The 72,089-nt window shown below is 35.8% G+C and overlaps 1 protein-coding gene and 3 pseudogenes across 1 annotated transcript; 3 read left to right on the top strand and 1 right to left on the bottom strand.

The window, feature by feature from the left end:
* Positions 1-14,268: 14,268 nt before the first annotated feature.
* On the bottom strand, positions 14,269-33,382 carry LOC132269450 (lysine-specific demethylase JMJ18-like; annotated as a pseudogene).
* LOC132269441 (uncharacterized) lies at positions 24,766-26,010 on the top strand. Its single transcript, XM_059770629.1, has one exon. It carries the CDS (start codon positions 24,766-24,768, stop codon positions 26,008-26,010), a length of 1,245 nt encoding a protein of 414 aa, XP_059626612.1.
* Positions 33,383-42,466: 9,084 nt separating the features above from the next.
* LOC132284087 (small nucleolar RNA R71) lies at positions 42,467-42,565 on the top strand (annotated as a pseudogene).
* A 24,701-nt stretch (positions 42,566-67,266) lies between these two features.
* Positions 67,267-67,365, top strand: LOC132282583 (small nucleolar RNA R71; annotated as a pseudogene).
* Positions 67,366-72,089: the final 4,724 nt, after the last annotated feature.

The following is a 72,089-nucleotide window of genomic DNA, read 5'->3' as shown; positions in this document are numbered from 1 at the left end:
AGGAAGAAAAAGGGGGAGGATTCAGAATTCAGAAGTCTACAAATTCAGACACAAATTCAGAATTCAGAAGTTCAGAGACTCAGAAATCCAAAGACTCAGAATTCAGACACAAATTCAGAATCGAAACCCAAAAGCGAAGAACATCAAGCACATCCAACAACGTGCCGTTCTTCATCAAATTTCACATTGATTCAAGAACAAGCTCGTGCAGCCCTTGGATCCAACCAACCAAAAACAAGGAGATCGAATCAGAGGACCATTCTTTTTTTGTAAAAGATATTACAAAGGACTATACTCCACATTCATAAATTAATAAAATTCTATTTGCTCCATATTTTGTTTCTATTGCAGACTTACAAAATTTGTGTGTACAAATTTGTGGCACGCCTAGTGGGACCACCTTTGCCTCTCATCTCTTTCTCCTACCATCAAGTTTCTTCTCTATCAGATTCTATGGCTCCCCCTAAGATTCAGACAGACAAGAAAGCCCAAAAGAACATCGCTATTGCAAAGGTCGACGCTAAAGCCACCATGAAAAGTGGCACGAAGACCAAATTAAGCGATGGAAGTACCTTGACGGGCCCTGTGACACGTAGCAAGTCCTAGGCGATGGCGTCATTCAAACTTCAGCAAGATGTGGTGACAACTAATCCTGCAACACCGGCGAACGTGAAAACTCAACATGTCAAAAACCTTGACATTATTCCAGAGGAGGCTCCACCACCAAATTCACTTCGTTCTATCTATGATGTTCACTCTAGTGTCGGTTCACCCCCAGAGTCACCACGTCAGACTTCGGAGCAATCAATCACTTCAAGGAACGTGGATTCTCAAGGCCTATCATACTCAGATGTGGTTGCTGCAATGATGACTGGAGCTGCTACGGTGGAGGAACAACTAGCAACTATGGCTCATTCCATTGAGAACCTCACAAAGACTATTGAAGAAAAGGACTTGCAAATCGCTACACTAATGAATAAATTGGAAGTTCAGACTTTCGGTGAAACACCAATGCCATCCGGGAATCGTGCAACTTTCACACCACCACCGTCTGGGAAACCTACATCTTCCACAGCAATACTAACGGAGAATCCTAATTCTACAGCACAAGGTACTCACAGAGAGAATCCCAAACAGACGCCGGTGACAGAACAAGCGACCAGTCAAAACCAGACGCCGGGGATAGAACAGGCGACTGGTCAAACCAATCATACCTCGTCTTTAGTCTCTTCATTATCTGTCGAATAATTGCAAGATATGATAACGAATACAATCCGAGCTCAATATGGTGGTGTCTCACAGAGCACTCTCATGTACTCAAAGCCCTATACAAGGAGAATCGACAGTATGAGAATGCATGTAGGATACCAACCTCCGAAGATTCAGCAATTTGACGGAAAAGGTAACCCCAAGCAACATATTGCCCATTTTGTCGAGACTTGTAACAATGCTGGAACAGAGGGGGACTTACTAGTCAAACAGTTTATCCGGTCCCTTAAAGGAAACGCGTTCGAGTGGTACACTGACCTAAAGTCAGAATCAATTGATAGTTGGGACCAGATGGAACGAGAATTCTTGAACAGGTTCTATAGCACTCGTCGTACTGTTAGTATGATAGAGTTGACTAACACGAAGCAATGGAAAGATGAGCCTGTAATCGACTACATTAATCGGTGGAGAGCCCTCAGTCTTGACTGCAAGGACCGTTTGTCAGAAGTATTTGCTGTAGAGATGTGTATGCAGGGAATGCATTGGGGCCTGCTCTACATTCTGCAAGGCATAAAACCTCGCACATTTGAGGAATTGGCTACGCGTGCCCATGACATGGAGATCAGTATGAAATCCCATGACGGCAAAAGTCCCATGACTATAGAACCACGCAAAGATAAGAAGGACTGAAAGAAGGGCGACAAGTCATCAAAAAATGCGGCTAAAGATTCAATGGCTATCTCAACCACCCCAATTAAGATATCTGTTAAAGATGACAAGAAGGATGATAAAAAGCCTCGCCAGTTTCAAGAGAGGGAGAGACAGCGTCCTACGCTAAAGGAGTTAGAGAAGAAAGAATACCCCTTCCCCGATTCCGATGTTCCTGGCATCTTGGAATGTTTAGTTGAAAGTAAAGTTATAGAACTCCCTGAATGCAAACGTCCTCCAGAGATGGGACGTATCAACGATCCAAAATACTGCAAATATCATCGCATTATCAGTCATCCAATTGAGAAGTGTTTTATCTTCAAGGAGGTGGTGATGAATCTGGCAAAACAAGGAAAAATCTTGTTGGATACAGACGAAGTTGTAACTTCAAATCATACAACTGCTACTTTGACAACCTCTGTCGTGGGGAGTGCTTGTTCTCAACCTTTAACTTCGGAGGTATCTTGCACAACTATCCAGTTTGGTTCATTGGAACCAATCCCAATCTATATTGGCCAAGGGAGTGTACGGGACATTTCAACATTTGGAAGGGTTTTTCCTCAGGATGATGAAGAAGGATGGACTCTGGTGACAAGAAAGAGACCACGGAAGCAACAAGCTGATATTTTTCAGACTAATTATTCTGACAGAGGGCAAAGGAAGAAGAAACCCCAATATCACCATAAACAGTCTGGCCATAACAGAAAATGGGTTAAGAAGACACAGTCAACTAAACACACCTTTATAAGCAAAAAGAGTCAGAAGCCTATTACTTTGCAAGAGTTCTTTCCAAAAGGATACCTAAATGACGAAGTTGAAACAACTTACATGGTGCCAACTAAGAAAACAAGCCTTAATGATGAGAAGAACGAGGATCAAGATGAAGTCCAGACTGTAGAGAACCATAATACAGCCATCATTGAAAAATCTGATGATGATGAAGTGGTCAGAGGTACGTTTGAGTCATGTTGTGCACCAATTGTTTTCACGGACGAGGATCTTCAGTTGGGTTCGAAGCCGCACAATTGTCCTCTCTTCGTCTCCGGTTACATAAAAGAACGAAGAGTTACTCGTATTCTTGTTGATGGTGGCTCGGCGGTGAATCTAATGCCAAAATTTACGATGCAAAATCTTGGCATCACAATTGACGAGTTATCGCGTAGCCGTCTTATTATTCAAGGTTTTAACCAAGGAGGACAGAAAGCTATCGGCATGATTCGGGCAAAGCTAACTATTGGCGAGCTCCAAGCAGAAACCTTATTCCATGTGATTGATGCAAAGACGTCCTACAATTTGTTGTTGGGAAGGCCTTGGATACATAGTAATGGCGTCATTCCATCGACTCTTCATCAGTGCTTCAAATTCTACAAAAATGGCGTACAAACGGTTGTGGCTGATCGTAAGCCATTTACAGAGGCAGAATCTCATTTTGCCGATGCCAAGTTCTATATCGATCATGATACACCTTCGGAAGTGCCCATCCCAAGCCTTCCGTCTACACAAGAGATTCAATCTACAAAAGCAAAAGAAACATTAAGTGATCCACTAGACGTTTCGGTGACAGACATTGTAAAGGTAGCTAAAACGCGAGGGGTATCGATAAAAGCACATCGGACGAAACCTATTTTAAAGTATGTTCCAAAATCTCAGCGACAAGAAGGGCAGGCACCTGTTATCGAGATAATTGAAACTAAGGAATTTAAATTAAAGATGTCACAAACCAAGGAAAAAGAAGATATGCAAAAGCTTAAAGGAGAGTTAACTCTTCCTCTCCCTAAGATTCAGAAGTCTTCGCCTTCTAAGTCTCCGTTAAAAGGGTTCGTGCGGCCTTCTCAATCTATGGTTGATCATTTACCACTTCCAAAACAAAGGACCGACGAAGGATTCGATCCTAAAGCATACCAACTCTTGGCTAAGTCGGGGTATGATTTTACAAATCCTGCAAGCCTTGGAAAACTGAATGCTGAGGTCAACGGTGAGAAGGTGCACGGCCTCAATGAGACACAGAAGAGGTTGAAAGATCAAGGGCATAAAATCATTTCACCTAAGTCTGGTATCGGTTTCGTAGCTTCTGAGCCACTTCGAATTCAAATCACAAAGAGGGATAAGAAGTCAAGCACCTCATACATTGGGTTTGAAGAAGTTGAGGATGAACAAGATCAGCAGACTGGGCATCAAAAATCAGTCTTTGACCGTATAAGAGCTCCATGCGATCGAACATCTGTATTCAATAGGTTGTCAAGCCAAGAATCAAATGTTTTAAGTTCTCATATCAGCAATTTGCCTCGTACCTCTGTTTTTAACAGAATGAGCTTTCATGACCAAGGAAGAAAATCTGCACAACCTCAATCTCGAAAGTCGGTATTTTCTCGAATTGGTACTATCCATGATGCACCACTAAAAAATAGCAAGATTGTGAAGTCAAAAGAAGCTAACATCGACATGGTGAATAATAGTGAGGTTCAGAGCCTAGTGCCTTCGCGAATGAAACGTAAGACAGAGATAGATGTCACCAATGATGTTACATTGAAAGCTCGAAGGCGAACCATTGTATTTACTAATCAATCAGCAGAAGTGGATAGAATAGAAGGCACTGGCGAATCGTCTTGTGTTACTTCATACCATATCACTGTTGAAGAGGAACCTGACTATGAACAACCAGATGATATCGAGAAAGCTCCACCAACACTAGAAGACGGGGGGCAGGCTACTGTTGATCAACTCAAAGAAATCAACTTAGGAACTAACGATCAACCCAAACCAGTTTTTGTTAGTGCATTCCTAAACCCCTCAGAAGAAAATGATTACTTTCAATTATTGTCTGAGTACAAGGATGTCTTTGCTTGGACATACAAAGAGATGCCCGGTCTTGATCCTAAAATTACAGTGCACAATCTCGCTGTCAAACGTGGGACACGTCCGATTAAGCAGTCTTAACGTTTCTTCTGTCCAGAGCTAGTTCCAAGGATAGAGGAAGAACTCAACAAATTGATTGAAGTAGGGTTTGTCCGTGAGGTCAAATATCCAACATGGATTTCGAGCATTGTTCCAGTGAAGAAGAAAAATGGACAGATTCGAATCTGTGTGGACTTTCGTGATTTAAATGAAGCATGCCCAAAAGATGATTTTTCTCTTCCCATCCCTGAGCTCACTGTAGATGCAACCACTGGACATGAAGTTCTCTCTTTTATGGATTGTTACTCTGGATACAATCAGATAAGAATGACTCTGAGGGACGAGGAGTTAACTACCTTTCGCACTCCTAAAGGCATATATTGTTACAAAGTTATGCCCTTTGGACTAAAAAATGCGGGAGCAACATACCAGCGCGCTATGCAAAGGATCTTCGACGACATACTCCACAAGATCGTTGAATGTTATGTTGATGACTTGGTGGTTAAGACAAAAGAACGAAGAAATCATTTACAGGATTTACGTACTGTCTTTAATCGCCTTCGAAAATATCAACTTAAGATGAATCCCCTTAAATGTGCATTTGGTGTGACTTCAGGGAAATTCCTGGGATACGTCGTACGTCATCATGGTATTAAGATTGATCCTAATAAAATTGAGGCCATTCAAAAGATGCCGCCACCAAAAAATTTACGTGAACTTAGAAGTTTACAAGGTCAACTTGCATTCATTCGTCGGTTCATCTCAAATTTAGCGGGTCGTTGTCAGCCTTTTAACCGACTCCTAAAAAAAGATGTTCCATTTAATTGGGACCAATCATGCCAAAATGCTTTTGATAGCATCAAAAAGTACCTTCTTAATTCTCCCGTATTGGGAGCACCGGTACCTGGAAAGCCACTCATACTTTACATTGCTGCGCAAGAAGAATCGCTGGGTGCCCTACTTGCTCAGAATAATGAAGAACATAAAGAGAAGGCATTGTATTATTTAAGTCGCAGACTCACCCCGACAGAGTGAAATTATCCTCCAATTGAAAAAACATGCCTCGCACTTGTCTTCGCTTCTAAGAAATTGAGGCATTATTTCTTGGCTCATACGATACATCTTGTTGCAAGGGCAGATCCTCTCAAATATGTCATGTCTAAGCCGGTCCTTTCCGGACGATTGGCGAGGTGGTCAATTTTGTTCAACGAATTTGAAATTATTTATGTGCCACGAAAAGCAGTAAAATGACAAGTCTTAGCTGATTTCTTAGCTGACCATCCTATTCCAGCCGATTGGGAAATTTCTGAAGATTTTCCTGATGAAGAAGTCTTCCTTGTGGACATCCTCCCTCTATGGATGATGTTTTTCGATGGGGCAGCACGATCAGATGGGGCTGGAGTAGGTGTAGTTTTTGTTTCTCCAAAGAGACATGTCATTCCATACTCTTTTGCACTTGCTGAAAACTGCTCAAATAATGTAGCTGAGTATCAAGCCTTGATTATCGGCCTTCAAATGGCGAATGAGATGAACATCACGGACCTCGAAATATATGGAGACTCTAAGTTGGTGATCAACCAACTTCTTAAAGAATATGAGGTTAAGAAAGATGATCTAGTACCGTACCATCGTTACGCCTCTCATTTGTTGGAACGGTTTGATAGCGTCATACTAGAGCACATTCCAAGAAAAGAAAATCGGATAGCTGATGCTTTGGCAAATTTGGCTACAACATTGGCGTTAACTGATGAAGACCTGGTTGATGTTCCTGTATGTCAAAGATGGGTCTTACCACAAGTCTTGGAGGATAAATTTGAAGAAAGTAATGTAGTTTCTTGTTGGACACAAGAGGAAGAAGACTGGAGAATCCCTATCATTGATTATCTGGAACATGGAAAGCTTCCCGAGAACCTACGCCATAAGACTGAAATACGAAGGCGAGCACCTCGTTTCATCTATTACAACGATACATTGTATAGGCGTTCCTACGAGGACCTTTTCCTTCGCTGCCTTGGAAATGATGAAGCAACGCATGCAATGAAGGAGGCACATTCCGGGATTTGTGGAGCTCATCAATCTGGTCCAAAGCTGCACTTTCGCGTCAAAAGAATGGGTTATTATTGGCCCACCATGGTCAAAGATTGCTTGGAGTATGCAAAAAGGTGTCAAGCCTGTCAATTCTATGCCAACTTCATACACCAACCACCGGAACCATTACACCTTACTGTGACGTCATGGCCGTTCGATGCATGGGGATTAGATGTAGTTGGTCCTTTAGAAAAGTGTTCAAAAGGCCACTTGTATATCTTGGCTGCAACTGATTATTTTTCAAAATGGGCGGAAGCTGCACCCTATAAACATGTAAAAAAGGAAACAGTGGTTGACTTCATCAAGTCCAACATTATTTATCGATATGGTGTCCCTCGATACATCATCACTGATAACGGGACGAATTTTAAAAACAGTTGGGTAACTGACCTTTGTGAGAAATTTGGATTCAAACAACGTAAATCCTCCATGTACAATGCCCCTGCAAATGGTCTCGCAGAAGCATTCAATAAGACTCTATGTGAGCTATTGAAGAAAGTAGTCAACCAAACAAAGCGAGATTGGCATGAGCGAATGGAAGAAGCATTATGGGCATACCGCACTACGCATCGGACACCTACTCAAGCAACTCCATATTCTCTGGTTTATGGCGTAGAAGCAGTTCTTCCATTGGAACAACAAATCCCATCATTAAGGATAGCCATACAAGAAGGTCTTACAAGTGAAGAAAATGCCATCTTACACAAATTTTGTAAGTCTGCAATAGAAACAAAATATGGAGCAAATAGAATTTTATTAATTTATGAATGTGGAGTACAGTCCTTTATAATATCTTTTACAAAAAAAGAATGGTCCTCTGATTCGATCTCCTTGTTTTTGGTTGGTTGGATCCAAGGGCTGCACGAGCTTGTTCTTGAATCAATGTGGAATTTGATGAAGAACGGCACGTTGTTGGATGTGCTTGATGTTCTTCGCTTTTGGGTTTCGATTCTGAATTTGTGTTTGAATTCTGAGTCTTTGGATTTCTGAGTCTCTGAACTTCTGAATTCTGAATTTGTGTCTGAATTTGTAGACTTCTGAATTCTAAATCCTCCCCCTTTTTCTTCCTCCAAGCCTCTATTTATAGGCTTCTTAGATTAATAGGATGATGACACGTGTCATCTCCTGATAAGGAAAAAAACTATAATTGGGCCGGGCCGGATATATTATGATAATTATCCTTAAAAATAATTATTCCAAATATATTTTATTAGGAATAATTATTCTTTTTATTTGACCATCTACACTCTAGACTGGGCTTAATGACCCATTAAATATGGGCCCAATGTTTTATTAAGTTATTTAATTGGCCCAAGTATGGTCCACTTAAATTATTTAATTAAGCCCAGTCTAGAGTCTAGATGGTCAAATAAAAAGAATAATTATTCCTAATAAAATATATTTGGAATAATTATTTTTAAGGATAATTATCATAATATATTCGGCCCGGCCCAATTATAGTTTTTTTCCTTATCAGGAGATGACACGTGTCATCATCCTATTAATCCAAGAAGCCTATAAATAGAGGCTTGGAGGAAGAAAAAGGGGGAGCATTCAGAATTCAGAAGTCTACAAATTCAGACACAAATTCAGAATTCAGAAGTTCAGAGACTCAGAAATCCAAAGACTCAGAATTCAGACACAAATTCAGAATCGAAACCCAAAAGCGAAGAACATCAAGCACATCCAACAACGTGCCGTTCTTCATCAAATTCCACATTAATTCAAGAACAAGCTCGTGCAGCCCTTGGATCCAACCAACTAAAAACAAGGAGATCGAATCAGAGGACCATTCTTTTTTTGTAAAAGATATTACAAAGGACTGTACTCCACATTCATAAATTAATAAAATTATATTTGCTCCATATTTTGTTTCTATTGCAGACTTACAAAATTTGTGTGTACAAATTTGTGGGGATGGAAAGAGATTAGAAGCTCAACAACAGCTAGAGTGTTATCAAGCTCGACTTTCTAAAGCGTTCAATAAGAGAGTTCGACCTCGGTCATTTCAAGTTCGAGACTTAGTATTAGCTGTTCGTAGACCGATTGTCATAAATCGCAAGGGAAATAAATTTGTATCCAAATGGGATGGACCGTATGTTGTTCGCGAAGTTTATACTAACGGCGCATATCTCATTATTGATGAAGATGGGGTAAGAGTGGGGCCCATTAATGGAAAATTCCTAAAGCGCTACTACCCATGAAGGTAATGCTCCTGATCGTACGAGCTTAAACTGCACTATGCTCTTGGCCCGCATGAGCTAAAACTGTGTACGGCCCAAAAAAAAAAAAAAAAAAATTCTTTATAAACTCCTGGTCCGCAAGAGTATAAATTGTGAACGGTGAAACAAATAAATAATGATAACATCTTTGTAAATAAAATGGAGATAATAAATCATTTGTTTTATTGCTAAAATTCAAAGTTACAACTTTGTTTTTGAAAAAAAATGATGATCAATACTAAAATTCCATAGCGATAATTTCGTCACGTTCTTGCCATAATATTTCTTCCAATTGTTTCACTACTTCAAGATCGCGATTCGAGATGACGTTAGCTTCTTCTATTGATTTTCGATCTTCCCAAAGTTTGGTGATGGCTTCCTTCTTTTGAGATAACTGTGCATCCGTTGTCGATATGAGGACTTTAAGCCCTTGAGTCTCTTCCCTGGCTTCTTGCAATTCTTTCACTAATCTAGCTTCTTTAAATTCAGCTTCACTCAAACTAGATTGAAGTGATTCTATACGCTTAGCACCATCATCTTTTATAGACCTAGCGTTGGTGAGTTGCGCATCAATGCTGGCCAATCATTGGGATTGAGAGTCTGAAGTCATCATACAGGCATATGAAGAAGATGTAGCAATATAATTGGCCGCATTATTGGTATATGAGTCAATTCGCTTCTTCAAAGCTGAATGGTCTCCAGGGAGTTTTGCGAGTCCTTCATAAAGTGTTTGAAGTTTAGGTGCTCGAGACGGTATTTTATCGGTAGGAGTATCGCGTATGATATTCTTTATGAAATCAATAAAGAATAAAGCAGCACGACGATGAACATCAAGAACGATCTCTTCCGCTTTGAAAATTGACATTTTAGAAGGGGCAACACGATGCAAGGGTGGACCCTGTTCTCTTAAAATCAAAGAAGGGATAACTACATGATCTTTACCAATATTTTCAACCGCCTCCATAGCTTGACTAGTCACTTCAGCAACCCCCAAAACATCCGAGTGTTGATTAACTCTGCTTCTTTGTAGTGAAATCTCTGTACCTTTTCCTATCGCAGTGGCCAACTCTAAGGCAGACGGTCCATAAATAGATTCTTCACTACATGTTGGATTAGCAACAATGACGACATCTTCCCCAAGAAATCCCTTGCTATCTTTTATCTATTAAAAAAAATAATAATAAATAATGGTAATTTGCAGTACCAAAAAATAAAAAAATAAAAAATAAAAAATTTATATATATAGGAAAGTTCAATTTAAATACCAGTTACCTGTATAGGTTGTGAACTGCTAGGTACCCCAGTAAAAAATTGATCAAGAGAAGTGGCAATACATTCCTGTACTGAATCAAGTCTCACTTTGTCGGTGACATGCTTCCAGTTACGATCCTCATCATAAGCTTTCACATCCTCCTCTAACTCCATTAACAACTGACGACGGCGACGGTTATTGATTAGTGGTGGGACATCTTCTACTGTTTGGTGATGGCTACTAGATCCTCCAACAACGTCACAATCATTATGAGATTTGATGGTTAAGTTTGGCACTGGCTTAGATGGGAGATTTGACTTCAGCCCCTTAATTAAAACCTTTATGATTTTAGTTGGTTTCTCTGGTGGGGAAATCGTGCGTTTAGATTGCTTTGAGGTAGTTTCTTTCTGTGTAAATGGATCAATATATACGCTGGACCACCATTTGGCATATGCTCTGGTAACTGAGGATTTTTGGTGGCTGAAGGTTGAAGGAAGCAATGCATCACAACCAGAAGAATAATGAACGGATGAGTCCCAATGCTTTAAAAATTCCTCTAAGGTGCAAGTACGAAAGTCATTTTTTAATTTTCCAGGAATATCTTGATGGTACCCAAATTGTCGGCTAAATCTGTGTGGACTATACGGCTCAATGATAAGACGGTCATTTTGGCGCAATGTCAAATAACATGATCGAAGATTGATTAGGGTGTCAAAGTCAGCCTTTTTCATCTCGCCATTATCTACAATAAGTCGCTCTGTTGAAGATCTTTTAGCCATTCGAGTTAAGTTTATTCCTTTACATGATCTGAATAAATTTTGGGCTTTAAAATGGTCAAAGTATCTTGCTCCTCCTTCGCCTGCATATAATGTCATTCTAGGCCAATAGTTGGTATTAGGAATGGTGAAATTAGTTCTGAAATATTCACTCAACCATCCGAATACATAGTGAATAGGAAATATCGCAGAGCAGCTTCCAGGATTTGGTGAGGAAACAATCTCGTTCAAGCCTCTGTAAATACTGGCCAGAACCGGGATGGAAAGACAAATGTTGCAGCCATCTGCTAACATGCTTGCGACCTTGAAAGTCCCAGGACGAATTATGTTGCCAGGGTGTGCAGGTAAGGCAAATTTGCAGAGCCAACAGGCTAAAAAAGCTGCTAGATAAGTGGTGTCTCTCGATGTTTCATCTACACCAAGGTTGATAAATACTTCTTTCTCTTTGGTGGACATCGACCGGACAGGAGGGATCACACCAGACGGATTTTGAGTCCTCATAGGGCGGTGAACTTTATTTTTTGTTGATTTCTTTGAAGGTTTGGCATGTCTTGATGCACCTTTAAACCAGAAATTAATCCAGTCAGATATCTTCACATTCTGATCTCCTTTATACTTCTTGGAAAGTCTGTGGAAGGCCAAAAATAGGTGTTGACAACTCAAAGGGATAGAATTTTTGTTGTTGCCAGCTCTTGATGGTTCATCTGCACAAGGAATAACTTCATCATAAATAGTTCCTTGCTGAGGGAGACCACCTAGCATATATAGATCTCGAAGAGAAATTGATAGCTCGCCAATAGAACAATGAAGTGTATTAGTGGCTGGGCACCAACATTCAAGGAATGCTTTGAATACATCTTCATGATGATCATAGGAAAATAGGGAGGCGAATAAAGCACCATATAGTTGTTGTTTTGATAGAAAGTCATGGAAACGCGCCAAGACATCTTCTAACCACTCCCAATATAGTTCGGTGTATAGCAATTCAGCAGGAAGTTTATAGGGAATACTCCATGATATTTCCTTCGCCTGAACATTAAGACCCAATAGTGAAAACTGGTTTTTTTCAACAACTCTCTCATGAAGTGAAGAATTTAGTATCAAGGCTTTAGAGACAATAGATTCTTCATTAATCTGATCAGGACCAAAGTCAGTGAGTTCGCATGTGGCCGTGCATGTCCAATGAGATGAACAATGTTTATTGTTAGAATCAGGCACTTGAATAGCATTGCGACCAAAAAGTGAGTCATATACACTTAATGTCGTTCCTTGGACTCGTTGACTATTTTCGCTCTCTAAGATAGTCAGCTTTTGCTTTGCGAAACACTTGAACACCACCATGATGAATACCAAAGCTCGATCGATATTGTTTAGAAAGAGGATTTCAATTTCTGTTATGGCTGACAAAACCAATTTGCTATACCTTCTCAAGTCCTTCAAAAAAAAAAAAAAAAAAAGGAAAGAAACGAAAAGGAAGTTAAAAAAAAAAAAAAAAAAATTGCAAATCTCAATCTTCCAGGAAACGTGGAAAAAAAAAAAAAAAAAAATTTGCAAATCTCAATCCTCCCGGAAACGTGGAGGAGGAAAAAAAAAAAAAAAAAAAAAAAAAAAAAAATTGATTTCTCCAACAACAACAGGCAACGTGGAGGAGGAGGAGGAAAAAAAAAAAAAAACATTGATTCCTCCAACAACAACAGGTATGAAAAAAAAAAAAAAAAAAAAAGCATTCATACCTATGTGTTCAAGCAGATGCCGCAATCCAACACAATCTTCAGAGGCCGCAATCTTACAAGTTCTTCAGAACTGATTGAAATTGATGTCAAACCCTATGACTTGGGTGGTATATATAGGCAAGGGATTTGTATAAATTGGAAAGTAAAAATCTAAAAAAAAAAAAAAAAAAAGTTGGATACTTCAAGTCCCACTTGAAAAAGGAGACAAGTCCTGTTAAGCGTAGAACTTGAAGTGGGGGCAATTTGTAGACACTAAAATTTTAGTGAAATTTAATTTGGACAAATGGACCCATTAAATACGGGCTCAATGTTTAATTAAATTATTTAATTGGCCCAAGTATGGTCCACTTAAATTATTTAATTAAGCCCAGTCTAGAGTCTAGATGGTCAAATAAAAAGAATAATTATTCCTAATAAAATATATTTGGAATAATTATTTTTAAGGATAATTATCGTAATATATCCGGCCTGGCCCAATTATAGTTTTTTTCCTTATCAGGAGATGACACGTGTCATCATCCTATTAATCCAAGAAGCCTATAAATAGAGGCTTGGAGGAAGAAAAAGGGGGAGAATTCAGAATTCAGAAGTCTACAAATTCAGACACAAATTCAGAATTCAGAAGTTCAGAGACTCAGAAATCCAAAGAGTCAGAATTCAGACACAAATTCAGAATCGAAACCCAAAAGCGAAGAACATCAAGCACATCCAACAACGTGCCGTCCTTCATCAAATTCCACATTGATTCAAGAACAAGCTCGTGCAGCCCTTGGATCCAACCAACCAAAAACAAGGAGATCGAATCAGAGGACCATTCTTTTTTTGTAAAAGATATTACAAAGGACTCTACTCCACATTCATAAATTAATAAAATTCTATTTGCTCCATATTTTGTTTCTATTGCAGACTTACAAAATTTGTGTGTACACATCACTAATTACTCTTCCAAATATTTCTTAATACAAGGAAATTAAATCCTAGAACTTCTCGGCTGAAAATGGTGGCCACTAAAGAAAATTAAAATGGTTCTTTCTTTTTATAATCCTCAGGAACCATTATGAATTAATTCACTGACTAATATGTCTTAATTGTCAGATGCGCCATCATAAGCAACAGCAGCAAAACTCGTCAAAGGAACACTCGAACCATTAGAGAGTTTTTCAGTTTCATTTCAGGGAAATGTTTTACCCATTATTGGTAGCTGTGGGAACATTCACCATCGAGGTTGGTTCGAAACCTACAGCCACCTTGTTTTAGCGTTTCTGCGTCTGTCCATTAAGCAACTCAACACTTGAATTTGCAGTGCATATGCATATATATATATATATATATATATATATATATATAGATAGATAGATAGATAGATAGATAGATATAGTGTTTTGCACTAGCATCAATTGATGAGACTTCAAAACTAAATTGACATGTATTTTGAAACAAAAAGAGCCACCAGGTATTCTAATTTACAAGAAGCCCTCACTGTGATATGTTTCACAAAATGGAAGACCAAAACCTATTTCGCGAGTCTGCACATGCAAATATGGGTACACAACTCGTGTTTGAAAGAATTGGCCTAATAAATAAGGGAATGAAGTCAGATGCTACCTCGAACAAGAAAGGATGACGAGACCTTATTGTGTTCCTTATCTACATGTTTTCTGGATCTCTTCAGTCAATGTTGTGAGTGCCACTCTCCATTCGGGGCTTCTTGACTCACTGCACAGAATTCTATGCATTATTTTCAGTTCTTCAGGATTTGCCTTCTTCAACAATCCTTGAAGTACAGATTGTAACTTTTTATCAACAGAATTATCGCAGCTACCTATAACTGAATTATCTTCCTCGCGCTTAATTATATTATAACCAAATATTGTTGCCTCTGTTTCACCTCTAGAGCAACTTGTTACCAAAGGGCACCTCTCTTCATTGCAAGCATTGGCAGAAGTCATAGAAACTTCCAGAAATTCATTCAAAATTTCCACCTTCTCTGCCTTAAATATAAGCTTGTGATTCCAGTACTCAGAGCACTGATGATTTGGATCAAGAGCCTCAATAACCTGATAAATACTCTTGTTAGAATCAGGATATGAAGTTCAAATATCATAACTGGTGTCAGGATCGACATATTCGTGCATTTGTGGTTTGTATGTGGACAGTGGCATTTGCCAGCCCACAAAAGTGTGACGCATATTGGATTGCCTACCCCATTCTCTTTCCATCCCTCAAGGAAAGAGAGATGAAGAGAGAAGTTACATCCATTAGTTAAGTTGTTTCAGAATCAAAGGTTCTCCATAATTAGAACTTTTAAGGTTGACTCTCAATCCTAACAGATGATAATTTTAGAAACATAAAGAATGTCAATGTAATTTTTTTTCAAAAGGGCTCCTCTTGTCATGCTGTGAAGTATTCTTCTGGGTAGAAACTACGTTCAAACACAAGCATGTGTACAGCACATTCACGTTGATAGGAGACGGTATTATTTGAATCAACACACATAACCTTGCTTGAAACCCTACTAAAGAAATCAACAAGACTTTCTAGATCTATGTTGTTAAGAATTCAATGGTTTTATCAGGTGCAAAATGGGTGATTGATCATATTAAATGTTTGAATAATGGGAAGCCACGAGGACAGTTGGTATTTGACAATTATTAGAATTGAGAAGTAGAAGGTGAAAATATTAAACAGAAAGGTTTGTAAAGTATTGATGTTGAACCATTATTTCAAAAAGTTGCATAACCTATGCAAAAGTTGGGAATAATTTACAACTTAATATTAGTTTCATGTGTTTGCTTCCTAAGGTAAGATGGTTAGGTTAATTTGTCCTGTTGACATCTGCTTTGAAACTCCAAAAGAAGTTCCATTAGCCACCGTCACTAAACCCCCTTCCCCCCAATTATAAAGTGCATAATTTTTTAGTAAATTTGAAGGAACATTCTTATAGTCTAAGGAATAGATTTCACTGATTAAGCCATTGGTGAATTTAATTAAAACGAATGAAGGCAATTCACCTGAACAATAGGTGGTGGTGATAGAAATCCAAACATTTCAGGCCCATTAATGCTCCATAAAGGTTGCAAAGGGGGCAGTCCTTGTATCCCTAAGCTGGTCTGCCTTCTGATTTGTTGACTTAGTCTTTGCAGCACCATTTCCCAACGCTTCTCCCCCGAGACATTTGCAAAGTTCTCACTTGGACATTCTTCCAAAGTAACCTGAAATTAACATAAAAAGTTGAGGGAAAAGATGAGGCATTGAGGATGGAAGGAAAAAAGCTGACAATAAATGCTCACACTTTTTTTGGGTCCCCAAATGCTTTAAAAAAAAAAAATGTTTGCAGTGAAATATTTCCCACGTATATTATTACTGGGTAGTTTCACTGAAAATGAGAATGGTGTTAATTGTAACAACCATGTTTCTGATTTGTTGACAGCACCGAGCTTGGAAAGTAAAGGAGTTCATGTTTCTCATTATTTCTAACGGTTAAAACAAACTTTCTGATATATAGCTACTCATTTTCCTTGGATTGAGCACGCTATAGAACTTAACACGGCTTTTGAATCCTGTCACATGAGCCAAAATTTCAAAACGTATTAATGAGTCAATTTATACATATAACTGAATCTAAACTGGACTTTTTTTTTTTCTTCTCAGAACCATGTAAATGTCCAACATGCGTACCTTTTGTGAATATTGCCAATTGATTGCACCACAGCTTTCCACAAACTACAGATCCATAATTAATAGGATCAATGCAGAAGCTCGACTTTTGTATATGACTAATTTGGCCAGTTAGAGAAGCCTTTACATCTGAATGGTCCGTGTTTTCAGTTTTAGACAAGTTGCTCAATGGAACACTAAGATCAACCCCAAACAACTTATTATCACTACTAGAACATCCCTAGAACACGAAGGGTGGTCTATGTTTGAAAGACCATGTGAAACTGAGGAATCACAATCACTACTAGGTCGTATGATATCTTGTTCTCTTCGTGCATCTGGACTATATTTTTTTCTTGCTTGCACATAGGCATACCGGTTTCATACATGTTCAAAATGACCTTGTTATCACAACTATCAGATATTTGTTGCAACCCACTTCCATGTTCATCAGATATGCTCTCAAGATTTAAATCAATACAGCATTCCAGCCCTACCTTACCTTCATCAGTTATGACCAGAGCTTCTTCTTTATGCTCAGCTATCACGCTGGGTGATGCACGTAAATTAAAAGTTTCTCACTGCACATCCAACTGGACTACTTCTGAAGAACCACAATCATGCAAAGAACTGCAAGACTCGTTAATGTTAAAACGTCTCTCTGTTATTGGAGGACATGATGGGCTTTTCTTTTCCTTGGGACAGTCAGTTCCGGTTGTCTCTCTCTCCTGACCCAGCTCAACAAAATCAGTATCTTTGCTATTTATAGAAGCCAATCCCAGGTCTTCTGACACCCATGCTTTTACCGCATTCAAATTCCTTTCCAATGCTTCAATCAATGTGTTTAGTTCATCCATGGTGTAGCAGACAAGCACAAACCTATTGTCTGGTGCACACAAACAAATAAGATGTGCATGTTTAAGATATGCAAATCGGTTCAAGGAGCACTTACAACAGGCAGCAGAAAGGTGCAAGTCATAAAAGCATAAAAAACATTCTCTCTCAGTTTGCACATCGAAGTCCTTCTCCATCTTCTGAAACTGCAAAAGAGTTGGAAGATTCCCCATCCTTTGCTGTTCTATCTGAACCCAATTGTCTGAAAAAAAGCGAATTTCATATGAGAAATTACCTTACCATGAAAATCAGATGAGTGAATAAGCAACTTTCGACCACAAAAGCACGCATATTCCGCAGGTGCATAAGGTATATGAACGTAATTATGAGTGTATATAGCAATATAATTAAATACATGAACATATAGATACAAGGATAGATATGAGTATTGTGTGTATATACGCATGAATTTACCTTAATTGCCTTAGTAAGTATCCCATCCTTCCCACAGAAACTTTCCCAACTCAAATTTCCCATTTTTTCCCTCTTGAGAATCGACAGCTCCCAAAGGGCACGAATGGCTTCTCTAGCTGATCCTAGAAGCAATTTATCATGGGACAATGACATCTTGCGACGTTGCTCACTATAGAGCTCTACTGCACTTTGCCCATGCTTTAACCAATCAACTGGAGCCACATTCACAGCCTCAGCACAATTGAAGCCACAATTGAAGCCAGAATGGTACGCCCTTGGGAAGGTAAGGACAAATTCCCCAGAGTGCTGGACAGCTCGATACACTGGTACACCCTCAGATTTTAGAACTGAAGGAGATAGCTGAGTGACCTGCCACAACACAAAAATCATAACTTAAAGCATGAAATACTCATTTAACATAGTGATGAATGATATAAGAATAAAAAAGCAGAAGCACAGTTTGGACATAAATGCGATGAAGATGAGTGAAATTTGAATGAGGTGACATCTAATGCTAGTTAAGTGAACTTAAATGGATAAAGTGCGAAAGAACGAGCCTATAAAATGACTGATAAGACAATTTTTAAAATGATATATCTCAAAATGTGTCAGACAACAATTTGGACACTTTAAACCGTGTTTAGCTTCCTAAATCTGTCAAATTTACACACACACACACACACACACAGAATACCGCAACTCACTGAGTGGACTTCAGTTCACAATTACAGATGCAAGACTTCATAGGCATAACCAAGTGTAGTATATGAAACCTATCCAGGCCTAATCAAAGTAGAGAAACATAATTTTCTTACCAATTGATGTAGTAAATCTGGTTGTTCTGCAAACAAATCTGGCAAATGCTTTCTCATTGCATTCTCCAAAGTAGAAGCATTGCATCCAGGAACTCCATACCATATTTTTGAATCACCCCAGTGTAGATAGTTCAGCGAATAAAGATGGTGGTCCTCAACATGCTTTACACAAAACAAGCAAAAAATCAGTCAGACACAAGCTCAAAACACAAAACTGAATAGTTTTTCAGCTTCAAAGGGAAGAAAAGGAAAAAAAAAGTATTAGTCAATTCTTTTTGGTTTTGAATAAAATAATAATAAAAGGCCTTTACTTTCCAAGTCCGTTCTGAATGAGTCATTGGGACATGCATAATTGGCACATGGTTAGTGAGAAAATATACTTGTGCAACTTGCAAATTTTTAGCAAACTACTCCCACAGTCCCGTCCCATTTTAAGTGTCCTTTTTGGGAACCTAACTTTTAAGATGGGGTTTTTAATATTTTTTATTGTATGTAATGAATGAATTATCAAATCTACCCATTGTGGGTCCACAGTGATGTGAAAATGTTTTACATTTAATTGTTTTTATAAGTTCAATGCAAGAAGGGTAAATTGGGAATGTTATAAAATATAATACATTGACTTTTAATTTGAATTGGAAAAATTATTTTGGGACAGTTAAATATGGAAAGGTGGACACCAATTTTGGGATGGAGGGAGGAAATCACTAGAAATTTGACCAATTAAATTTTAAACAATTAATTACAATAAATTATGAACTTTATTATCACAATGAATAAAAAAACATTTACTGTCACAAGGATTTTAAAATTACCTCTTCGTGATAATTTAAGTGGTCTTTCATAAAAAACCATAAAATGACCTATTGAAGCAGCACTCAGATTCTAGGAAACTCAACATATAATTCTTCTCATTCAAATGATCAGTTATTGCGGAAAGTTGCTAGTTTCTTTTCAATTTCTGTTGTTACGAGGTTCTTTTCTATATTTACTAAGCAAATAAATTTATAAAAAATAAAAATAAATAAATAAAATCACGGAAAAGAAAGAAATACCAGTGAGAATACAATAATAGTGATTGAATTTTATTACATATGCTCAGCCCCGTATATATTTACTCACATGTCTTCTTGCGTGCTTGATGCTTGAAGTGGTATAGGACAGTGAAAAGCAGACCTTAAGAAAAACTTAAGGTCAGCAATGGAGTGAAATCAAAGGTATGCTTTGACCCATGAGCCTTAATTGTCAAATGGCTACATGATGCTTTGCATTTAAAAAAAAAAAAAAAAAAAACAAATAGGATCATAGCAATTACTACGACTTACCCAACAAAACGATGAGAAGCACATCCCAACTTAGAGCCATGGTACTAGAACTCCTGAGATATCGCATCCTTCAAAACATAGTACAGAACTAGGCAGGCATGGAAAGTTATTTAAATCCCAACCAGAAATCACGCATTGACCTGAATTACTTTTTTCAGTCAGCAAAGATGACGCTTTCGGAAAACCACTACCAAATACTCCAGTTTCCAAATCAGCTCCATAGTATACCTGCAATATTACAGAATAAAGGTCATCTACCATTCATAAATAAACAAACATAGAAGGATACATAAGATGGAATATGCTATCAGAATACCATATTTAAATTTTACATACCTCAACCTCATGTTTGGCTGCTCAATGATCCACCAGTACTCGCCTTCAATATCTTCAACTTTGGGTTCCCATTTCTTGTGTTCAACACCATTAGTGTTTGAGTCATCCTCCATGTCCTTTGTCCCAAAATAACACTCCTTGAAATAATTGGCAAATTCTTGAAATTCTGTAGTGTAAAGTCTGACCCCGACTGGAATCCAAACTTCTCATCAGTGTCAGAAATATTGATTCCTTTGGAACCTTCAGGACTTGAACGTCTCCTGCTACTTCCCATCCTTGAATGACTCCTTCGTTTTCGCTTCCGCCCTCTGTTTTTCTTTCTCATAGGTTCCCTATTTTGAAGCAAGTCAACCTGCTGAACTCTCGTCGAAAATTTAGCATGTTCCCAAATGCTTTCATCTTTAAGTGGGCAGGGCGGAGTCCAGGTAGGAGGGGGAACTATCCTGCATATTCCATATGGTTCTGCTTTTGGGCGTATCTTTGCTATGTAACTGAGTGTATCTTGGAATTCCTGATGAAGCAAGCAATCATAAAAAACAAACAACAAATTAGTTATTAGTTTATTAGTTAATAGATAACTAACTAGAGTTGAATTAGTTATTAGTTTATTAGTTAATAGATAACTAACTAGAGTTGTAGCATCAAATGACCGATTGACCGGACAATATCTAATCTCCATCTTTATACAAAAGTACCTCATCGGTTGGATAAAATACAGGAGCTTCATCAATGATTGGCCTGCATGCTTCATCAGAATTCCATCTAGCTAATATCTGCTTTATCAAACAAACAACGATTTTTATTTTGATAAACATCACAAGAATGGAGAAAATTTGTTAAGTATGCTTTTGACCCAGAAAATATGAAAGTTAACTCAGGTATGGCCCTTGCAGAAATAAAATGATAAATATCCCAAGAAGCAACAAAATAAATCCAATGCACTCTTCAGAGGAACTTAGAGGAAAAACTGAACTAAGTCTGTTTTCATCCAAAACAATTATCAAATATTTGTTGAAAGATTCTGAGAAAATACAATATATATATATATATAGATATACATATAAAAGTTATACACGACAAAAAAATCCAACAGTTAGCCACAGTTGAAATGTAGGCCATGAGGCTCGTGAGGCCTGGGGTCTGCTTCCTGACCCGTCTGCAGCTGTTGTAGACTGAATTGATTTAACAACTAAACTAAAACAATTTAATTTAGTACCTTTCGACTTTGAGGGCTGCCTGAGCACCCTGGAAGAATCATCCTGCAAAAGAATTCTTTCGTAAGAATCTTATGTGTATCAAGTACAAAGTCTTCATCTTACCTACGTACATAACAATGACACATCATAACTATAGGTGGCAAGGTTATTAGAATAGGGGATTCAGTGTTGGGTCAGTTTAGGGTCCAATTGAATTGAGAATCGTAAGATTCTACTGAATGACAAAGATAATACCTTATAATACTTGTGCATTAAATATATCTTAGAGTATACACGAGAAAAAACCTATAACTTATGAAAAAATACAGAAGATTTAGGACAAGAATTTGGAATGCATAGAAAAATAACAGACCAAAAGAAAAAAATGATGAAAAACCAAAAAAGGAAAGGAAACAACGTCAAATTCATACTATTCAGAAATATGGGGAATCGGTTTGCCTAAATCAATTGTTTAAATAGATAATTAATTTAAAGCCTAGAAAGAGAATCGTTTTGACGGAAAAATGAGAAGAAAATCTTAACAAAATTATCTTATTTAGGACATTGAAGTTGGTCTTGATCTTCCTTTATGATATTATTAGGATCTTGGGTCCTAACTTATCAAAGAGGAACAAAGGAGTAACATTCTATTACCAACAGTTCCTTTGAACTAGCGTCACCCCACTCCTCGCCGTTGAATTATACACTAGCCGGAACCCAAAATTCAATGACCCAGATGACAATCACATGATAATCAAGTTGAACAACATCGAATGTAAGGTGAAGCCCATGAGACCTCCTCTGAAACCTTCTCTCATTCCATCCCTGAAGCCCTCTCGGAGTAATCTCATTCCCAACCATTTAAAACCACCATTCATCCCATCTAACCACATCAACCGTAAACCAAACAGAAGTAAAATCCTCTGTAACCCATCAGACCAGATCACCATTAATCCCCATAAGTCCTCACTCAATGGAAAACACACATTTACCACTGCAAGTTCTCCTTCTCACACTATCAACAAACCCGCCTCTACAAGCCAGGCCACACCTAAGCAGCTACCAAAAAACTTCAACCCAAGACTGTATGATTCCCCAGAGCATCAAATTGAAAGACTAACTGAGCAGCTGGAATGGAAAGATGAAAACTTGGGGAAGGCTCTAGAGATGATAAAGGAGAGGAATAAAACAATCTTACAGCTTAGTGAGGAACTTGCTCAGTGCAAAAAGGCTCCTTCTAAACCCATCTCTCCACTGCAGCAACCAGAAGATATCATACCCCCATCGCAGCAATCAGCAGATGCAACCATTATGGATGCGTCTAAACTCGAGCTACTGAAAGAGATTGATCGACTCAAAAGGCTCCTCAAGGCTAAGGATGAAGAGTTACAAGATGCACTTCAGAGAATCAAAGAGACTGCTCCTGCCAATGGAGATCTTGTTAGCAGAATACAAGCGGTTCCGACAAGTATCACTGACGCGCCACCGGCAGTCGGATTCAACAATGCTGATCCAAATTTGAATTTGAATTGTGATGTGACAATGCCTTTTCCAGGTTTTTCGGCTCAACCCACTCTCCACTTTTCAGAACATGTTCACAGTTCTCAAGAGAACCAACTGACCTGTCAACCAACTGCTTCACCAACCTCTTTACCAAACCAGTTACAATCTAATTATCCCATTGTTGAGCCACTTCGTCCCGAGGCTACATCAGAACAGAGAAATGAACAGACCTCAAAAAGCTGGTCATCAGTGGCAAAATCTCAACCCTCTAATTGGGAGCTTCATTATTTCAAACCTTCAACCAGAAATGACTCGATTCTTGTGGATCCACCAGAGGAGATTAGAAGCAGTGGCATGAAGTATTGGGAATCTTGCTTGGTGGGAACATTCAAGAGAAGAATGCCGTACAAAATTATCTCAAAACAAGCACACAAGCTTTGGGACTCAAGAGGCCTAAGGAATGTAGTTGCCAACTCTGAAGGTATTTTCTACTTCAAGTTTGACTCCATTGATAGTTGCATTTCAATACGTGGAGAGCAGTGGTTTCTTGCTGGTAAAGCTGTATTTCTCAGACTTTGGAATCATGATCCCTCTGCACAACCTCACTCTGATGCTGTGAAATCTTTTACACTCTGGATTAAACTTTTTAATGTTCCCTTTGAGCTTTGGTCCTCTAAGGGACTTAGTTATATAGCCAGTGCAGTAGGGAAACCTATTCTAGCTGACTCTACCACTCAAGAAAAGAGTAGAATCGACTATGCTAGAGTATGTGTTGAAATATATCCACACTCTACACTTCCTAAATCCTTTCCTGTAACCCTAAAATGCGGTGATACTGCCACTGTGAAGGTCCAATATCCATGGATTCCTCCAATTTGTTCTATGTGTTCCTCCTTTGGACATTCCAATGATCAATGTAGTGGAATTGTTGTCTCTCAGCACATTAATGTTCAGAATAACCCTGTTCCCCCCATCTCACAAGAATGGCAAATTGTCACCAAGAGGAGAGGTAAAAGCTACTGTCAGCCAATCCCTAACCCCTTCCCCAACTCTGACTGCAATGCACAGCTGGATGTATCAACTTCCAACCCCCAATCTGTAGTATCGCCTTCATACTCTACTCAACATGTTCTTGATCCACATATTGAAAGTACAGTCCCTATCAAGGTGGGTGTCTCTAAAGCATTACCTTCACAAGCTGTTCTTCACAACCCCAACCCCCAGAGATCAATGAGCACAACTACCATGCCTCAATTGGTTTTAGAACCAACCCTCAACCCACCATTGTCAGTTGAAGCAAATCCCAAGTTTCATTTTACTAATGGTCATCAGAGCTCTTCTGAGGAGAATATAAATCACCCACCTTCACCTCAGAAAGGAATGGCAAAAGCTATCAATTTAGTCATTGACCTCTCACCTCATAATCCAAAATCTCACAGTCCTGTTACTGCTCATTCTTCAGAGGTCAAGATCACTAATTCATTTGCTGCTCTTTCTCATGATGATAACAATGGGGTCCAAGATTACTCAGAAAACCCAGCTTCCTCATCTGATGAAATCTCTTCACAGAATCATCAAGACACTGAGGATATCCCTATTATGGATAAATTGTTGAAGCCTAGAAAACCAACTAATGCAAAGCATTCAAAACTTGCAAAAAGGCCTAAAGTCATCAAACCAGTTGTTAGCAGTGTTTCCTTGAAAGGGTTTAGGGGTCTTTGTAACCTCTCATCCTCCTCCAAATGAATTGGGCTGCATGGAACATTAGAGGGCTTAACTCTACCCTCAAGCAAATAGAGATCAGGTGTCTTATTAGAGAATCAAAGCTAAGTCTTATAGCAATCTTGGAAACCAAAGTTTGTAGTGACAATATGCAGTCTATTCATCACTTCATTGCCCCACAGTGGCAAATCAAATGCAATTACCTATCCTCAATTTTAGGAAGGGTTTGGGTTCTATGGGATCCTCAGAAAGTTTCAATGCTCAGAGCAGTGGAGCATGGTCAGGTGATTAACTGTGAAATTGAGCTTATTAACCTCAAAAAGAAGGTACTGGCTTCTTTTATTTATGCTGCTAATACCGCAGTGGATAGGAAATCCCTATGGAGATCACTAAATTCTTTTAGCCTTTCATGTGAGCCATGGATTTTGATGGGTGACTTTAATGTCTTGCTTCATGTGAATGACTCTTTTGGAGGAGCTCTTAGATGGACAACAGGAATGCAAGATTTTAAGGAGTGCTTAGATAGAAATGGGCTGGAAGACATGAGGTTCACTGGGGTTTTTCACACTTGGTCAAATAGAAGTTATGGAGGTGCCAATATCACAAGAAAGCTGGACAGAGTCCTGGTTAATTTCAATTTTATTTCCCTTTTCCCACAAGCTGAATGTGAGTTCCTCCCACAGGGTATCTCTGACCACTCTCCAATGGTGGTAAGGTTTGGAGAACTTACTCCTAAAAGAAACATCCCATTTAGGTTCTTTAACTTTTGGACTCTAGATCCCTCCTTTTTTATCATTGTTTCTCAGGAATGGCAGAGAGTGATCCATGGTTCTAGAATGTTCATACTTGTACAGAAATTGAGATCACTGAAGCAACCTCTTAAGCTGCTAAATAAAGCATCCTTTAGTGATATCTCAGCTAGAATTGCAGCCTGCAGAGAGGAGCTTTCACTCTGTCAAAGAAGCTTGGACCTCAACCCTAATGATGACTCACTTAGATTGAATGAAAATGAGCTGTCTTCCAAGTTCACTGAGCTCTCACTTGCAGAAGAATTATTCTACAAACAGAAAGCCCAAGTGCACTGGCTCAAGGAGGGGGACCAGAACACTGCTTTCTTCATGAGGAGTTTTGGATCAAAGGCTAACAGAAGGAAAGTCCAATCAATTTTTAACTCGTATGGCTCTCAACTGTTTGGGGAGGATATGAAGAATGAATTTCTCACCCATTTCACCACTATTCTTGGGCAGGATTATACACATTATTAAGGTATGGCATCTTTTTCCCATCTCATTACTAAAACTATTCCTAGTCATGTCATTCCTACCCTCACCTCTATACCTACTGGCCTTGAGATTCAAAATTGCATACTTTCATTTCACCCATTCAAAAGCCCAGGTCCTGATGGATATAATTCAGCCTTCTTCAGACACACATGGCATATCATTGGTCAGGATGTCATTTCAGCTGTTAAAGACTTTTTCATCACTGGCAAAATGCTCACTGAGATCAATTGTTCTTACATTGCCCTAGTACCAAAGATCCCTAATCCCTCAACAGTTAATGATTTTAGACCAATCTCATGCTGCAACCTTATTTACAAAACCATCTCAAAGCTGTTGGCTAACAAGCTTGCACCTTTACTTCCATACCTAATCAGCCCAAACCAGAATGCTTTTATTAAAGGGAGACATATCACTGAAAATATTATTCTAGCCCATGAATTATTGAATGGTTACAATAAGGTTAACCATCCCCCTAATTGTGCTCTAAAAATTGACCTCATGAAAGCCTTCGATTCAATTCATTGGCAGTTTATTCTTGACTTCTTACATCTCTTTGGTTTTCCATCAACATTTATTCATTAGATATCTCAGTGCATCACCACCCCAGCCTATTCCATCTCCCTCAATGGTGAACTGTTTGGATTTTTTAAGGGAAGGAGGGGCATTAGACAAGGAGATCCCATCTCTCCATTGCTTTTTGTCCTTGCAATGGAGGTTCTCACTCTCACAATTAACCACCAAGTCAGGCAAAATCCTAGCTTCAAGTATCATTAGAGGTGCAGAAAATTGGGTATCACTCATCTCTCATTTGCAGATGACTTGTTGATGTTTTCTCATGCAAATTCTGATTCAGTACAAAGTTTGGTGAATGCTCTTAACCTGTTTTGTTCTTTTTCTGGGCTACAACTTAACCCTGCCAAAAGCAAAATTTTCTTTTCAAGGGTGGATTCTCACACAAAATTCTCTATTTTATCACTCTTGCAATTTGATGCTGGTACTTTACCAGTAACATACTTGGGAATGCCCCTTTCTGCTACAGCAATTAAGGTAAGGGATTGTCAAACACTTGTGGGAAGAATCACTAAAAGAATTGGCTCTTGGACATCTAAGTTTCTCTCTTATGCTGGAAGGGCAGTCCTCATTAAATCAGTGCTGTGTTCTATCCAAGCTTACTGGTCTCAAGCTTTTGTGTTACCTAGGAAGGTCTTTGATGAAATTAACAGGATTCTTAGGAGCTTCTATTGGTCTGGGGTTGAGATGAAGAAAAGTGGAGCTAAGGTTGCCTGGAATGCAGTATGTAGACCCAAAATTTATGGGGGATTGGGATTTCCTGACCTCGAGCTCTCTAACAGAATTGCATGCCTTAAGCATATGTGGAAATTATGTCTAAGGAAGGAAAGTCTTTGGGTTGCTTGGTCATATGACTATCTTATTAAGGAGAAGAGTTTCTGGTACCTAAGGGCAACCTCACTCAGCTCTGGTTTTTGGAGGAACCTGTTGAAGCTCAGAGAAATGGCTAGAAGTATCATTTATTTTAAGGTTGGCGACGGAAAGGACACAAAGCTTTGGCTGGACTTTTGGCTTCCAAAGGGCCCAATTGTAAATCAGTTGGGATTAAATGACTTGGAAATTCTTCAACTGGACTCCTCAGCCACAGTTGATAGCCTAATTTCTAATGGACATTGGATGATCCCTATATCTCTAGCTTACCCTCAATTTTTTCAGTCTGTTAATTTTCTTTCTCAGCTGTACTCTTTACAATCTCCTTCAGAGCAAATGGATAGTATTCATTGGTTGCCTAATTCTTCTGGAGCTTACTCATTCTACCAAACTATTGCTTACTTTGCCCCTCCTTCTCCATCCTTTATTTGGCACAAATTAATTTGGTTCAAACATCACATCCCTAAACATAGTTGCATTGTCTGGCTTGCTGTTAGAGGTAGACTGTATACATTGGATTCAAAGCCTATGCTTCACAAGCATTATATTAACAGGTGTTATCTATGTATGGCTGAGAATGAATCAATGGATCATTTGTTTTTCAAATGTTGTTTCAGTTCACATGTTTGGATGGCTATACAAGAGTTTGCCAGATTCTATATTCTACCCAACTGCTGGAATGAGCTGATTAACTGGTGCTCAACTCATTGGTCCTCTGGAAAATTTTTAGTTCATAAACTCTTGTTGTCTGCAGCAATCTACTATCTCTGGTTGGAGAGAAATAGAAGAGCATTCAGAAATGCATACTCCAGCCCTAATCACATCTTCTCACAAGTCAAATCTTGTGTTCGAGCTAAACTAGTAGCAATTAAGTTAAAAAACTGTGCTGAGCTAAGGGGGATTTCAGCTGAGGGTGATCTTCACAATTTGTTTGCACAGGCTTGTGGAGCAGCTTATGGGCACTCTTGGTTGATTACTTAAAGCTGAATCACTGGTTTTTGAGGTTCTGAAAGGTACAAGAAGCTGTGATTGGAAGATAGCAGTGTCTCCCTTCTTTGTTCACAAGAAACAAGACTTGGTTTTTGCCATGTTTCAATGGTTGCTGTGTATTGTATAGGTCCTTTAACCTTTTGTTGTCTTTTTGTCTCTGTTATTGGCCTTGGCCTTCATGTGATTTTGTTTTCCCCTCTTCTTTGAGGGCTTCATGTATCTACTTTATCTTCAATACAAGCTTACCTTTAACTAAAAAAAAAAAAAAAAAACATTCTATTACTATACAATCGGGATCCCCCAATTCCTATGATCTTATAGGGATTCCACAAAGATTCTACCTTCCAGGGATTTTTACGGGATCAAGATCGATTCAGTACTTTTGGATAGAAAATTTATAGAATCACACGATCCGGATAATGACAGGTAAAGCAAGGCAAATTGATAAATAGTAATATATTATAGAAAATCACTGGTACGCATTTTGCATATTTCCTTTGACTAAACAGAATGTTTAATTACAGCTAAATTTACTGATTCATAAATGTATTGAGTTGTGAGGAGCACTAATAATGCTTTTTAAACGTATAAAAAATATTTTAACATTTTGTAATAAGGTAAAAACTTATAATGAAAATTATATTTTTATCTTTCTGATGTTAAGAGTAGATAGATACATATCCAATGTCTTATATTAGCACATATGCTTCCATAAATACAGACTTTGACAAATAAAATTTATTAGAAATATGTAAGCATAGTTTATCTTTTACAAAGGGAAAACCCTCAAATAATAGTATAGTTAATTATTTGTTCTAATCGTTTAGAACTACCAATCTATTTATAACAAATAGATTATACCATTAAAAAAAAAAAAAAAAAATTACATTCTCAAGTTTCAATAATCAATTGCAAAGTACTAATATTAAAATAAACTTAAGTTATACAAATGGTAAATTATTTGTGTGTTTATTTATTGATTTTGGTAAGTAAGACACATGCTCATGTCCCAAGGGATACTTGAATTGTGTATTCCCCCTTCGCAGGTGACAAGGGATGCTGCTCAGTCTAACCACTAATGGTAATTAAATTCTTTACCTAATAAGAATTAGTTGTTTTGGAGTAAAATTAGTTAGAGCGAGAGACGAGAGAGTTATAGTCACTTCACGTGTGATATAAACATGACTATCTTATTTTCACGGATAATAGAGTTTGAAATGATTATATGAGAGCACCAATACCTACTAGCATAAAAGTCTGCTATATGCATGAAATAATGACAATTTTTGTACTACATACTTTCTTTATCTCTAGGGCATCAAAGTGAGTAGCAAATGATATAAGATAACTGAGAAGACTTGGGTGTGAGAGATCGGCAATTTGAAATAGAAATTTTGTACATAAAACATTGGTTAAGGCTCCATTATTTCGATGGAACTAAGCCTTTGCTTCTGTATCTATATAGCTTCATGAAGCTTACTTTCCACTGTTTCATGGAATATATTTTAAGGAAGTTTCTCGGAGAGAAAATTAATAACTAGCACAAAGAGAATTTTCTGTAGATCGGATTCAGGAAGATGATAAATTTCCCAAACAAGATTCACACAACTAATGGAACTATAGAAAACAAACATTTCAGAACCCTATTAGTTAGAAGCAGGCCAAGACTTCAGTAAAATTATCGTGTTTCTTGGGTTAGCACGGGGAACAAATAATAGTGCTTCAAACTTTGCAGAGAAAAAATTTCCTTGGAAACATTTTGGATTGAAGCAGATGGAGCCAATGACAAGGTAATCTCTTCAAAACAAGATAGTTATGAAGATACAAGAAAATGTTTGGGAAATGGTAGTGGTGAATCCACAGTGGACAAATGAAGGCAGAATGTAACCAATTTGAAAATCATGCAAGAAGGAGGTAAACCTTCATGATTTTTTCACAATAAGATTCTGCTTTGGAGCTTTTATCAAGTAAGTGATAATCAATACGATTTCCACGCCTGAGGGATCGTTTAACCTTCACTTCCTTGTAATTGTCAAATACAGCATCTGTTTGCAGTTGTTTCCATGACATAACTGCTTGAAACTACTGAATCGGCATTTCATCCCTCCTAAATTCAACATGCTTATCAAGTAGAGAATCTCCAAAATTTGAGATTACTAGATACCCTTCAGTTAAGCAATTCGGAGTGTCTTCTACCACCAAATTATTCAACTGCAAGCACACAGAAATGAGATAAATGAAGCAAGATAAACTATGAAATGACATAGACAGAAAGTTGTGAACATTCTAGAAGTGAAACATTTATAGACTAAACCAATAATCTTATAACAGAGAATTACCTGTGGAAATTGTTAAAGACGATAACAAGAACCAACATCCACAAAGAGACTGAAGGATGACCTATTAAAGGATTTTAACAATTTCAAAGGAAACGAAATTGCATACAACGTCAAAGTGGTCCTTCCCACTGCAGCAATATTTGGACAGAACACAAGGCCACAAATTTACATAGTTCGCGTGTCCTTCTAGAAGTTGTCATTACAGGTATTATTCCAGCTAAATGACCAAGACTAGAAAGAAAATAAACAGTAGTCATATGTGCAATATATCGCGACATAGCCTTCTTTGGTAAGTCCATTATCACTCTTTAATCAGAAAATAACTCTTCAATACTAATGGTTCCCTATCAAGTATCAAAGAAGAAGGTTGAGGTATTCTCATGATCTCTAACAGCATGAAAGCATCTCATGACTAGTATCCAAAGAGCCGGAGACAAGAGTAATAGACATTCACCCCACCTCCTTCCTATTCCTGATTTCATTACCATTCATGTAGTTTGAGAAATAAATATACTGGAAAAGGCAGTTCAATTCCCAATTATCCTTGAAATTGTATTATTTAATGTTATGATTATATGCTACCGTAGTATACTTGACAAAACTATGCTTGCTTTACATGTTACAAGTTCTGATCTTAGGTTAGGTACACCTATTTTACAGACTCTTCAAAAGTAGGTGAAGTACCCGTGTCAGACTCACAATACTAGGACATAATATAGGATATGTGTCCGACACTTTTGGTTTGACATGCACCTAAAAAAAATATCTAATTATTTAACTATTCAAGTTTATCATATTATTGCTTCAAAATAAATGAAATGCTTGTATTCAACACTGTGTCACATAAAGACATTATTTTACAAAATCAAAATATTAAATATTATGATCCTTTAGCAATGTCCCAGTTCCCTTCTTCTTCGGGATTTGACACGGTCCTACGCTTGAATATATACCTGCACCTAACATGCGTTTCCAAGTTCATGTAACATAGAGGTATACAATACAATTTAAGAGCTCAAGAATGATTCACTAGCATGGCCTATCTCACCATAGAGAATGTAAGATTAATGAAAAGCTGCAACTTATATGTCATCTGCTTTCCTCAATTAACATCCAAAAATCTAAGTGTCTACATACGAGCAACAAAGGACATCAGCCTGGGTAGTGACCCCATGACATCAAATGCCGGGCGATTGCGACCATATAATTTATGAAATTTTCACAAAGCAATGGATGACTAAATATAAATATTGCTTTGACACTGAACATAAATGATTTACAATCTTATCACCACAAAAAAGCTGATCTATTAGGAACTATAAATTGCATTACAGCCCAAATCATCACAGTTAGACAAAACAATGATCAGATATGAAGATCACATTCAATCATTCCAAAAGGAGAAATTAGTTAATTATTATGCATCAATTAAAGTTCCTAAAAATGGTAGGATCAACAAAACAAATATATTTATATGCAAACAGAAGCAAATATAAGAAATCTAACCTCTTTGATTTGGAGAAACTGTTGCCAATTGGGATTTGTTTTATTGTCTGAAAAAAATATATGAAACCTAACCTACCCAATTCAATACGGAACCAAATTCACCAGACTCAAAATTTAAACAAACAAAATTGTAGCTGCAAGATTAGACCTAATCTGGTCTCACAACAAACCCAAACTCTCCCAAAAAGATTCAACCTTTTTCATTTTAAAACTCACAAAAACAAATTTAACCCACAAAATATTAAAAATCCCACCAAGAAAAAACAAATGAAAACTCAATTGCATGAATCAATCCAAACCCTTTTTATCATGCACACGTTCCTCATTCACATATGAATGTCTTTATCAAGAAAATAACCGGTAATGTCAAATTCAAGAAAAAGGTAAAATTGACCAAGTAAATACATAAATGAAAAAAGAAAGTGATAGGTGAATGTTAATGATGATGAACAGAAAAAAAAACCTTGAATGACAAGTACGACGAAAAGTACTAGAAATTACCTCAGAAACAGCTAAATGCCTAAAATTCCACGTCGAAGTGGGGGTTGCTTTTTCTTAATTTCTTTGCATTTAAATAATGTTGCAATGAAATAAATAAATAAATCAAATCTAGATTCTATAAGTAAACAGTAATAGGGTGAGATAAGGACTCCTAAAACGAGGAAGTTGGATCTAGAGAGGGAAAGGAGGGGAAGAAGAGTTGGAGAGAGACAGGGTCAACCAGAAACTGAAGGAAGATAGGACCCAAAGGGCAATGTGATGAGATACAAAATAGAGGTGCAAAGCAATCAAAGGCAGAGGAGATGCAATAGCCAGTCTTTGTAGCAGCAGTTGTGTGAGTCTGTCTGATAACTGGTGGTTCTGGGTATAATTTGACATTTTGACTGTTCCTTTTTTTAAGTTGGATTCCAGCAAAATCTTCGTGGTACCAAAGGAAAGCCTTGAAGTATATATAGTAGGATCAGTGTTGGGTGGTGGATGGTTCAGATTAGTTCGTACGCGTTTGCCTTGTCAGAATGCTTATGTTCTCTCTCTCTTTTGCTGCAGTAGATTTGGAGGAAATTGAGGAATTGCTCTGTCTTGGTCCAAGTTTGTTTGTCTTGGCAGTGGTGCCATTTTTGTTTTTTGTTTTATTTTTATTTAGCAGTTGGTTTGTTTTATTATATTTTCTTCCTTCTAATTGATATCTAGAAATGGTTGATTTGGTAAATTTATTTTGAATTGTGATTTTTTTTTTGATTCATTCATAATTTATTATTATTATTTTGAATCATTATTGTTATTTTTTTTATTTACTTTTTATTTTTTTAGAAGTATCATTATTCTTTTTTTTTTTTTTAATTTTAATTTTTATTTTATTCTTTATAATTTTACTTTGGATTGTAATTTTTTTCTCCGTTTTTATTTTTTATTTTTGGTTCATTCTTAATACAGGTTTCAATATTTTTTTTATCTTATTTCTATTTTTTTTTTCTTTTGTTTTATTTTAATTTTTCTCTTTCTAATTGATGTTTAGAAGTAGTTGATTTGTTTTATTTTATTTTTCTCTTTCTAATTGATGTTTAGAAGTGATTGATTTGGTAAGTTTACCTTAAATTGTGATTTTTTTTCTTTTTTTCTTTTATTTTTTACTTTTGGTTCATTCATAATTTATAATTATTTTGAGTCATTATTGTTATTTTTTTTTCTTTACTTTTTATTTTTAAGAATTATCACTATTCTTTTTTCTTTAGCTTTTATTTTTATTTTACTCTTTATAAGTTTACTTTGGATTGTAATTTTTTTCTCAATTTTTATTTTTTATTTTTGGTTCATTCTTAATACAAGTTTCAATGTTTTTGGGTTTTCTGTTGGACTTGATTATTAAATGAATTTGTTGTTAAAAAAATTTTATATGTTATTTTTTTCAATTTTTTTATTTTTATTTCTTTTACTAACAAAAACTAAATTTGAGAATTCAAATTTTCAAATCAAATAAGTTGGTAGATTCTTTACCTTTTCTTAATGTCCACTTTCAGATTTCCTAAAACTCTAACACAAATTACCTAATAAAGTTTCAATTACCTATTTTATTTTCGATAAAACTCTATCACATATAACGTCTTTATATATATATATATATATATATATATATATATATATATAGTAAGTCCGGCTTGTGGTGTGCATATTTTTTCTTTTCTCTTTACAATTGGTCTCGTAAGTTTTTCTTTACTTTTTCATTTTATAAGCATTATGATTATGTTATTATTATTTTTTTACTTTCTAATTGATGTTTATGTTAAAAGTAATTGATTTGTTTTATTTTTATTTTCTCTTTCTAATTAATGTTTAGAAGTGGTTGATTTTTTTTCTTCATTTTTTTATTTTATTATTTTTGGTTCATTCTTAATTTATTATTATTTTGAGTCATTATATATATATATATATATATATATATTTTCAGAACTATCATTCTTCTTTTTTTCTTTAGTTTTTATTTTTATTTTACTCTTTGTAATTATACTTTGGATGGTTCAAAATTTGTTATTCTTAATTTGTTGTATTGGGAAGGTTGGATTGTTAATTTTTTTTCTTTCACTTTTTCTTTTTAGAAGCATTATTATTATTTTTTTCTTCTGTTTTATTTTAATTTTTCTCTTTCTAATTGATGTTTAGAAGTATTTGATTTGTTTTGTTTTATTTTTCTCTTTCTAATTGATGTTTAGAAGTGGTTGATTTGGTAAATTTACTTTGGATTGTGATTTTTTTTTTCTTTTCTTTTCTTTTTTTTTTTATTTTTTTTTATTTTTGGTTCATTCATAATTTATTATTATTTTGAGTCATTATTGTTATTTTTTTTCTTTACTTTTTATTTTTCAGAAGTATCATTATTATTTTTTCTTTACTTTTTATTTTTATCTTACTCTTTATAATTTTACTTTGGATTGTAATTTTTTTCTCAGTTTTTATTTTTTGTTTTTGGTTCATTCTTAATATAGGTCGACTTAATTATTAAATGAATTTGTTACTGAAAATTTTTTATATGTTTTTTTTTTTTTTTCAATTTTTTTTTTTGATTTTTTATTTTGTTTACTAACAAAAACTAAATTTGAGAATTCAAATTTTGAAATCAAATAAGTTGGTAGATTCTTTCCTTTTTCTTAATGTTTGCTTTAATATTTCCAAAGCCCAATGTCATGTTATCATTTCTACAATTGATCAATGCATTGGCAGTAGCTAAGAATACAAATTTCTATAACGAAAATAAAATAATTTCTATAAAATGCTACCACAAATTACCTATTTTATTTTCAATAAAACTTAATAACATAATTTACATTAGACAATGATATATTTAAAGAGTTTCTATAAAACACTAAAACAAATTACCTATTTATCTATTTATTATTAGTTTTTTAATGAAAGGAAATCTATTTAAACAAAAATTATAAATATAAAAAAATATTTATTAATTGATATAAAAAGAGATTTTAAAAGTGTTTATATAAAAATCTAACACAAATTACCAATTTATCAATTTTATGAGTTTTTAATAAAAGGAAATCCAATTAGATAAGAATTATTAATATAAAAAAATATTTATTAATTGATATAAAAAGAGTTTTTAAAAGAATTTCTATACTCTAACACATATTACTTATTTATCTATTTATTATGAGTTTTTTTAATAAAAGAAAATCAAATTAGAAAAAAATATACTTAAAGAAAATAAAATAATTTCAATAAAATTTACCACAAATTAGTTATTTTATTTTCTATAAAACTCTATCACATTATCTATTTATTATGAGTTTATTAGGAAAAAAAAATTATTAAAAGAAAATAAGATAATTTATATAAAACTCTTCCACAAATTACTTATTTTATTTCCTTTAAAACTTTACCACATATAACATTTATCTATTTATTATGAGTTTTTCAATAAAAGGAAATCTAATTAGACAAGAATATATTTAAAGAAAATAAAATAATTTTTTTAAAAGTGTTTCTATAAAATCATAACACAAATTACCTATTTATCTATTTATTATAAGTTTTTTAATAAAAGAAAATCTAATTAGACAAGAATTATTAATATAAAAAATATATATTAATTGATATTAAAAATAAAATAATTTATCTAAAACTCTACCACAAATTATTACCTAATAAAACTCAAATATGTGTTTCAGTATTTATTTATTAATATAAAAAAATATTTATTAATTGAAAAAAATATTACCTAATAAAATTCATATTAACTAAAAAATTATTTCAAATTACCTAATAAAATTCAAATTTCAAATTACCTAATACTTTTATAAAAGAGTTTTCATAAAATTCAAATTACAAATTAGCTAAAAAAAAATTGAAATTACCTAAAAAATTATTTCAAATTACAAAATAAATTCAAATTAAAAATTAGCTAATAAAATTCAAATTATCTAAATATTTATTTCAAAATAAAAATAAAAAATATTAATTAATTGATATAAAAGGAACTTGTAAAGCAGTTTCAATTAAACTCTAACACAAATTACCTATTTATCTATTTATTATGAGTTTTTTAATAAAAGGAAATTTAATTAGACAAAAATTACTAATATAAAAAAAATATTTATTAATTGATATAAATAATAATATAATTTCTCTAATGCTCTAACACAAATTATCTTTTATTATGAGTTTTTTAATAAAAGGAAATCTAATTAGACTATGATATATTTAAAGAAATAAAATAATTTGTATAAAACTTTACCACAAATTAACTATTTTATTTTCAATAAAATTCTACCACATTGTACAATGATATATTTAAAGAGTTTCTACAAACTCTAACCCAAATTATCTATTTATCTATTTATTATGAGTTTTTTAATGAAAGAAAATCTAATTAGATAAAAAAAAAAATTTAATATAAAAAATATTTATTAATTGATATAAAAAGATATTTTGAAAGAGTTTCTATAAAACTCTAACACAAATTATTTATCAATTTATTATGTGTTTTTTAATAAAAGAAAGTCTAATTAGACAAAAATTATTAATATAAAAAATATTTATTAATTGATATAAAAATAAAATAATTTTTCTAAAACTCTACCACAAATTACCTTTTGTTTTGAGTTTTTTAATAAAAGAAAATCTAATGAGAGAATAATTATTAATATAAAAAGAAATATTTATTAATTGATATAAAAAGAGTTTTTAAAAGAGTTTCTACAAAACTCTAACACATTATACTTATTTATCTATTTACTATGAGTTTTTTTAATAAAAGAAAATCTAATTAGACAAGAATATATTTAAAGTAAATACAAAAATTTCTATAAAATTTACTACAAATTGTTTTCTATAAAACTCAATGACATTCTCTATTTATTATGAGTTTTTTGATAAAATAAAATATAATTAAACAAGAACATATTTTAAAAAAATAATAATAATTTCTATAAAACTGTATTACAAATTAGCTATTTTATTTTTTTATAAAACTTTATCACATATAACCTGTATTTACATATTTACTGTAACTACCCGAACTTAGGGGTCCGAATCGCTAACCGGGTCCTTAACTAAACCCGAGGACACACTAGGGGTAAAATGGTCATTTTACAATATGAGAGGTTAATCCATCCTCAAACTAATAAAATAAGGTTTAAAACAATCATTCTAGTCTTCCCATGATACTCGGTGAGGTTCTACAGTCATCGGTTATGATTTCCCATAAGCGCCCTTACTCGGTTCAAGGCTAATTCTGACACTGTTCTACTAAAACCATTATAACTCTTAACATGAATGGACTCAAGAATTACCCTATTTGGGTTTGAAACGAATAGAATGGCTGAAATGCCCCGGCGGTCAATGTCCTCGTAAGCAGCCCAAGTCAGGATGTACCGGGAGAAGAATGAAATATCAAAGACCAACTTATGCGTGAGTATCTCGGTAGCGGTCTATCTAAAGCCTGGCCCGGCTGTGGATGGGGCGGAGATGGAGAATGTGATGGAGTACGCTCAGCCTCATCATGGGATGATGAAGATACAGAGTCAGAAGACTGGAGTTTAGAATCTTATGAGGACTGAGTTGGATCTACGTCAATAGGAACCTACAGCTGCTCATGAACATGAGAGGGCTCACCTGGCCGCTCTAATCTAGGCCTGACTCTCCGGCCGTACTATTGCTTAGCGACAGTCTTACTCGGGCCATATCCTGAAAAAGAACACAACACTTGCAAGATTAGTAATAGATTATAAAGATTTAAGGTACAGTACATAGAAACAAGTATGTCAAATAAGATAGACAATACAGAACATGAATCTATGCAAGTTATGATAGAGCGAGATGAATAGTGACATGAAGTGAAACATGCTAACAAAATAAGTACGGAATGCATCTAATGTGGAAAACACAAGCATTGGGTATGTATGAGATAGCATGGAATCACAAAAGAGAGTGTGTGAAGTGTAAGATGCAAGTCTATGAAGTTCAATCGATCACAAAAATGTGAGATCGATCTCAGTGAGATCGATCTGAGATAAGTTCGATCGATCTTGTGTAATCGATCGAAGAAAACTTCGATCGATTGAACTGCTAAGAGTAATTCGAACAGTTACAGATCTGTGACTTTTGTGGCACGAGGGCACCCAAGCAAGCTTGTGGGGCCCTCTCACACATCAACAACAACATATGGGTCACTTGTTTGTACACATCAACATCAAAATTGATTTAAAAATGAAAAATATATACAAACTATATACAGATATATACACCATCATGGAAACTTCAAATATGGCAAGATTTAAGTATGGCAACCCTAGGTCTAATATGTGAGCATCTTAAACATGTGATTGAAGATGGAAACCAAGAAAGAGGATGTGAAACTTACCAAATCTGAGAGAGAGAGGAGTGGTGCGAAGGAGAGAGATAAGATCTGAGATGAGGGAGAGAGATTCGAGCCTCGGGAAGGTCGCCAGAGGGTTCGCTGGAGATGGGAGAGGTGTGGTTTGCAGCAGTGAGAGGGTCTTTAGATCAATCTGTGAATCGATCTAATGACCCTATGGTTTTGTTTTTAAAAACATTTCCCGACAGGTTCGATCAATTAGGGAAAATCTTCGATCGATCGAACAAGATCGATCTTGAAAATGTTGAGATCGATCTTTGTTCACTAAACGACAAATTTTATTATATATTTTATTATATTTTTTTTTTATTTTTTTGATTTTTTGATTTTTTATTTTTTTGAAGTTTTTGAAAATATTTGGAAATAAAGAAAATCTAAATATTTTTTTGGGTTTTGAAAATTTTAAAATGAAAATAAAAGTAGAAATTAAAGTAAAAATCTTTTTGAGTTTTGAGGATAAAATAAAATAAAATAAAGTAAAAATACAAATACAAATACAAATACAGATAAAAATAAAAATAAAAATAAAAATAAAAATGAAATCAAAGTCAAAATCAAGGTCAACAAGAGGCATAGATCGATCAAAATGAGATCGATCGAAAAGGTACTTCAATCGATCAAACAGGTGAAAACCTGTAGAGAAGTTCGAATAATGCACAGAGAGGCCTATTTTCATGAATCACAAAAATTTTCTAAGTGTGGAGTGAAGATCAATCCAAGAACAATTTCAATCGATCTTGGAGTACTCAGATCGATCAAAAGAAATTTTTGAACGATACACAGAGGGCTGATTTATACAGGAAATTTCAGATCGATGGAACAGAGCAAAGATTGGATGCAGGGATGGGTGTTCGATTAATCGAACCTCTTTTGAGATCGATCGAACTTGGACAAAATGCCTATTTTCAGAATGAAAGTGCATGCATACTCAATCAAAATCTTAGCCATGTGTATGAATTCCAGAACATATCTAGACGATGCAAAAATTGAAAGGGAAAATAGAAATGAGGGAGGAATAGGGTTGTAAACCCTACGAAGCATTTACTAGTCTTTAACGTCTCTAGAAAGGCATTGGGCTCTTTTAGCCCAGATCAAACATCTTAAAATGCATCCCCTCTTTGTCTGGGTGACAAGTACTTTGAATTCCATCCAACAAACGGTTCCCTAGAGAACTTGTTGGATTGGGTTCAAAGGAGATTGTTAGTCCTTTGTTAATATGATCTTTGGGCTTCCACGCCCTCTCAAAGCAAGATTTTGGAACATCATTTTTTGAATTCAAGGTTGAAGATGAACTTTTTGAAGTTTTGGTTTCAAGAAAAGACTCCATTCTTTCACATTCATTGTCTAGACATTTTTCTATAACTTTTACTTCTTCATTTTTGTCAAATGAATTTGGGGTCGGATTGAAGATATTCAACTTCACTTTCATATGTTCAAATGAGATTTTCATTACCCTCGTCCTACAATTGATGTTGGCATTTGAGGTTGCCAAGAAAGGATGGCCAAGGATAATGGGAATTTGGCTCTTGGGATTTGGAACTGGTTCCGTGTCAATGACAACGAATTCGACCGGGAAGAAGAATTTATCAATTTTAATCAAGACGTCCTCTATGATACCCCTAGGCTTTTTGATGGATCGGTCAGCAAGTTGTAAAACCACTGACGTCAGTTTCAAGTCTCCTAAGCCTAATTTGACATATACCAAGTATGGAAGAAGATTAATACTTGCTCTTAAGTCTAGAAGAGCCCAATTAATGACATGATCACCAATGATGCAAGAGGTAGTAGGTGAATCGGGGTCTTTAAACTTTAGGAGAGTGTTATGTTGCAAGATTGAGCTCAGTTGCTTGGTCAAGACCACTTTCCTAGGTGCTTGGCTCTTATTCTTCGTCTTTTGGATGTAAAGATCTTTTAAGAACTTGGCATAAGCCGGAATTTGCTTAATTGTATCCAAAAGTGGAAGATTAATCTTCATTTGCCTAAATATTTCAATAATTTCATTTGTCTTGGTCTTTTGTTTGTCAAGATAAATGGATCCTTTCAAGGCATCCGGAAATGGAGCTCTAGGCTCAAAAGCTTTTTCAAAACTTTTCTTTGAAGAGTCTTCAACACAAGAATTTTTAAGATCCTTTTTCAAAGCTTTATTCACTTCATCTTTCAAATCAATTTTGAACTCACTTTTCAAATCACTTTTAACACTTTCTCATTTGAATGATCATGCATATGCAATGAAGGAGGAATATGATGAGCAATGGGACGGGTGTCAACTTTTGGTTGCACCGGTTCACTTTCTTCATTGGGAATACCTACTTGGTTGTCAATAACCTTTCCACTTCTCAAGGTTGTCATCGCATTGACATGTTCAATTGTGTGCCCTTCCAATAAGGAATGAGTCTCCATAACATATTGTTGCTTTAGTGGGGCATTCAAAGGCATCTTCCCCTTCTCTTTAGCATTTAAGGTACTAGCTATTTGCCCGACTTGGGTTTCTAGCTTAGCAATGGATTGAGAATGGGAATGAAGCAATTGAGTGTTTGCCTCTAGAGTGCCTAAAGCGGTCAAAACTTTTTCTTCAAAGGCGGGACTCCTAGAGTTTCCTTGAGAATATGATTGGTTAGGAAAATGAGAATTAGAAAATTGATTGCCATGTGATTGAAATGACGATGACTTAAAACCTTGGGAACCTTGGCCTTGCATTGATGGGGGAACATACTTCCCTTGAAAACCACCTTGGGAAGGGTTTGAGCTTTCCCCTTAGCTTTTCCAAAAAATGTTTGGATGGTTCCTCCAACTCGAATTGTAATGAATGCGATAGGGATTATTCCCTTGATTAAAAAATGTAGCATTGACTTGCTCATGGGGCTCACTTTGCACATGTCCACGGGGACAATTGGAAGTAGAATGCAAGACACTTGAACAAGTCATACAAGATTCATTAGATGCTCGATGATGGATCTGAGTAGGAGAGGAAGATACTTGATTCGTCAAATTTTGGTTGATAAAAAATTGATCAAACCTTTGAGATAAGGATTTTATCTCGGCGGCTATGTCATTGAAGTTGTCAACTTGATACAAGCCGACATTCTTCCTTCCACCTAGGTTTCTACCATTTTTAGAAGATAAGGACCTATGCATCGAATTCTCACTTATGCTTTCTTACAATTACCACACATCATTTTCATACTTGTCAAGATAAGAACCACCCATGGATCCATCAACCATACCTTTGTGATTATCCGGTAAACTTTCAAAGAAATATTGAACTAGTTGCCACTTAGGTATATCATGATGAGGACACTTTCTAAGCAAGTCATTAAACCTTTCCCATACCTCATGAAACATTTCCCCATCCCCTTAAGAAAATTCTCTAATTGAAGTTCTCATGGCATTGGTCTTAGAAACCGGATAGTACTTTTTCAAGAACTCTTGTTGCATTTCCGCCCAATAAGTTATCAAAAAAGGCCTAAGATTGTTGAACCAACATTTTGCCTTGTCTTTAAAGGTGTGATACCCCTCGGATCCGAGACACTGGTTGATCAGGCCCAGGCTCAAACACGAGGGATATCAAACAATTAATACTTTAAAATGAACACGGAATACAAAATGAATTTAAAAATAAAATTTAAAAGCTGAAAGAAAACTAAATATAAATCCTTTAAAAAATTGAATACTGAAAATCCGACAATCCAAAACTCCATAAGTTTAACAACTCGGGAATCCAACTCTAGTGGACCCCTAATAAAAATCCAAATTGAAATAAAACAACTGAAAGAACATCCTCTTATAAGTTATGGAGAGAAATCCTATGTCGTCGGTAGAGTGAGTAGAAACCTCTGCTCAGCATGAATACGTCTAAGTCTGGAACTGTCGTGTACCTGAAAAATAGAAGTGGGTCAGGCCCACGCGCAAGTTCTATACCACTACAAACCGAACAGAGGCCCGATACATATGTACATCCTAAACAATTCAACAATAGCTAATAGTCCGTAAATATATATATAGTCACACTAAAGGACTCTCACTGGACTACAGGCCGATCTCAACCTGATAAAACGCACACGCAGTGGGCACGTGTACCTAGGCCTAAATAGGGTACACCTCCAACCATTGTATCCAGCTATGCATCCCAACGCATATACGCTCCCTAACTATCGATCCTGAGACTCAAGCTCATATCGAGGTACCATAATAATAATATATTTAAAATCCATTCAAAATCCATAGTAGTGCCACTCAACTAGTTGTTGCCATGACACTACAAATCCATAGGATTTAACTTTTAGTTAATCCATTCATTAATCCAGAGTAGGTAGGTTTTGGTATTTTGAATCCAAACCGTCCCTAGTATGCCACCGTCCCATACCGGTGCATACTCCAACCATCCAGCAATTGATAAAGCATTGACAATATAAATATCAATATCAACTATTCCATACTAAGCATATTAGAGTATATTAACAAACATGCTTAAATAAAACCACCAGTTGATAAAGCATTGACAGTATAAGTATCAACATCATCTACTCCATACTAAGCATATTAGAGTACATTAACAACCATGCTTAAATAAAATCACAACACGGAAGCCATTATTTGTCCACGCAAACAGTATCTATCCATATCAATATACTCCCAGTATCCATATAATGAACAAGGCCTAAATAAAGTTTATATCACTTAATTCCAAGGCCTGCATAACAAATATAAGCAATGCATCATACATTTAAATTACATGTCCAACAACTGATGCACTAACTGCTAAAAATTTGATTATCAACTAATTTTTAGCAATGTAAAGATTTCTAGCATGTTTTTCCATATCATGAATATGCTCATAGAAATTTCCATTATAAACAAGAAGTTACATTATCCAAAACCATACAATCTGCAAGTTACATAAAGTTTCATACTGTTTTAACGATTAACACTCCGTGTCTAATTCTATATGAATCTATCCTTTGGGATTTTAATCTTACTTTGGACACCCTCTAAAACATCCATTATAGTATTTATTCTCCTCAGAAAAACATAGAAATTCAACCACTATGAAGCTTCTATACTGAAAATTGGAAAAGAAACAAACAGAACATAAAAATATTAAAGAAAATAACATGGAGTAGGCTCCAAAATCTTGGAGCCGCCTCCAAGTGCCTTGGAGCTGCCTCCAAAGGCCTTGGAGCCGCCTCCAATCTAAACGGAGCCAGCTCCCTCCAAGGGAGAGTCGGCTCTCTCCCTCTCTGTTTCGTCTTTTCATCTTCCATCTTCTTCAGACGCCTTCTGCAACTACTCTGCCCTATGCTATGGTTCCCAAAAGTCTTAATCTCAATCCCAGTAGGTTCCCAGTCCATGTTTAAGTCTTTAATACAACCCATACATAAGTTTAAACGTAGAATTAAACAAGCAAAAATCATGTGTTAACAGTTTAAGCAAGCATGCAACCATACAGTTTTAATTCAAGTTCTTAGCATAAACAGATAGCGTTTTAGTAATTCAATCAACCCTAGAATTATTTAGGAATGCAAAGAACACGAAGCCTAAGGGAGAGAGTAAGGATAGAACTTGCCTTACGCCGACGTTCGTCTATATTTTTCGGCGAATTCTTTGTTAATTCTTAGTTTTCCTTCCCAGCCGTCTCCAAACTTTATGTGTCTTACTATGGTGTAATATTGTTCTAAAACCCTAGGCAGACATCTTAGATGAGTATTTATAGGACACACTAACCCTAGGCTCAATTAAACCCTAAACAAATTACTCGGCCCATAGCACAATCTAGGTTAAACTATGTCGGTTACCCATGTAAACCTATTGCATAACTATCTGTGTGCAATCACCCATACAGTCATGATCAAAACATAATTAAATTTAATTAAATTAAGGCTAAACAATTAAATTAAAGCAATTAAACCATTAAATTCAATTAAATTAATTCAAGTAAAACAACTAAATTAAACCACTTAAATAATTAAATCAATTAAATTAAAACAATTAGCTAATCAATTAAATCACACTAATGAAAAATTAAATAACTAACCACAATGTCAGCAATAAAATTAACACATATACACTTCAACAATTAAAAATGCAATTTAAACAATAAAAAATAATAAATTAAAATACTAGGACTATCCTTTTGAAATTAGGGGTATTACAAAAGGTAAAAGGAAAAAGTTTAAGTCTTAATACTTCTTCCGGTATGTCCGTGTATTTCACGGTGGAACACACTTCAAGAAACTCATCCAAATGCTTATAAGGTTCTTCACTAGGAAGTCCGTGATAGTTTGGAAGCATTTGAATAGTTTATGGTTTAATTTCATAGTGATGTGCTCTAAATGGGGGCAATTGAATGCAAGTGGGTGCATTGTATTCATTTGGCACATAATGGTCTCTTAATGCAATGGGATGATTCACAATTGGTGGTGCTAAACGAACACCTTGATTAGCTTAAACTATGGGAGGTTGTGGAGCAAATATTGGCCTAGGCATTCCTAATGGAACTTGGCCTTGTTGTTGTGGGTGAATGAATGGTCTAGGCATGCCTAATGGTACTTGAACATTTTCATAATCCACATTAGGGTGGAGGTTGCCTTGTTGCTCAATGTGACCAAGGTCTTCCACATGGTCATCATTCAAATCCTCCATTGGCGAAATGGAGTGATGAGAACTACATCTTCCCCTAAGATTTCAAACAACTGATTCAAGATGCAAATTAGGAAGGACAAGAGTAGGACTTAATGACCTACGACCAGGCATACACTAGTAAAGCAAATAACAAGCAAGTAACAATCACTTCACCCCCACAACAATTCAATCAACAAATCTCCACATACAATGATCCCATACTCCCATGCTTAAACAGCATGCAAAGAAAAGTAAATTGCCTCCACGTGGGCTCACGATTTATCTAAGTATGCAAAAATATGCCTCCACGCGGGTCGACGATTTAACTAGAGATTGAGTTAGAAAGATTTCACAAAGGGTCCTTAAGCAACTTCAATTCATTTTCAATTTCCAAGCTTTGCTATGTTTTGCACTTTTTAGATTTTATTTTAGCCCTTTTATGCTTAGCTTAGCTCCTTGCTTCTCAATTCTCCTTTGCTTAACCTCGCTCAATTTCACCTAGTCAAATAAGAACAAACACAATAAGTAACCAAAAATAAAAAATAAAGTAAATACACGATCAAAAGGGTACTAATTGTAATACCCCTAATTTCAGAAGGATAGTCCTGGTATTTAATTTATTGTTTTAATTGAATTTTTTAATTTTTAATTATTTAAATTGTTTAGTTGCTTATGTGTTAGACTTAATTGATTATTTGATTGTTAATCGATTACATGCTTATTTGTCTTGTGTTGTTTAAATTACTTGTGGATTGGTTTATTTAAATGGTGTTTTATTTTCTTTTATTATTATGGTTTTAATGGAATTATTTTAATTGGTTATTTAAATTGTATTTTGTTTTTTAACTTAATTATATTTTAGCATTTTAATTATTTATGTGGCTTTGTGATTTAAATGTAATTTTAGCTGTTTCATTATTAGGGTTTTATGTTATACATTGTAGTTGGGTTAGAGCCGACTTCTTGTTGGTTTAGGATTTAATGTAGGGTTTAGATTAAAACCTATAAATACCTAAGCATACGTCTGCTAAGGGTTACAAAACAAACCCTATTCAGCCTATTCACGAATACTGTGAAACGGAGAGTTACAGAGAGGAATACAGAGAGCAACAGAGAGGGAACTTTGAGGGTTTAATAGAGAGGCTCAAGGAGGAAGGAGTGGGTTGCTTCTGGGTTAGCCAAGAGTAACAGAGGCGTGGAACAAAGTTGGAAGTTCAGAGATGTGGATTAGAGTTTTAAATCTGAAACTCAAAGGCAAGTTTTTGTTCTTGCTCTTTCCCTTTAATTCGTGTTCTGTGCATGCCTAGCTAGACTTCAGGAGTTTAATTAATGCTAAAACAAATTAATTATGCATGCTTAATCAAAATAAAACAGAGGGTTGCAGAGTTATATATACCTGTTTGTGTTTTCTTTAGTTTTGTGATCTTTATGCATGAACTGTTATTTAAATTGAATTTTTGCATGTTCAAACACTTAAAATAATTTAATATGGACGTATGGGACGTAGGTTGAAGCTTAGAGGCCTTATCAATGGAGTTTTAGGGTTTACAGAGGCTGAACGGACGAAGAAGACGGCATCAGCACCAACTTAGCCGACTAAGTTAGGAACTTAGCTTGTTCAGTTGGCAATTGAACTGACTAAGTTGGGCCGCGACCTGGAACTTAGTTTTAATTGCCCAGAATTGTTTTGGAACCTATTTTAAGTAATCTAAATGGGTTAAATGGACTTTGGGTGGTTCTAAAATGCATAATACACTTCTTATGCTTAGGAAATTTGACAATACGGATATGTAAATAAATTTTTATAAATTATTTAAAGGATGAATCAGTATAAAAGCATACAACTTAGCATACTGATAATGGGTGAAAAGAACCAAATTGCTTAGCCTAATTTTGGGCAACATAATGGATTATAATAAGATTATAAATCTTATATTGGATGCATGATAGATCATTTTATGTTTAAGGTTTGAATTATGCATGTTCTGGATGTTAATTGTTGGAATATCAAATTCTCTAGTGCAATTACATGAATTAATGCTGGGATTTATATTGCTGAAATTTTAAATACTTTTATGCAATGATATGGATAATGGTTTGGATTGTAAATTATTAGCTTATTATTATATTTTGTAATTTACATAGATATGGAGGATTGTATGCATCGGTATGGGACGGTGACATACTAGGGACGGTTTAGCTCAAAATGCTTAAACCTACCCTAATAGATTAAAGGATGGATTGAAAAATATTGAATCCAAATTGTGATTGAGTCAGATCAACTGCGACTAAATTGAATGGTTTCATGGATTAATGGATGGTAGTTAAGTCATATTAACTGAATAAGTTGAGTGACTAACTAGTTTGTATATTGTATGTCATCTCAATAAGTATTTGAATGACATACCCTGGTTTTGGACGGACTTTATATATATGTTTATGGTACCACTAGATGGGCTTGAGTCTCAGACTTGTTGGTTAGGATTCGTATATGCAGTGGATGCGTAGCTGGTTAAAGTAGGTTGAGGTGTACCCTATTAGGTCTAGGTACTCATGCCCACCTTTGGGTGCGTTTTCGCATGTTGCCTTCTATTCAGGTTGAGACCCTTACTGTAGTCTAGTGAATGTCCCTTAGTGTGGATATATATATGTATGGATTAGATAGATATTGTTGAGCTATCTAGGATGTATCTGTGTATCGGATTACTGCTTGGATCGTAGTAGAATAGGATTTACATGTGGGCTTGACCTACTCTTTATTTTTCAGGTGTCCGTCAGTTCCAGGGTTAGAGCTTGGACGTGCAGAGCAGATACAGATATTCATTCCTGCGACTATGTAGGAATCTTTTCTATGTTTAGCTTTAGATTCTATTTCAGATATTTTAGTTTCTATTGGGTTTTAATAAGGGGTCCACTGGATGGATTCCTGAGTTGTAAACTTATGGAGTTTTGGATTAACGGATTTAAATAATTATGTTTTGAGGATTTTTATTCTTGTTTCTTTCAGCTTATTATTTTTATTTCTTTAATTCAATTTGTATTCCGTGTTCGTTAAAATATTAATTGTTTGATATTCCCTCGGGTTTGGGCTTGGGCCTGATCAACCCGTGTCTCGGATCCGAGCGGTATCACACTAATCCCTAATTGTTTCCAAAACACGGCGTTGCCAATTCAATCCCCGGCAACGGAGCCAAAAACTTGGTGATACTCGTCGCGGTGCAACCAAATTTGCAAAATAGTGTGGCCAAGTTTTACATTTATAAATGCCACTACTACCACTAACTAAAAATATAGCAAGGGTGAGTACAGATCATCCCAAGGAATTAAGGTGCACTAGTAGTGGAAACAAGGCCTAGGGTTAGTAGGTCGAGTGATCAAAGATAGGTTGGTTTGTTAATTAGACAACATTTAAGACTAAACAAGATCAATATCAAGTAAGTAATTAAAAGATAGAGAAAACAAGAGAGAGAGATCTTGGAATTTAGAGATCAACACTAAGCATCACTTTTCTCTGCACTCAATTCACAATTAATGAGGGGAAGGCATATGTTGCAACAATAGTGAGTGTGTGTGGTTGTTTCAACATGCATGGATGACCAATTAAGTATATATTGTCTAGACAACACAATGAATAGCACAATATATCAAACTAAGCCATTAATCCTTCTATAAGCTCACAATCCAAACACATCACAAAATTAGAGAAATATGCTACTTGCATTCATAAGTGTAGAACATCGAATAACAAGCATGGATTATCCTCCCATTTAACAACTAAGGTAACTACACTACATCTAAGCTAATGACATGAAAATTAAACTAATTAAACTAAGAGAGAGGCACAATGCATCAAGAAATAAGCATGAACCATCAAATAAACTACAAGAGCATTCTATTAAGCACTATGTTTTGACAATCTTTAGATTTATAGTATTAATACACATAAATATGCATCAACAACATAAGAAATAGAGATAAACACATGAACATCTATTCTAGCATACATAAACATATGGATAAAATGACATGGTCACTTGGAAGAATTAAACCACACAAATTATTGAATAAACAAGATCTATGTATATAAAGATGTCAAAACATGTATTACAACACAAATCCCCTCAAAAATACATAAATCAAGGTAAATAAAGCATGCTTAGGGCTAACTTTAGCCCCAAGAGGATGTCTAGCAACTCATGGATGGTGTCCTCCACCCCTCAAGGGCTATCTCCATGGTAAAAATACTCTTCTTCTTCAAGTAGATAGAAAACTTCAATGTCTCTAGCCTCCTCTTCTCTTTTCTTCCTCTCTAAGACAATCTCTAATGTTCTATATTGTATCTATTGTCTTTTTTGTATATCCTCATAAAGTGGCTCATATTCCTTATATAGGTAGCTCAAATGTCACACCCAATGGTCTAGGATTGTACATAAGGGCTCCTCCAATGATTGCACCATGAGACAACTTTTAATGAGCTGAAAAATGATTTAATTCGCATTTGAGAGGGTTTGATCGATCGAACTTGTGATGTGATCGATCGAACTGAGTTGAGATCTATCAAACTTTGACTAATTTAGCTTATTTTGGGGATAAACACCTAAAAAGGGAAATAACACGAAATTAGTCTAAAACGGGAAAGTAAGATAGATAAAGGTCCTAGAATACTTAAGTTTAAGGGGTTTAAATGCGCACTTTTCAACGCTCATCAAAGTGCAATGGCCATGTCTACTTCTCAAGGCTTGTGCAAAGTAGGATAATAAAGCTTGGGAGGGCAGACATGTAGGCACCGAGAAGATCTGGCTAAAATGTCAACTGTGATCTGGATGGGGTAACCATCTATAGTGGTCTACAGCTCTGATAGATTACTCGGGGCCGGCCGGAGGTTCTAAAAGAACATTTGAACTAGCCGCGGGAAGACTAGATAAATGACTGGTGCCAGAATGGCTGAAATGCCATGCCACTCGATGTCGTCAAAAGTTGCCCGAGTCAAGACTGACCAGGAGAAGAAAGCAATATCAAAAACTGACTCATGCACCACCTGAAGGCGTGAGTATCTCGGGAGAGGCCGGTCTCTAATCTGGCCTGGTTGTGCCGGTGGTGGAGACGAAGAAGATGTATGCTCAGCCTCATCAGAATTAGACGAGGAAGATGCAACATCTGAAGACTGTAATCTAAAATTAGATGATGAGGACTGAGCTGGAGCTAGCTCCTTATACTGTTCTAAATGCTCGGGCTACTCAGGCTGCTCAACTTACTCTGGAGCTGGATCTGAAGCATGTGAGGTCTTGCCCCCTCATCTAAACGGGGTCTCACTCTTCGCTCAAACTGTCGATGGGCAACTGTCTTAACCCGTGCCATGGCAAAGAACGAAACACTTTGATCGGTTGATCAACTAAACATCAACCTTCGCAATAGCACGAATCATTGTAAAATAGGGCTATTGGTCGGGTAAGTCGAACCACTGGGACTGCGCTAGTCTAAGGCAACCTAAGTGTCTAGAGTCATTCTTAGGATGATGAAGGGGTGTTCATAGAGGTTTTGTTTGTTTGTCACTGAAACTACGAATTCAGAATGCATAAAACGATAAATTGAAGGAGATTAAAATGAGTGAAACTTAGGTGGAGAGGACTAGGGAAATGAATCCACCACACACCTCATAAACATGCTAGCTTGCAATTAACTTGGGGAACTACTTATGTAAATGACCATGATATATAGAGATGCATGATAACTACACTATCTTCAAGAAGTTCATACAATCAGAGCTAAGTATAAACCATCTAAGTATAATCCCCTAGGAATGGCCTATCAAATCCCTTACTTTGTATGGTAAATGCACATGTAATCAAAGACTAAGTATAATCCATCCACGGTTGGTATGAACCTTCTACCTAACTACATTAAACTAGGGGTGTAGTATGGTTCATCGTTCCTAGGAATGGACTATCAAAACCTTCACAAGACATGCCAAGAAAACCATTTCATATTCTCATCTCCATTCTCACTATGAAGATATAAGCCCTATAATCATGAAAACATACAATCTAAGACAAGATGATACATTTAACACAATCATTTATTGAATTGAAGAACATTTACAACATGTGTAAGTCTCTAGAATATGAAAAGATCACAAATACACTTCATTCCCCAAATTAAAACAAGATTATAGCATGCTTACAAAGGAGGCTTCATCACCTCCCTAGATGGAGGTTTAGTTACCCATTGATGCACTAGAGGAAGGAGGAAGCAAAGCTTTGACCTCCATTTTCGTGCTCCCTTCTTCAAGCTTGAAGAACTCTCTCCTTTGCTCCCTTCTCTCTCCTCTAATCTTGTAGAAAATGTAGGATACAATCTCATCATCATTAATTTCCTCATTTTAAACCACAAATTCTTCAATTTTTTGTGTGGCGACAATTTGATCTTCACCCACCATTTCTTCATTTTCACATGCGGTAACCACTTGAACATTCTCGTGATGAAAATTACTAGAAGTAAACTCATCATTCATAGAATTCTCTTTTGGATTGACCACAAGTTCAATTGGAAATTCTTCTTCCTTTTCCTGATTTAGAACATCAACCATTTATTGAATTTGGGCTATCTGGTCATCTAAATCAACTCTAGATTGGGAATGAGAATAGGCGGTGGATTGCATGCTAACAATGTCATCCAACATTTGCTTGTTGGACTCCATCATTTGCTTGTTTGCAGCTACTATCTCGTCAGTTGGACACACAGGAGGTTGATTGGAGACATTTGGATTGTAAGGAGGACGGTAGCTTGAAGAGGCTTGGAAAGGTCTACCTTGATATTGAGAAGAGGGCTGATTTTGCCGCCCTTGGTTTTGGAATTGGGAATTTTATGGGGCTTGTTGCCGCCACGAGAAATTCGGATGATCTCGCCAACCCGGATTGTAGGTGTTGGAATATGGATTGTTCCCGGGCCGCGAGAACATGGCATTAGCTTGCTCTTGGTTGGGATTGGGAAATTGCTCCGGTGTGGGGCAATCTTCCGAGAGATGGAATGGACTAGTACATGAAGCACAAACTAAACTTGCCGAATTTTGAAACAATGAAGGAGGAAGATGTGGTGCCATCAATTGGTAGAATTTATGAGTTATGGCATCCACTTGAGATGATTCCTCCCTTATAGATTTTGGTTGAGAAAGGTTGGTGTTCTTTGCATTGGTTGAGGCCGGAGCCCTACGAGAATTATGTTGAAGTGAATTTTCGCTTAAATTCTCAAGTAGGGTCCAAGCCTCATCCGCATTCTTGGACATGAACATCCCACCACAAGAAGAATCAACCATGAATCTATGGGTTTCGGTCAAGCCGGCATAGAAAGCTTGCACTAATTGCCATTTTGGGATCAAATGATGAGGACATTTCCGAAGAAGATCTTGTAACCTTTCCCAAGTCTCGTGGAGTTGTTCTCCATCAACTTGAGAAAAGCTTAGAATAGAACGCCTCATTTGGTTGGTTTTACTCACCGGATAATACTTCTTAAGAAATTCTTGTTGCAATTGAGCCCAAGAAGTAATAGAGTTGGGAGCGAGGAAGTTCAACCAATATTTTGCCCTATCCTTTAGGGAGAATGGGAAAAGATGTAAGTGAAGTGCATTGTCCGGAAAACCTCTTAACCGGATGGTCGAACAGATTTCAAGGAACTCATCAAGATGGTTATATGGATCTTCATTATCAAAGCCATGAAATGATGGAAGCATTTGAATGATACTAGACTTGATCTCATATTGAGCTGCATCGATGTTTGGCATCACTATACAAGAAGGAGAAGCATAGGTGGTAGGAATGAAATGATCTCTAAGAGTCATTGGTTCTACATTAGGAATTTCAGTCCTTTCATTCCCCGGATTTCCTACGTTATCCCCCATTGTATTGAATTCAGTTTCAAGATCCCTTGTAAGAGTGGGTTCCCTAAGGTTCCGTCTAAGAGTTCTTTCAAGTGAATTTATATCAATAGGCAAGTCAAGTGTGGGTAGAGAGCTTAAGGGACTTTAGCATTGCACAACCATTCTATGTTTCGCTTATGAGTTACAATAAATTGTCAACAAGCAACAAAAGTTGTCTTGTAAATAAAATTATGCCTTAGGGACCTCATTTAAAGGGGAATTCAATGATTTGAAAACTTGTGCTTGGGAATTGGAAAAGAAAGTAAAAGCCGCATGTTGAGAATCCAATTCACTTTCACTGAAGCTAGAGTTGATTTCCATTCAAGAGATGATAATTGAGTTAATTATATAGACTTTAATGTTAATGCATGTATGTGGAAATGTATTTAGCCAATTTTTGTATCAATGTTTCATATATGCAAGGTAGTTTTCCTAATGACCCCATCTCCAGTTTTGTCTGTTTCAAGTTGTATTTGAGCTATGTATCTATTTTATTTTATCATGGTAGATATTTTTGTAGTAGTAGTCCCATGTTTGTCATTCCATTGAGTTTTGCATTTTGGTTTTGCTAAGGGACTAGCAAAATGTAAGTTTGGGGGTGTGATAAGCGCCGAATCTTGTATATTCAAGCGCCCTAAATTGCATTAGTTAAGTTCTTTATTTGTGTATTTTATATAGATTATCTCCAATTGTATATTTTTGCACATTTTCAGGTCCATTGGCCAAAAAGAAGCAAGAAGGATGCTTTGTGGAGTTTTGAACATCAAAGGTGCCAATTCTGAAATTCTGGCAGCAGTGAAGCCTGAACTTTGTTCGCCATTTTGACCCAGAAAGCTCGAGAACTGGACTTCCATCATAACATGAAAGATTTAGAGCGCTGAATTAGCTTTCTAAATCTTCAAATGGTTCATCATTCGGAGCTCGGAGGAGAGAGTTATGGCCTTGTTACCAGAGGTGCGCAGAACTGCCTGGCAGCACTGAAGTACTTTCTTTCTCCCCATTTTCAACCAACCAGACTTGAGATTTGGGTCTTCATCAAAACATAAAGTATTTAAATATCTAAATTAGCTTTCCAAATCTTCAAACGTTTCATCATTCGGAGTTTGGAGCGCAAAGTTATGGCTGTTTAACCGAAGTAGGTCTGGGCGGAGCAAGGCAAGAATGGAGCATTCTGCTCCAATTTCGAGTGCTCGAGCCCTTATTTCGAGTGCTCGAAATTAGGGCAGAATTGGGAAATGGCCCATTTTCAGCCACTTGCATCTTGGGTTCCTCAATTCTAATTTCCCTCTTTAATGGTTGGTTGGAGATGTTGGTTGGTGGGGGGTTTCTAGAGCCTTATCTCTAGAAGATAAGAGAGGGAAGCCACACAATACAAAAAGCTTCATTTTTACAAGATAGAGGAGAGAGAAGAGAGCAAGAAAGGTGTGTTCTTGGAGCTAGAAGAGGGGAGCTCGAAAATGGAGGTCAAGGCTTTGGTTCCTCCTTCCTCTAGTGCATCAATGGGTAACTAAACCTCCATCTAGGGAGGTGATGAAGCCTCCTTTGTAAGCATGCTATAATCTTGTTTTAATTTGGGGAATGAAGTGTATTTGTGATCTTTTCATATTCTAGAGACTTACACATGTTGTAAATGTTCTTCAATTCAATAAATGATTGTGTTAAATGTATCATCTTGTCTTAGATTGTATGTTTTCATGATTATAGGGCTTATATCTTCATAGTGAGAATGGAGATGAGAATATGAAATGGTTTTCTTGGCATGTCTTGTGAAGGTTTTGATAGTCCATTCCTAGAAACGATGAACCATACTACACCCCTAGTTTAATGTAGTTAGGTAGATGGTTCATACCAACCATGGATGGATTATACTTAGTCTTTGATTACATGTGCGTTTACCATACAAAGTCAGGGATTTGATAGGCCATTCCTAGGGGATTATACTTAGATGGTTTATACTTAGCTCTGATTGTATAAACTTCTTGAAGATGGTGTAGTTATCATGCATCTCTATATATCATGGTCATTTACATAAGTAGTTCCCCAAGTTAATTGCAAGCTAGCATGTTTATGAGGTGTGTGGTGGATTCATTTCCCTAGTCCTCTCTACCTAAGTTTCACTCATTTTAATCTCCTTCAATTTATCGTTTTATGCATTCTGAATTCGTAGTTTCAGTGACAAACAAACAAAACCTCTATGAACACCCCTTCATCATCCTAAGAATGACTCTAGACACTTAGGTTGCCTTAGACTAGCGCAGTCCCAGTGGTTCGACTTACCCGACCAATAGCCCTATTTTATAATGATTCGTGCTATTGCGAAGGTTGATGTTTAGTTGATCAATCGATCAATTTTTGGCGCCGTTGCCGGGGACTTGCAAACGGTTTAGCAACCAAAGTTTAGGGTTAAATTTAGTTTGATTGTGCATATTGTGTCTTGTGAATATTCCTTGTGTGTTTTGATCATCTTCGTTTTGTGAGATTCTAGGGACTCGAAACTCGCCGTGGGAACACTAGCAAATTGTAAGTCTAGAGGACCCCAGGTAAGTCTCGTGACTTCTAGTTTCGAGTTGTGAATATAGTGCATGTGTTAAATCTAGTTTTAGTTTAGTTGTGAAGCCCTTGTTGAGGCTCTTATCCTGTTTTAATTTCGTGTTCAAGCATCGGTCCTTGTCGTGGCCAATATAATTTTTGTCTTGATAATTGAGGAGAAAGGGAATATCATATGTGGAGGTTATGGTGATGAAGTGTTGTGTTGATTGCTTTGTGTGTTGTTGAATTACTCCTAGATGGAGAATAATTATCTCCCAACTGAATTCTACACACCACATGCGTTTTGTGCTTTTTGCTCTAGTAATACACATCATACAAGAGATTGTCTTCCAACGAGACAATTCTCGGATTTTTATCTAGAGCAACCAAATGCAAATTTCTCTGAACCGGGTAGTGATCCATACTTCAATGGTTATAACTTGGGTTCAGGAGATCATCAAAACTTCTTGTGGCATGACATAGGAAATTCAGCCCCGCAATCTCTTGGGCAACATTTTCACTCCAATTTTCAACCCAATGATCATTATTTCCAGCCCTCTTCTTCTCCTATTCTACCGTCTCCATTGAATAAGTTAATAGCTGCCAACGAACAAATGATAGAGTCTATGCATACGTAAATGATGGAGTCCAACAAGCAAATGTTGGATGACATTGTTAGCATGCAATCCACCGCCTATTCTCATTCCCAATCTAGAGTTGATTTAGATGACCAGATAGCCCAAATTCAACAAATGGTTGATGTTCTAAATCAGGAAAAGGAAGAAGAATTTCCAATTGAACTTGTGGTCAATCCAAAAGAGAATTCTATGAATGATGAGTTTACTTCTAGTAATTTTCATCACGAGAATGTTCAAATGGTTACCGCATGTGAAAATGAAGAAATAGTGGGTGAAGATCAAATTGTCGCCACACAAAAAATTGAAGAATTTGTGGTTCAAAATGAGGAAATTAATGATGATGAGATTGTATCCTACATTTTCTACAAGATTAGAGGAGAGAGAAGGGAGCAAAGGAGAGAGTTCTTCAAGCTTGAAGAAGGGAGCACGAAAATGGAGGAGGTCTTCAAGCTTCTTCCTTCTTCCATTGCTCCTATGGGTAACTAAATCTTCTCTAGGGAGGTGATGAAGCCTCCCCTTTTGATCATGTTCTAGATTAGGCTATACTTTTGGGGACTATAATGTATAATGTATGGTAGTTTCATAGTCTAAGAGCATATTCCTTCTTGTAATGAATTTTAATGTGTAAATGGTTGATGTGAGTTCATTGTCATATCTTTGATGATTCTTGGATCAATCTTATTGCTTTTATTTTCATAGTGACAATGAAAATATAGACTATGAATGTTTTTCAAGGCATGCTGATTTTGAAACTTGATATTCCATTGCTTAGGTACCTCTTTTGATGGTTTATACTTGATTCCTACCTTCATGTGCTTCACCATTTGATTGAAAGCTTGATGGTCTTTTGCTTGAGATAGTGTATTTGATTCTACACCTTAGTTTAAGTAGTTCAACTATGGTAGCTTTTGATGGATCATTCTTGTTTTGATTAAGTGAACTTCTTGATGATTATTAAGCAACGGAGTTGCTTCATATTTCTTGACCATTGCATATATGCTATTTATCCCCAAATTTAGACCTAATCTAGCATGTACTTAGGGTGTAGTGTGGATTCATCTCCCTAGTCTTTTCTACTTGTATCTCACTTCTTCAATTTCATTGCAATCTATTGTTTTATGCATTTTAATTTCTTAGTTTAGTGACAAACACACAAACCCTCTATGAACACCCCTTATCACTTTAAAATGACTCTAGACACTTAGGTTGCCATAGATTAGCGCAGTCCCAGTGGTTCGACTTACCCGACCAATAGCCCTATTTTACAATGATTCGTGCTATTACGAAGGTTGATGTACGATTGACCAACCAATCAAGGAAGCAAAGCCTTGACCTCTATTTTCGAGCTTCCCTCTTCTAGCTCCAAGCACACACCTTTCTTGCTCTCTTCTCTCTCCTCTATCTTGTAAAAATGAAGCTTTTTGTATTGTGTGGCTTCCCTCTCTTATCTTCTAGAGATAAGGCTCTAGAAACCCCCCACCAACCAACATCTCCAACCAACCATTAAAGAGGGAAATTAGAATTGAGGAACCCAAGATGCAAGTGGCTGAAAATGGGCCATTTCCGGATGCAATTCTGCCCTAATTTCGAGCACTCGAAATAAAGGCTTGAGCACTCGAAATTGGAGCAGAATGCTCCATTCTTGCCTTGCTCCGCCCAGACCTACTTCAGTTAAATAGCCATAACTTTGCGCTCCAAACTCCGAATGATGAACTGTTTGAATATTTGGAAAGCTAATTCAGAGCTTTAAATACTTCATGTTTTGGTAGAGATCCAATTCTCAAGGATGGTTGGTCGAAAATGAAGATCAAGGCAGAATTTCATTGCTGCCAGGCAGTTCTGCGCACCTCTGGTAACAAGGCCATAACTCTCTGCTCCGAGCTCCGAATGATGAACCGCTTGAAGATTTGGAAAGCTGATTCAGAGGTCTAAATCTTTAATGTTATGATGGAAGTCCAGTTCTTGAGTTTGATAGGTCAAAATGGTGAACAAAGTTCGGGCTTCACTGCTGCCAGAAATTCAGCTTTTGAGCACATTGTTGATCAAAAATCCACAAGGGCTTATTTTTGCTCCCTTTTTGCAATTAAACCTAAAAATGCATAAAAAAACACAAATGAAGATAATCTCCTTAATTAAACAAATAACGGACTTAACTAATGCAATTTAGGGCGCTTGAATATACAGTATTCGGCGCTTATCACACTTGCAAAGTCAGCAATCAGATAATAAAGATTTAAAGCACAGTATATAGAAACATGTATGTCAAATAAGATAAACAACTCAGAATAATAATCATGAATTTACGCAAGTGATTATGCAGCCAAATAAACAGTGACTAAGTGAAACATGCTAAACAATATAAGTATGGAATGCATCCAATGTGAAAAACACAGGTATTGGGCATGAAGAAATGAGCACAAACACTATGGATGCTGTATGAAGTGTACATATGCAAATCTGTGAAATTCGATCGATCAGGAAAGTATGAGATCGATCTCTCTCAGATCGATCAGGACTAAGTTCGATAGATCTTTGTATGATCGATCATAGAAAACTTTGATCGATCGAACTACTTCAGAAAATTTGAAAAGTCATAGATCTGTGATGTGGATGACACGGGGGGTACCCAAGCAAGGTTGTGGGCCCTCTCACACAACAAAAACACAATAGTGGTCACTTAGCTTGGCACGTGACCCTCAAAATCAAATCAAAAATAAAAATATATTCAAATATATATACATATATATGCACATGCTCAAAACATCAAAAATGGCAAGAAATTAAATATGGAATCTCAGATCTATCATGGAAAGCATCTAAAACATATGATTGAAGCTTGAAATCCAAAAATACAACTCAAACTTACCAAAACTCAACGAGAGGAGTGGTCCGAGAGAGAGAGATAAGATCTGAGATGGGAGATAAAGTTTCGAAGCTTGTGGAAGGTCGTCGGAGGCTCACTGGAGGTTGGGTTGTAGCGGTACGAGAGAAGCTATGGTCTTGGATCAATCTTTGAGATCAATCCAAATGACCCTTAGTGCCTATTTTAAAAACTGCCTCCGACATGTTCCATCGATCTGGAAATATCTTCGATCGGTCGAACATAGATCGATCTAAAGAGAACTTAGATCGATCTAACCTTGTAAAACATGTTTTTATTTATTTATTTATTTTATATTATTTTATATATATTTATTTTATATATATTTTTTATTTATTATTATTTTTTTGGAAATTTTGAATATTTAAAAATTCAAAATTCAAAATTCAAAATTTAAAATTCAAAATTCAAAATTCAAAATTCAAAATTCAAAATTCAAAAATTCAAAATTCAAAATTCAAAATTCAAAATTCAAAATTCAAAATTAAAAAATTCAAAATATTTTTGGAATTTTGGAAAAATAAAATAAAACAGAAATCTTTTTGAATTTTTTTTTCTTTTTTGTAAATAAAAAATAAAGAAAATATATTTTTAGATTTTGAGAATTTAAAATGAAAACAAAAGTAAAAATTAAAATAAAAATCTTTTTGAGGTTTTTGAAAATGAAATAAAATAAATATTAAAAATCAAAATGCAGTCAAAGTCAAAGTCAAAGTCAACAAAGGGGCACAGATCGATCAATAGAAGATCGATCGAAAAGATACTTCGATCAATCGAACAGGTGGAAACCTGCAGACATCATCGATCGATCAGACAGAGAGCTGTTTTATGCAGGGTTCAAAAAATTTCTATGTGTTAAAAGTGAACATCGATCCAAGAAGAAGTTGGATCGATCTTGGAATTTCAGATCGATCACAAAACACTCCGCACAATGGGACAGAGAGGTGAAATATGCAGGTTTGATGTAGAAATGAAGTTTGATCGATCGAATTCCCTTTGAGATCGAACGAACAAGTGCAAAATGTCTATTTTTAGAATGAAAGTGCATGCATTCTCAATCAAAATCCGTAACAATATGTATGAACCCATAATATATCTAGACGACACAAGAAATGAAAGGTAAAAATAGAAATAAGGGATGAATAGGGTTGTAAACCCTACGAAGCATTTGCTAGTCTTTAACGTCTCTAGCAAGACGTTGGGCTCTTTTAGCCCGGATCAAATATCTTATTATGCATCCCCTCCTTGGCGGGGTGAGAAACACTTTGAACTCCATCCAACAAATGGTTCTTTAGAGAACTTGTTGGATTTGGATCAAAAGACATTGATGCTCCTTGGTCAAAACAACTTTTGGGCTTCCACGCCCTTTCAAACCTTGCTTTCGAAGCAATTTTCTTTGAATCCTTTTTTATAAGCAAACCATGGGAATGTTCAATAACAAGTAGAGACTCAACTTTATCAAATTTATTGGCAATGCATTTTTCAAGAACATACACTTCTTCATGCTTGTCTATGGAATTCGGGGTTGGATTAAAGAGGTTCAACTTCACTTTCATATGCCCAAATGAGATTTTCATTATCCCCATCCTACAATTTATGTTGGCATTTGCAGTTGCCAAAAAGGGACGGCTAAGGATAATGAGAATTTGGCTCTTGGGGTTCAGAACCGGATCCGTGTCTATGACAACGAAATCAACGGGGAAGAAGAACTTATCAATCTTAATTAAAACATCCTCTATGATACCTCGGGGATTTTTGATAAATAGGTCAGCGAGTTACAAAACTACCAACATCGGTTTACATCTCCTAAGCCCAATTTGACATACACTGAATATGGAAGAAGGTTGACACTTGCTCCTAAGTTTAGAAGAGCCCGATTAATGACATGGTCACCGATAATGCAAGAAGTAGTAGGTGAACCGGGGTCCTTAAACTTTGGGAGAGTGTTATGTTGTAAAATGAGCTCACTTGCTCGGTCAAGACCACTTTCTTTGGTGCTTGACTTTTGTTCTTCCCCTTTTGGGTGCAAAGATCTTTCAAGAACTTGGCATAAGCCGAAATTTCCATAATTGCGTCCAAAAGTGGAAGATTAATCTTCACTTGCCTAAACATTTCAATGATTTCATTGGTCTTGGTCTTTTGTTTTTCAAGCAAAATGGATCATTTCAAGGCATCCGGAAATGGAGCTCTTGGCTCAAAAACTTTTTCAAAATTTTTCTTTGAAGAAATCTTCAACATAAGAATTTTTAAAATCCTTTCCAAGTTATTGTTCAATTCATCTTTCAAAACTTTGCTTAAATCATTTTCCATCACTTTTTCAATAAAGGAGTCATGCACATGCAATGAAGGAGAAATAGGATGTGAAACAGGACGGGTGTCAACTTTTGGTTACACCGGTTCACTCTTTTCATTGGACATACCTACTTGGTTGCTAACAATTCTCCCACTTCTCAAGGTTGTCACCGCATTGACATGCTCATGTGTGACCTTCTGATGAGGAATGAGTCTCTATAACACATTGTTGCTTTGGTGGTGCATTCAAAGGCATCTTTTCTTTCTCTCTAGCATTCAAAGTACTAGCTATTTGCCTAACTTGGGTTTCTAGCTTAGCAATGGATTGGGAATGGGAATGAAGCAATTGAGTATTTACCTCTAGAGTGTCTAGAGCGGTCAACACTTTCTCTTCAAAAGTGGGACTCCTAGAGTTTCTTTGAGAATATGATGATTGGTTAGGAAAATGAGAATTAGAAAATTGATTTCCATGTGATGATTGAAAAGAAGATTTAAAACCTTGGGAACCTTGGCTTTGCATTGGTGGTGCAATATACTTGTTTTGAAAACCACCTTGGGGAGGGTTTGAGCCTTCCTCTTGGCTTTTCTAAGAGAAGTTTGGATGGTTCCTCCAACTTGAATTGTAATAAGTGCCATAGGGATTATTCCTTTGGTTAACAAATGGAGCATTGACTTGCTCATGGGGCTCACTTTGCACATGTCCATGTGGACAATTGAAAGTAGAATGTAAAACACTTGAACAAGTCATGCAAGATTCATTAAATGCACGATGATGAACATGATTTGGGGAGGAAGATACTTGATTCGCTGAAGTTTTGTTGATAAAAAATTGATCAAACCTTTGAGATAAGATTTCATCTCGGCGGCTATGTCATTGGAGTTGTCAACTTGATATAAACAAACATTCTTCCTTCCACCTAGGTTTCTACCATTTTTAGAAGATAAGGATCTATGCATTGAATTTGTAACGACCCTGGATTTTTCAACCCGGTGTCCTGTGATGAACCGAAGATTAACCCGCTAACGAATCTAGATGCGGAAGCAAAAGAAATAAGACAATGGTCTCTCAAGGCATAACATACCCCTAAGACCCTAAGATGACCTTCCATGAGGTCACGGAACCCAAAGGAATAACTGGAAGCGAAAGCTAGAATGAAAAGGCCACTTGGTACCCTATGGCACCAATGACAACCAAAGGAGCAAGATCTAGTCCAAACTAGACCATGTGTGCCATAGAATGGCTCAAACAAGATAAACAAGGTCCTGTAGGAACAAACAAACGAAGTTAACCTATCTAGGCAACAAACCAAACAAAACCTACAAGGCAGCTCCATTTTGGTCGACTGAAATGGAGCTTCGGTCTGCCGAAATGAACCAAGAGAAGGAGAAGAATTGAGCCTTTATTTTGGTCGACTAAAATGACAAACCGGTCGACTGGTTTGTGGCTTGAAATTGAAATGGCTACTAGAATTGAGTTTTCACTGTTCAACAAAAACCACAAGAGCATCGATTGACCGAACTAGGCCAAAACATCAAAAATGGCTACTGGAATGCATGATTTTACTGTTCAATTGAAACCAAAAAGGGAATCGGTCAACCAAACTAACATTTCGGTCGACTGAAATGGCTCGAGAAAGTGCCTATGAACCTGTTATACACCAAAATGAAGAAGAAGTCCCTAAGCTTTATTTGAATCCCTCATGGTATGATCAAATTGCATTATATGCTAATGTGTGATGATGTGAACATACACGCAAGTGTAATATGACATTGTAAACATGCTGCAATAGCCTACAGCCTCATGACATCTCATTTACAGAATTTGACATGCCAAACCTCCAAAGTTGATAAAAATGTATTTTCAAGCAAAATATGGCACCAATTGAATACAAGTACAATTTTAAACTTGCTTGGCCCTTGGCCTCATGTCATACATATCAATTACCTTACAAAAAGTGTACTTATGTACACATTACATATTTAGAACAAAAATACAAATTTTGTCATACAAAGCTACAAATAGGATTTCACGCTAACAATTTCATGAAAATGTTACTTCAAGTCTACGAAACTTCCATGGCATAGTGTGCATCCCAAATCAAGGTCCCTATACCTGAAAAATGTCCCCACTATGTGGGTGAGTAACATAAAGCTACTCGTAGGAGATGAGCATACATCGACCTAACATTTTACAATTATATCACCTTAAGGTGAAACATGTTAAAGGGGCTCATGCCACCTAACGTCTATGTCAAAGTGAGACTCAGGAATCATCCTAAGCTACCCATGCAATTTAAGGTGAATAACGGCATACCAATATACATGCTCAAGTATATTAAGCAACGTTAAAACATGTTATACAATATACAAGTATACATTTCCAAGTATACTAAACCATATTAAGACAAGTCATGCAATGTCTAAGCATATTTACACAAGTATGCATTTTATATGAAAATCTCGTAAATCAAGCATACAAACACAAGTACACTAAGCTAAAAGAGATACGCCTAAAACAAGTATACACAGTATAAGCATACTAAATGAAATTAAAACTCACGAAGCAAGTATACAAGTTCAAGTATACTAAATAGGAATCAAATATCCAAGCCCAGCATTAATTCTCAAGTTACAAGTAATCCATAATTAACAACTTGAAATTAAATACGAAATCAAATAGTGAAAAAACTAGGACATGTGGTCGCTAGACCAAGCAGGTATTTTCGGGTAATTACGACTTACAAGGTACCACCTAGTGCGCACTTATGACTTAGAAGACTCTTATCTCCGTACTAGAGCCAAACCCTAGCCATCACATAAATTATGTCCTCATAAGCTTTCCAAAACCAACAAGTTCAAAACTTATACAAAATCAAATGCAAGTTACCACATTCTATGCACAAGTAAGGTTGAATCCACACAATTCATGTCCTAGAATTCAACTCTAAATAGCATATGACATGTCATGTCATCAATATGTAATTTATACACAAAATAAGAATATTTTACAACAATTGAGCCACATTACCCTCCTAAGCCACAAGTACTAAATATGTTACAATTTAGTATCAAGCTTTCAAGGTAAACAATTGTAATATTCTAACAAGCTATATACCTACACAAGATATATATAAACAAACTATTCAAGACAATGATATCATATAGCATGCTAAGTCAAATTACCATCCTTAGAGACGACAAGTACTAATTATATAATAAGTTAGTAGCATGCTCACAAGGTAATTAAACATATTACATTTCAAGAGATTATCAACCTAACATGAAAAATCTCTAGATTTCAAGTTAATTCCAAATAGGCTCAAATTAATATATGTTAAAGGTTATAACATGGTCTTCACATATATCATACCCAAAATTAATTTAAGCGACTACAACACTTAAAATAAAATTAATTAAGCTAATTAATTAATTTTCCTCTAGATTTTCAAACATATCCAAATGTCCTCAATTTAATATATGTTAAAGAACTCACCAAGGCCTACTTTAATATCACATTACAAGTTGATTTCATGCTTGATACAACTATGTAAATTAATCTTTCATAAAAGATAAATATTAAATAAATTTTGTAATTCTCATTCAAATACTCCTAATTTAATATATGTCAACAAGTATATCAAGGCCTAAATTACTAGTATGTCATAATTTAATTCTAAGCAACATACATCCATGTGAATTAAATCTTAATCATAGAAAATAATTAAATTAAATTCTAAAACTAGAACAAAAACATGCTTACAAGTTGTATATGCTCATATAACAATCAATACAACATTAATATAAACCTAAGACATCCCCTGTCTCATTTTGAGATAAAATTTCAAATCCCCACCGAATTGAAACCACTCCAAATCCGACGAAACTCTTAGGTTTTGTCGGGGATAACACGATGAACATGAATCCCAAGGAAGCCCCATGAAAATCCCAACTTGACTTCAAACCCGAACTAACAAAATGGTCAGAATTGGTTTCTAATAAGGGGAAAGATGCGTGTCGTCAAGACGAACATTAAACATTAAGGTATTATGATGTTTCAACAAAGGGAGGTGGCCGGAAAATGAAAAAGAAGGGTGGCAGCCGGCCAAGAGAGAGGGGAGAGAGAGAGAAAAATCTGACTTTTTCTCTTAAGACCTCCTATTTATAGAAAAACCCTAAAAGTGCCCCGAAAAGGTCCCGCCGAGTCCGGAAAAGTGAAATTTGAGCAAACTCACTCAAACGACAAAACTATGTGAACAAAAAAGATTCAAAATGAGAAAATATGAATAACGGAAGAAACGGCGTCAAAAATTGAGTCCCGAGCAGAGAGATATGCCCCAAACAAGTTCGGCGACAACCGGGTCCAAAAACCCTGAAATTGGACAAAAATGACCAGAAGGAAATTCTATGAGTATACGACTCGATGAAATGTGAAAATGAATCCCGTATGAGGTTCTAGGCTTAAAATAAGATATTTTGCAATAAGTTTCGTTAATTTCACAATGGCCCTTACAAAAAGGGTTAATTACAAAACTACCCTAGAATGAAAATATCTTCCAAAAGATATTTTCTTAGATACCCTTGAAATAAAATATCTTTAAAAGATATTTATGAAAAATACCCCAAGAAAAGAAAAAAATTCTAAAGAACTGTGCATCCATGCCTCTATGGACGGGAGCAACCAGAGTACTTTTCTGCAAAAGTAAAGATTCGTATTTCATGGAAACCACTTAGGATGAAGATACTTGAAATCAAAAACCAACTCTGAACACAAGGAGTGAGGTTCTGCCAACCAAGTGACAAACGGGGAAAAGATAAAATAGGGAAGAGGACAAAGCAGGGAAAAGGATGAAAAGTGAATAGTGTCGAAAAAACGAAAAATGTGAAAATGACTCGGTCCTTAAAGGAAGTTGTCAATCCAAAGGAAAAAGTCTCAGAAACCATTTCTGAGCACTCAAGATGACACTAAGTGATGAGAAACTGAACTCAGAAAAGAATTTTCAACGAAAAAAATTCATTCGTAAAATTCTAAGGAAAAAAGAAAGGAAGGAAATGACCGGGTCAATACAGAATTCTCACTCATGCTTTCATACAATTACCACACATCATTTTCATGCTTGTCAAGATAAGAACCACCCATAGGTTCATCAACCATACCCTTGTGATTATCCGGTAAACTTTCAAAGAAATATTGAACTAGTTGCCACTTAGGTATGTCATGATGAGGGCACTTTCTAAGAAAATCATTAAACCTTTCCCATGCCTCATGAAACATTTCCCCATCCCCTTGAGAAAATTCTCTAATTGAAGTTCTCATGGCATTGGTCTTTGAAACCGGGTAGTATTTTTTCAAGAACTCTTGTTGCATTTCTGCCCAAGAAGTTATCGAAAAAGGCTTAAGATTGTTGAACCAATATTTTGCCCTATCTTTAAGGGTGAAAGGAAAAATTTTAAGTCTTAAAACTTCTTCCGGCATGTCCGTGTATTTTACGGTGGAACACACTTCAAGAAACTCATTAGGCACATAATGGTCTCTTAAAGCAATGGGAGGATTCACAATTGGTGGTGCTAAATGAACACCTTGATTAACTTAAACCATAGGTGGTTATAGAGCAAAAATTGGCCGAGACATTCCTAATGGAACTTGGCCTTGTTGTTATGGGTGAATGAATAGTCTAGGCATGCCCATTGGTACTTGAACATTTTCATGATGCACATTAGGGTGGAGGATGCCTTGTTGGTCTATGTGACCAAGGTCCTCCACATGGTCGTCATTCAAATTCTCCATTGGTGAAATGGAGTGATGAGAACTACCTTTTCCCCTAGAGTTACGAACAACCGATTCAAGATGCAAATTAGGAGGGATAAGAGTAAGATTCAATGACCTACGACCATGCATACACTAACAAACAAATAACAATCACTTTGACCCCACAACAAATCTCCACATACAATGATCCCATGCTACCATATTTAAACAATATGCAAAGAAAAGTAAATTACCTCCACATGGGCTCACGATTTATCTAAGAATTAAAAAACTTGCCACCACGCAGGCCGACGATTTAACTAGAGATTGAGTTAGAAAGATCTCACAAAGGGTCCTTAAGCAACTTCAATTCATTTTTAATTTTAAAGCCTTGCTATGCTTTGCAATTTTTAGATTTTTAGCCCTTTTATGCTTAGCTTAGCTCTTTACTTTGAATTTTCCTTTGCTCAACTTCCCTTGCTCAATTCACCTAGCCAAATAAGAACAAAGACAATAAGTAACTAAAACTAAAGTAAAAAAAAAAAAGAAAGATACGATTAAAAGAGTACTAATTCCTAATTGTTTTCAAAACACGGCGTTGCCAATTCAATCCCCGGCGACAGCGCCAAAATTTGACTAGCCCCTTTCCAAGCGTTTAGAAAACGGACTTTTTAATGCGAGAGGTCGCTTTGCAAAGTCAAAATATGAACGTGGTTTTGGAAGCTTTTCTAGTCAAATTTATATTTATAAAACCACTACTACAACTAATGAAGTATAGCGAGTAGGGATCGTCCATAAAAATTATACGTGTTGGAATTTAACTTCAACTCTAGCGTATTAAAAGATCGAAAAGGAGGGTTGATTGGTTGATTACTCTAGAAAATAATTAAATTAAAATGCAATTAAAGTAACTAGTGAGCGATAGGGATTTAAGAGATATGAAGAGAGGTCTTAGGGTGTTGGAGTCACTACTAAGCTCATGTAATTAACCACTTGTTTTCCATTAATGGGGAATACATTATTGCAATCTAGATGTAGCCACAAACATAAACACAATTTGCATATAAAAGTATGAACTATCTAATGCAAGAGCGAATTGTCTACCTAACCAACAAGTAAACTAAGTTTAGAACAACCCACCAAGACAAAAGCATAATCCATCAATTAATTAACAAATGGGTTTAATGAGAGCACACATCAATCTAGAGAATCATGGAATTTGCAATAATAAGCCATGTAATATCAAATCAAGTATAGATTATTTATCTACCTACAAGCATGAATTTAATTGTAAAACAACCCATCAAGTATAAGAATAATCCATCAAATTAATTGACAAGCCCATTCAATGAAAATCTATGCTTAGCCATCACTAAATCCTTAATTAATTACCCATAGACATGCAACCAACATAGAGAATCTAGTGTAGATATCAATTCCCAAATAAGGAAGAATAGAGATACAAGGCAAAGCACTAATCATAACAATATATAAATAAATCCCCAAAAATAGAAATACAAGGGTTTAGATTACACAAGACTTAGGGCTCATCCAAGCCCTAAGTGTAGATCTAACCAATCATGAAGGAGAAAGATGTGGTCATGAAACCTTCAAGGGCAAGCTCCAAACATGGCTCCATCTTCTTCTTCTTCTTTTTTGAAGCTTTAGAGAGAGAGAGTGAATGGATCTAGAGATGTGTTCTTGAGATGTGCCTCCACTTCCCTCTTCTCCTCTAACCCTAATCTCTAACTTTCTAGAGAGAGAAAGTAATAAAAATATAGAAATTACAATGAAATATATGAATCTCTCTACAAATATGGTTGAATCTCTCTTATATACAAGGCTTTGAGAGCCCAAAAAATATGAGAACTCGGCCCTAGAATCTTCCCTTACAAGCTCTGCTCGAGTTGGTTCGAAATGAGATTCACATCTGCTTTTTAATAACTTTCGCGAACAGTTCGATCGATCCAACTTTTCTTCAATCGATCAGAGAATAGTTCGATCGATCAGAGTTCGATCGATCTCACTTTTCTTCGATAGATCTCTGATCGATCTCACTTGGCAGCTTTTCAGCATTAGCCTCTTTTTGCTCCAGATCAGCCTCCTTTTGCTTTAAATTCTCACAAAAACTTAGTTTGACTCCAAAAAGGCCTTAAGAAACCATTTTTAGCTCGTTTTAACTTTATTGACCTAAAAAGGGAAATAACACAAAATTAGTCTAAAATGGAAAAATAAGATAGATAAATGTCCTAGAATATTCAAGCTTAGGGGATTTAAATGCATATTTTTTAGCGCTTATCAGTTGAGAGGAAATACACTTTTCATTTTCTTGGTGGAACCCAAGAATACGACTTCAATATAATTTTTTTTTTTTTCCATTTCACAAACTTTCTTAGCTGCCAAACATAAACTTTATGCCAAATACTTGAAGAAGACAACATATTAAGAAAGATGAAGACTTTATCATGGTTTTCCTTAGACAATTATTTAGTATAGGGTGGGTGAATTTTTTTTTTTTTGGTAAAGCAATTGAAAGTTTATTAATGGAAGAAGCTTAGATTATTGCAAGAATTTTGGGCGGTGAATGTTTCAAGCATGAATTTAGGAGATGGTCAAAATTGAGATTTTAAAATGCGGCAACAATTACTACCATTCGAAAATTCTGAAGAATAAGTTATGAAGTGATCATTTGATCATCTTTCTTCCCGGTGAGATTGCTCCAAAATCGATTCTCCTAGCATGGGTTTGTTTAAAGAAATGGAATTCCATATCTGTTGTTGTTTTCTAAGTACTCGTTTGTCAGGCTGATATTTCAGTTCACCTCCTGTTTGATATTTTGCCTCAGTATACATAATGCCCCTCTATTTCCAAAATTAATGATGACTAAAATTGAGGTGTCAATAAAATAAGCACAAAGGTCTTGCATTTGGGTTTCTGAAGTTTTGCCAACTATGGCCAAATTGCTTCTTGCTTTTTTCCCATGGGTTGTATGGTATTCTATGATTTCATGCCTCCATTGACATTTTGTTGTTTTAATGTAGGAAACGCCTCTTCAATATCATAAAACAATCTTCCAACAATTTTTGAAGTTATAACAAGCGCAACGAAGAAATGAGCAAAGGCATTAGTTTCAAGTCACAATGGAAATAAATCTAAATCTAGCTCCAAGGTAGAAAAACGATCAGTCTTCGACTTTCTTTAGTTCTATCACATAAATTGAAATCATAGGTTAGTAGTGCTGGTTTGTTGTTTATGTTGCTTAAATGGAGAAACTGGTCTAATGTTCATAATGATGAAAGTGCCTTAAGAATACTATTCTAATAATAATTTTAGCCAGTCAATTAGAGACTCATGATTTTCACTTATGGTAAGGATGAATGTTCAAAGAGATTTTTAGGTGTTTGAAAATCATGGCACATGGTTGGCATATATAGCTTTTTTTTAAAAGAACCTTAATTTTCATTCTGGGGTTAAATTTATCCATGTTTAGCCCTCTTTCAGTTGTAGCAGCTCTCTAGGTCTTGTTCCTTAATTTAATAATTAAAAATTCAATATTGTAAAATTCAACATTTGCAATCATATCATCATTTGATCATTTGGTTCAGTGGTTTGCAATAAGATATGACGATTGCAACTCAGCCCTTTAATGGCAATTTAAAGGCTAAACTTCTCTTATTTCTTTCATATTATATGTTTATCTTTCCTTTTCAATCTTATATTTAGTTAACAACTTCATTTGGTTACTGAGAAACCAGTAGAAAGATTACAAAAAGGAAATCTAAATTTTTTTCAATTCCTGATTCTTAGGTTTCCAGTGAAAGGAAAAAATAAATCAGTAAGTTAGTACCATTGTTTCATTTCTTTGGGTAAGCTTTCTCAGCCGTCAAGGAAGGATAAAAGTGTTATCATTCAATTACTCATGGAATTAATTTCATTAGAAAACTATGTACTAAATGACTTGTTTGACTCTATGTTGTAAACCAATTAAGATTGTATTTATATTTTCAATTTTCTTCTATTTTTATTATTTATTTTTTTGTATACTGGTTGCATTGCATTAGTTTTATTCAATGAGTTGATTTTAAGTTTGAGAGCTAATTCACATAAAATTTAATTTTGGGGCCTATATCCTACAGGCACTGCTAGCATCGAATGTATGTATATTGTTTCAATTCTTCAATCATTTCTTTTTTAAGTGTTTAAGGCAAGACTAATTTATGCACCAAAATTTTTTACTTTACTCTGGATAACAAATTTGTTACTTTCTTTGCTTAAGGTTTTACTATT

This window comes from Cornus florida, unplaced genomic scaffold (assembly GCF_030987335.1).
Source record: "Cornus florida cultivar Cherokee Brave unplaced genomic scaffold, ASM3098733v1 CherokeeBrave_3.0.0_Hap2_Chr01, whole genome shotgun sequence".
Taxonomy (NCBI): Eukaryota; Viridiplantae; Streptophyta; class Magnoliopsida; order Cornales; family Cornaceae; genus Cornus; species Cornus florida.
Note: the sequence above shows the minus strand (reverse complement) of the source record. Positions and strands in the feature narration are given on the sequence as shown.

Bases quoted from the DNA above. Each gene is read 5' to 3' on its own strand.
- LOC132269441 (XM_059770629.1), top strand. From the start codon at position 24,766: ATGAATTGGGCTGCATGGAACATTAGAGGGCTTAACTCTACCCTCAAG.